At 36.3% G+C, this 72089-nt stretch overlaps 5 protein-coding genes and 2 non-coding genes across 7 annotated transcripts in view; 2 read left to right on the top strand and 5 right to left on the bottom strand.

The window, feature by feature from the left end:
* Positions 1-24849: 24849 nt before the first annotated feature.
* LOC125576047 lies at positions 24850-24956 on the bottom strand. The gene has a single exon (XR_007314581.1). It is a non-coding gene; the product is annotated as a small nucleolar RNA R71 (small nucleolar RNA).
* Positions 24957-27826: 2870 nt separating this feature from the next.
* On the bottom strand, positions 27827-27933 carry LOC125576046. Its single transcript, XR_007314580.1, has one exon. It is a non-coding gene; the product is annotated as a small nucleolar RNA R71 (small nucleolar RNA).
* A 7965-nt stretch (positions 27934-35898) lies between these two features.
* Positions 35899-37473, bottom strand: LOC106350251. Its single transcript, XM_013790160.1, has 2 exons — positions 37062-37473; positions 35899-36995 (listed from the first exon to the last, which is right to left on the bottom strand). Exons 1-2 carry the CDS (start codon positions 37471-37473, stop codon positions 35899-35901), a joined length of 1509 nt encoding a protein of 502 aa, XP_013645614.1.
* A 3107-nt stretch (positions 37474-40580) lies between these two features.
* On the top strand, positions 40581-41576 carry LOC106351730 (zinc finger protein ZAT8). Its single transcript, XM_013791488.3, has one exon. The coding sequence runs from the start codon at positions 40907-40909 to the stop codon at positions 41417-41419; it is 513 nt and encodes a 170-aa protein (XP_013646942.1). The 5' UTR covers positions 40581-40906; the 3' UTR covers positions 41420-41576.
* A 2562-nt stretch (positions 41577-44138) lies between these two features.
* Positions 44139-45271, top strand: LOC106351731 (zinc finger protein ZAT8). Its single transcript, XM_013791489.3, has one exon. The coding sequence runs from the start codon at positions 44508-44510 to the stop codon at positions 45015-45017; it is 510 nt and encodes a 169-aa protein (XP_013646943.1). The 5' UTR covers positions 44139-44507; the 3' UTR covers positions 45018-45271.
* Positions 45272-45431: 160 nt separating this feature from the next.
* On the bottom strand, positions 45432-47160 carry LOC106347648 (ras-related protein RABE1c-like). The gene is made up of 9 exons (XM_013787240.3): positions 46946-47160; positions 46787-46864; positions 46642-46714; positions 46470-46570; positions 46304-46369; positions 46131-46228; positions 45991-46053; positions 45832-45924; positions 45432-45739 (listed from the first exon to the last, which is right to left on the bottom strand). The coding sequence occupies exons 2-9, from the start codon at positions 46857-46859 to the stop codon at positions 45656-45658; spliced, it is 651 nt and encodes a 216-aa protein (XP_013642694.1). The 5' UTR covers positions 46860-46864; positions 46946-47160; the 3' UTR covers positions 45432-45655.
* A 15837-nt stretch (positions 47161-62997) lies between these two features.
* The window catches only part of LOC106347649 (phototropin-1-like), a 9577-nt gene continuing 485 nt past the window's right edge, over positions 62998-72089 (bottom strand). Inside the window, exons 1-20 of the mRNA XM_013787241.3 lie at positions 71739-72089; positions 71242-71424; positions 67869-67960; positions 67088-67358; positions 66766-66988; positions 66601-66671; positions 66414-66520; positions 66278-66327; positions 65408-65512; positions 65250-65309; positions 64993-65159; positions 64805-64889; positions 64645-64725; positions 64467-64570; positions 64333-64382; positions 64142-64248; positions 63928-64056; positions 63676-63840; positions 63451-63591; positions 62998-63342 (exon numbers count right to left, since the gene is read on the bottom strand). The exon at positions 71739-72089 is cut by the window's right edge and continues 485 nt beyond it. Coding sequence (XP_013642695.1) covers positions 63241-63342; positions 63451-63591; positions 63676-63840; positions 63928-64056; positions 64142-64248; positions 64333-64382; positions 64467-64570; positions 64645-64725; positions 64805-64889; positions 64993-65159; positions 65250-65309; positions 65408-65512; positions 66278-66327; positions 66414-66520; positions 66601-66671; positions 66766-66988; positions 67088-67358; positions 67869-67960; positions 71242-71424; positions 71739-72089 — 2644 coding nt within the window. The 3' untranslated portion in view covers positions 62998-63240. The remainder of the gene's footprint in view (positions 63343-63450; positions 63592-63675; positions 63841-63927; positions 64057-64141; positions 64249-64332; positions 64383-64466; positions 64571-64644; positions 64726-64804; positions 64890-64992; positions 65160-65249; positions 65310-65407; positions 65513-66277; positions 66328-66413; positions 66521-66600; positions 66672-66765; positions 66989-67087; positions 67359-67868; positions 67961-71241; positions 71425-71738) is intronic.

Below are 72089 nucleotides of genomic sequence, written 5' to 3'. Positions count from 1 at the left end.
TATAAAATACACTCTGTATCGATGTATTCTAGGGTATTTGACTACTGATCTAAATATTGTTTTTTTTTGTAGCCATACCACCTAATTCCCCATTAAGTAATAAACAAAATGGCTATTTTACTACAATCTGAAAAGAAAAATGTTTTTTTTTTCTTATTGATTGTGAACGTTGATACAACGAGGAAGAATGGAAAGTATATGATTGAAAGTAAATTGGAATACAAGATCTCATTCTCCCTTCTTCTCCATTTATAACTGGTGGTATGTGGCGTATTTTTCTGGCGTGTTCATGGCGCCATTAAGTCGTCATTGATTGACCTGATCTCTCCGACATTTTGAGTTGACTGGTCAAAACGGGGTTAATTTTCTTCGGGTTTGTGATGGGTCTTGGTTCTGTTATAGATTGTACCTTATTCTAGTGGGCCTTCTGACTATTGGGTCAGATTTTGAACTGGGTTTGGAGTGGGGTGAAACCCACCTCCAACAGTAGCACCTTTGGAGTCCGGCGCGTTTCAAGTTGTCAGCCAGTTCGTGTCTTAATTCTGATCTGGGTGGCGTATTTGTCACATTGGTTTATGATTTTCAAGATCCTGTTCAAGATACTGGTTCCCCTAATTAATCACGAATTTGGCTTGATGTCTGATTGAGATAAGTTGACTTCAAATTTCACACAGGAGGTAACCAATTTAATTCTCTCTGATATTGTTTGTATGAAAAAAATTCTTTTACTTCCAACTCTCGTTGGTAACCACTTTTGATTCTCTCTGATTGTTGCTCTTCCGGTATTTTTTTTATTGCGTCTTTGCCATTACTTCTTTGTCGTTCATTGTTGTGTGGATATTCGCTCCTATGCTCTTTTTTTAAAAAAATAAATTTTAAATTTTATTCATAAAAAAAACCTTTGTACAACTAGTGGAATTTATACTTTTTCTTTTTTATTTATCTACTACTCCTATGCTGAACTATGGTGAGGCCTGCAATATTTACATTTTTGTTCCAAACCAAAATTGTAGAGCTCCTTCCAATCATTTCACTCCTTTCCTACTCACCAAACTTAGCTTATTTTTGATCCCTTTGTCAATGATCTTCTTCAACAGCTGTATGGGAGCTGGTTTTTCCCATTTCTCCGCTGGTTTCTCTCTCTCCATAAGGGATGTGTTCACTCAGATAGCCAAAGATGATGTACGTCAAGGATTAGACCATGGTACTTTAACATTTAAGACCATGTTAGTTTACGATCGTCCTTAAAGGGGATGGCAAATATTGGTTTGGACCTTTAGTGGAAGGCGTAATTGACCGAGGGCCAAAGAGCGCTTGTCGAGATTGATAGGCAAAGTTTGCCGGGGTTATCCATGCTAATATGGCCGATAGTCGTATAAAACGATTCTCCGCTCTAGGTTTCAGTTATACGACGAATATTTCGTGTAATGTGACCTATAGTATTATGAAAATCGAGTCTTTTTTGTCTGAGGAAGACGAAGCCCAAGAGGTTTGCTACATAACCAGTGTGGAGTCAGTGGCGGGATGACTGCCTTCTTGGATGTGACCGAGGGAAAAAAAAGCAGAAGCCAGCGAGCCGCAGGGTTCTTCACAAAGCCTGTTATGTTAACTTTAGAAAGTTTCTTCGTAAGACTTGGTCTGATTGTACGAAGGATTTTTCGCGTAAGTAACGGGGACCGGTTTTACGAAGGTTGTAAATCGGTGATATGTACACATATGTCAAAGTAGCGTTGTTTCTGCGGGTTTTACGAGAAAGGTTTATGCTGCGATTTCTATCTTAGGTGAAAGTTGCTTGGAGTTACTCATGGAGTGTTACCGAAGTTTATTTCAATACGATATAGTCACATAACGTTTTTCATAAGTTTTTTGAGAGGATTCTCATGACACCTTCGTTTCGGGAACGAATTGGTCAACCAAAGGTGGATCTAGCTAACCATCGGGAGGAAAGTGCTCCTTTTAATGTGCACGATGCTACATCTATTCTCGAGTTTTCTTCATCGCAAATATTTTTGATGTTTTCCGTGATTCACTTGGTACAACGGAACTGAAAGAAATGCTTTGGTGATTGAATTTTTCTCCTAGAAAATTTTAAACGAAACTTGCTTTCTAAAGCCGGAAAGGGCTTCAATACTTTGGTTAATCGTCGAGTTTCAGTTTGATATTGGTACAGGTTTTCTGCACGCATGATTGCGACAAGAAATGATGTATAGTCTTTGAGATTATGTTCATGATCGTCTGGATATGTTGCTTGCGTTTAGACGAATTTTAGATTGTCGTTTGCCTATTTGGGATGATTTGCTTTGACGAAATCGTTCTCTTGACGATTTGCAAAAGTTTTTTGAAGTTTGGGAGTATACGAGTATAGTATACGTACCTACTCCCCCTTTTTTTTACGAAAGAAAACGGTTGAACCGATATTTTGAAGGGTTGTGTATGTTTCTTCTTTTAAGGCTTGGAATGATCGCTAATCCGGGACGATTTAAAGACGACGCTTGGATTGTGATTTGGTTGTTTCCACATTGACGACTTGGAATATGTCGGTTTCGAGAAAATTGCTAGTAACGAATTGGTTTTAAGACGACGTTCATGTCTCTAGTTTTTTTTTTCTCTTTAGGAAGCGAGCTTGATATGCGTGGCGATCATTTCTTGATTTTCGGAGAGTTTAGATCGGTTTGCAAGATCTGGCAGAACAGTTATGGAACGATATATGGAGACAGGAAAAATCGCCTAAGACTTAGTTCGCTAGACTATCCACCTAGGTTTTACGTTCCCTAAAGTTCTATGGCAGTCTCAAAGGCGTTTTTATTTCTTAGTAATTTCCTACGAAAATTCCAAGTCTGATTTTAAAAATTTCAAGTCGGAAATACCTTAGTTCTCTCGAAGATGCAGTTTTGTCTCTTCTCAGTTTTGTTTGCTTCTTTCCCTTTTCTCTTCTCGTGTATGTTCGCCATTTTCGATATTGGTGTTTATCCTTTGAAACTTGACAATTATTTTCCGAACTTGACTGTTATCTTCTCTTTAGATACGACGTTGATTTTTATAAAAAAGTTCAACGTAATCGTATAGTTGAGGCGACTAAGGTGTTAAGTTGATTGTTCCCGTTTTATACGATTAATTTGAATTTATGCGAGAAAACAAGTCTTTGCGGGTTTTTTTTATTGTAAAGTTTCAATGGTTCTCCAATCGAGACGACACAAGAGATGTTTCGATCGAGATTCGAAGGAGAACGCAAAGATGGAAGTAAGGGCGAGCAAGCCAAGGAGTTTAGACGAGTCTAACTTGTTCTCGTCATAAAATCTCAACGGAAACTCCGATTGTGACGAAACGAAAAGTGTTTTGATCGGGATTCAAAAGAGAACACAAAGTAGGAGCTTTTTGAGGCCTGACAGGTCGCTATGTAGTGAGCTGGAGGTCTGACAGGTCGCTATGTAGTGAGTAGAAGTAAGCCAAGAAGAGTCCTACTTGTTTTCGTCGTAAAATCTCAAATGAAACTCCGATTGAGACGAAACGAAAAGCGTTTGTTTTTTGTTTCGATGAGGATTCAAAATATAATGCAAAGGAGAACCTTTCTGAGGCCTGACAGGTCGCTATGTAGCGAGTGGAGGTCTGACAGGTCGCTACATAGCGAGTAGAAGCAATCCAAGAAGTGTCCTACTTGTTTTCGTCGTAAAATCTCAACGGAAACTCCGATTGAGACGAAAAAAAGCGTTTCGATGAGGATTCAAAGGAGAACGCAAAGGAGGACCTTTCTGAGGCCTTACAGGTCGCTACGTAGCGAGTTGAGAGTTGGCTTGAGCTCGGTCGCTATGTAGCGACTGAGCCGTGTGCGTGCTCGGTCGATATGTAGCGACCGAGCTGTGTGCATACTCGGTCGCTACATAATGACCGAGTCGTGTACTTGCTCGGTCGCTACGTATATTCCCAAGCACCTCAGGCGAGAAGTTAACAAAGAGGAACTTGACGGATTTCACAAGAGGGTGAAGAGGGTTCCTAAGGATATGTCTTTTGAGGATGCATATCATAAGTATAGACTTGGTAATTTATTCAGAGAGAGCAGAGAGACTGATAAGGACATTGAGCTCCTATTCAACAAGGTCAGCCCTAAACCCAAGAGGACACTGAAGAAGGAACAAGATCCTGGAAAGTTCCTGATTCCATGCTCTATACGTAGCCACCATTTACCAGACTCTCTATGTGATACTGGATCTGCAGTCAGCATCATGGCCATAGACACTACTGAGCTATTAGGACTAAAGATGGAACCTTCTAAAGATAGTTTCACTTTCGTGGATAACTCCAAGGAAAACTCAGCAGGCATGATCAAGAATGTCAAAGTAGAGATAGGATACTGCATTATCCCTGTGGACTTTCACGTCGTGAAGAGCAAATATGGCCAGATATCTTCTCTTCTTTTTAGAAGAGCCTTCATGGCTACAGCAGGGGCAGTTTGTGATCTTAAGAGAAATAAGATGTGTTTGACTAATGTTGATGAAGCTGTCTTCTATGATCCCATGGAAAAGAAGAAAAGTGAGGAGCTTATTTCATGCATAGAGATGTTTGAAGATCCAGGACCTACAGCTGATTCCAATCGCGAGCCTGCAATATCAGAATCAGCATCGATCGACATTAAAGTTGCTGCATCGGTCGACTTCCAATCCTCAAAATCGATCGACAATAAGCCTTCAGAATCGAACGACTCTCAGTCTTCAGAATCGATCGACACGTAGCTTTCAGCATCGGTCGATACCCTCGGACTTTCAGAACAGCCCGAGACTGAAAAGTCTAAGTCTGGGAAGGAAAAATAATAGAAAGAAGAAAAATAAAAGGAATGCAGATGCAGATCCCCTATCAGTAGTTCCTTTGCAATGTCAAGAGGGTAGTCTTGAGTATAGAGTGCGCTGCAGAGAAGGTTCTGAATCCTTTACCAAGGTAAGAGTGATATGTGATTCATAGCTGAGAGAGAAAGGAGAAGTTTCTGCAAGAGCTTTTATCAACTGCATCAACAAGATGAGAAAGAGAGACACTGAGACTGGTTCTGGAGCAAGTTCACATCCTTAGTCAGACTGAATCAGATATCCAAAAGTTAAGCTAATGACTAAAAATAAGCGCTGAGTGGGAGACAACCCACTATTAGGTAATTTCTTTCAGTTTAATTTAGATTGTTACCGATTAAAGTTTTTATTTATTGCAGGTTAAAAAAATAAACAGTAACGACGGAACTGTAGCAACCGCACTATAGCAGAAGCACTGTAGCATTGATCGACACTGTAACAAACAAATTGGTCGACACTGTTGCCAAAAATCGGGAGTTGCTGTAACAGCGTTACTGTAGCAAAACACTGTTCATCGAAAAAAATGGATGGGTTTTAGTAGTTATCTATTATTGACTTTTAGTGATTAAATTATGTTAGGTAAAAGGAAAAGACCCGAGGAAGATGAGTTTGCCCGAGGATCGACGATGGCTGCGCAGCATCGATCGACAGAGCATCACTAGCATCGATCGATCGCCACTTAAATGTGTCGATCAACAGAGCTTCAAGAGTATTGATCGCCACTTAACTGTGTTGGTCGACACTCACATCAACGTCAGGTATACCGTTTTTCCTTGTTACATATTGTCCTTATGATTGATTTCCCCACCGATCTTAGACTGTATAACACTGGAGATAGCGTTGTTTAAGTCTGGGGGAGGTTTTACTAATATTATGTCTTAGTTAATTATTTATAAAAAAAAAATTAAAAGATCCGGGTAGACGATTGCCCAGTATATCGATCAATGAGAGCATGTCGATATCGCTCGACAGTATATTACTTGCAGCGACCGATGGTACCTCTTTTCCATCGATCGACACTTAATCCGGTCAGGTATATCGTTTTCACTTGTTAAATTGAGTACTTATGATTTATTTATCACCATAACTCCGACTAGATACACACTAGGGACAGTGTTGTTTAAGTCTAGGGGGATGTTTACTGATATTAGTGTGTTCATGAGTCTTATCAAAATGTTTTCAAAAGAGTTTTATTGAGTCAACAAGGGGATAATGAATTTATTAGATTTTTACTTGTTATTTAACCACTCTTTAGCACCATTCTAGACTTATTGATTACAGATAGTACTAAATATACTAAAGTGGATCAGCATGTCAACTATTCACACTTGTTGAGATTGTTTGAAGGAACCAAAGGTGACCTCCAACACTAAACATCCTCGATATCCTAATCCTTCGAGGAACTCAACCCCGTCGTGCCCGCGGGAGCAATATCGAAACCCGGAGCATCAGGCTCGGAGTCGCTGTCTGTTTCTGCGCCCGAAGCAGGACCGGGATGCGCAAGCCTCAACGCCTTTCGAACTCTATTTAGCGTGAAGGAGGTCCAGAAAAACGGACCATTCCTGAGAAGATCCCTCACTGCGATCGTATCTTCAGGAAACGGAGCAATCAGATTGATGAAGGGACGATCGTTTAGCAGGCTCCAGAACAATAGAATGCAACTCTCTTCGACAGACGCAGCGTTTATACGAACGAAGAAGAAAAATTTCTTCCACGAGTTGAAGTTGGAAAGAAACCCCTTGACCACCGACATGAAGTTCCGAGGGACGAGTTGGTAGTTATCCGTATTCCGAACGATCTGCAACCTGAAAAGTGCATCGAAGTGGTCGACGGAAAGGGAGAGACCGTGCTCGTAACTCAAGATCAAAACGCCAACAAGGTGCTGGATACTGTGGGGGTTTAGTTGACTTATCGACACCTCAAAACGATCCAGCACGCGGACATTGATTTCGAGAATCGGGAACCACAAGCGGCAGCGCACTATGAATGCTTCATAACAAGTAAAGTAACCCTCCGGGGGACTACTAGAACACTCTCCTTGACGAGGAAGCCGGAATTCCACCGTGTCTGGAATTCGGTAGAACGACCACACCGTCCGAAGAAAGTCGCTAGTGCTCCTACTCGGTGCATTTTCTTCGACCAAACGATGGTTCAAGACTGGGAACGATTTCTCGTTGGGAGGTGTGATCGAACCATATCTCGCAACCCACCACTTCTCGTTCTTAGTCGGATCTACCGAATGAGGCACAAACTCGATCTTCGGCACGAGGAGCTCTTCATGGACATTTGCGGACGAGGTGCCTTTCTTCGAAGTCTTTTTCCTACTCAACATTTCATAATTTTCAAGTGAAAACAAGAAGAAAAAGATGGAGAGAAGAGAGATCTTTCAAGAAAGCTCCTTATGAAAAAAGCAAGTGAAAAAATTATGAAGAAGTTACCTCCCTTCTTATAGGCATGAAAAATTACTATTTACTTGCAAACTTTTGGATATGAACTTCGCCCAAATACGCCAATCTCGTTCAAACTCACCATACCGCACGTCAAAAACGGTTACGACGAAGTTAATATCCAAACCTCCGCAAAAACAAGTGTGAGTGTCTTTCTGCGACAATTATGCTTGGTAAAAAGAATGTCACAACACATGGTCTCGAGATAAAACCTTGTTCAAGTCTCGGTTGGATCAAACACAAGCTGACCCAAGGTAACAGAAACGTATCTAAACCAGCCACGGATAGGTTCGAGTGTGACGATCGGAACACAGACAAGACAAGCTCAGTCACTACGCAACGACCGAACATGCACACTGCCTGGTCGCTACGTAACGACCGAGCGTGCGTGCCGTTCGGTCGGTACGTAGCGACCGAGCTTTTCCGAATCCATGCATTCTCGTCTACTCTTTGATGCTATCTTCCGAAGACCGTAGCAAACCCATTTCATGTTTCTCGACATTTAAAGTCATCAATCGAACTTTACGATAAAAACCGCGAAAAGTTCGTTTTATCGAAAGAAATCGTAATAAACGCCTCGAGCCAAAAGACGGCCCAAAGGGACCTAAGACATGACTCGAAGCCCACTTTACGATTTCTTAACCAAAAGCCCGTAAACTGTCCTACGGTTTACGCTTGGTTCGCAAGAAAAGATAATTGTCAAGTTTCCGCGGATAAATACGAAGTTTTGGAAGATAATTACGAAGACCGGGAAAGATGGAATATCCCCATTTTTTTTTGCTATGACGGCTTAAGGGCAGAAGGGGAAAAGCGTAAACCGACCTAGGAGCCAGTATATAAGGGATCCTAGGCGAGAGGCATGGGAGGGAACTTTTTACACAGCAAACTTAGCACTTAGAGTGATTTTAGGCGATTTTCTGTTTTTGTTATTCGAGCTGCGATTCAATTAGGTTTTTTCCGTCTTAGGGTTTTTAGAATTAGGAATCTTGCCGACAGCTCTCGTTACAGTCTTAGGATTTTGGAAGATAATTACGAAGATCGGGAAAAATGGAATATCTCCATTTTTTTTTGCTAGGACGGCTTAAGGGCATAAGGGAAAAAGCGTAAACCGACCTAGGAGCCAGTATGTAAGGGATCCTAGGCGAGAGGTATGGGAGGGAACTTTTTACACAGCAAACTTAGCACTTAGAGCGATTTTAGGCAATTTTCCGTTTTTGTTATTCGAGCTGCGATTCAATTAGGTTTTTTCCGTCTTAGGGTTTTTAGAACTAGGAATCTTGCCGACAGCTCTCGTAGTCCAGGCACTTACCTTGTTGTAAACGCTCAATAGCAGAATCGGAATAAGAACTATCTTGCTCTCTTTTTCGATTTCTTATTTTATTAATGTTCTCGTTTCGTGTTCGGATTGCTTGGCGTGTGGTATTAGCAGATATTTGGGACCTCTGGGAAACTAGGGTTCTCCTACTTTCCTAATTTAAACGAAAATCGACAGTGCGAATTTTGGTTCCGACAAGCAACGATAAAATCTATCAAACCTTGCAAATATTGTCTTACTACCGAGTTGGAGAAATCTCAGAGCATAAGAGTTTGAGCAAAAAAATTTTGTTCTTCTCAAGACCTTGGAAAAAACTTAGGGTACTCGCGTAAAAAGGAAGCACAACAAATCGGGTTCATAACTCATGGCAGAACGTTTTCCAAAATAACTTTCGTAAAAGCCTTCTGAGAAATTGCTTCGACTTAGTCGCGGAGAAAATCTAGGTTAATCGCCGAAAAAGAAGAACGGCAAATCGAGTTGTCAATTCTCCATTGTTGTATTTCTTTCGAATAATGTTCAAAGAAACGAAGTTGATCCCTACTGAATCACTCGAAACCTAAACAGATGACGAAGACTAAACTAAGCAAGACAGGAGATCGTATTCCTCACTGTTAAACGTCTTCTGAAACCTACGGTTTCGTAAAAACTCAAGCTTTGATTATATAGTAACATATTCAGCGAATTCTCGATACTTGCCTACCAAGCTTATTTCGGAAAAACTACACAAAACTCCCTCGGATCGATCTTAGGGAAATGAGAAAATTTCCAGTGAAGCTTGACCGCAATAATAACTCGTCACAACCAAAGTTTCTGATACTTGAACCCATAAACTAAACTTTCAGAAGAACCGCAAAACACGACTTTTCCAAAAAGGACTCTTATACAGCCGAACTCAAAAAGATGTTTACAAAATAGCATTCGTTAAACTAAACTCATGACATTTTTTGGAATAACTTTCATAAAATTAAAGCTCAACAACATTTTTCGAAACGGCTTTCGTAAAATTAAACTCGACAATGTTTTATGGAACATCCTTCGCAAAGGTGAAACAAGTTAATACGTTACGATACGACTTTCGTAGAATAAAATTGACAGCATTTACAAAACGACCGCATCAACGTACCATCAAAACTCAATTTGGACAAATCGAACCATCCAACTCGCCCGTTCGGCGAGTTGGACCGAACAAGTCGTTCAACTCTTCCTATTGGCGAGTTGACCAGCCGTCAATGGCTCCTCCTCTGCTTTCTCTTTTGAATTCCGATCGACACGCTTTTTGTTTCGTCTCAATCGGAGTTTCCGTTGAGATTTTAGGATTAAAAACAAGTTGGAGGACTTGCTAGTTGATCTAACTCGCTGAACGAGTCGTCTAATTCTCCCATTTGGCGAGTTGGACAGTTGGACCAGCCCCAAAAGCTCCTTCTTTGCATTCTTCTTTTAATCTCGATCAAAGCGCTTTTCGTTTCGTCTCAATCAAAGTTTCCGTTGAGATTTTACAACGAAAACCAGTAATACTCGCCTAAACTCCTTGGCTTGCTCCTACTCGCCCTCTTGGGCATCCTACTCGCCCATACATCCATCTTTGCGTTCTCCTTCAAATCTCGATCAAAACTTCTTTTGTTTTGTCTCGATTAGAGTTACCATTGGAACTTTACGATAAAAACCGCAAAGACTTGTTTTCTCGTATGAATTCAAATTGATCGTATAAAATAGCAACGCTTAACCTAACACCTTAGCTGCCTCAACTATACGAGTAATTTGAACATTTTTATAAAAATTGACGTCGTATCAAGGGAGAAGATAAAAGTGAAGTTCGAAAGATAATTGTCAAGTTTCAAAGGATAAACACTAATATTGAAAAGCGCGTATAGACACGAGAAGAGGAAGGCGAAATGAGCAAGCAAAACGGAGAAGAAGTAAACCCAAATCTTTGAGAGAACTAAGGTATGTCCGACTTGAAATCTTCTAAAATCAGATTTGGAATTTTTGTAGGAAAGTACTAAGAATTAAAAACAATTTTGAGACTGCCATAGAATTTTAGGGAACTTAAAACCGAGGTAGATAGTCTAGCGAACTAAGTCTTAGGCTATTTTTCCTGTCTTGATATATCGTTCCATAACTCTTCAGCCAGGTTTTGCAAACCGATCTAAACTCTCTGAAAATCGAGAAACGAGCGCCACACATATTCAGCTCGCTTCCTAAAGAAAGAGAAAACTAGAGATACAAATGTCGTCTTAAAACCGATTCGTATCTAACGATTTTCTTAAAACCGACATATTTCAGGTCGTCAACCTGAGAACCACCAAATCACAGTCCCAGCGTCGTCTTTAAATCGACCCGGATTGTCGATCATTCTAATCCTCGGAAGAAGAAACATACACAACCCTTCAAAATATCAGTTCAACTGTTTAATGTCGTTAAAATAGGGGGAGTAGGTACGTATACTATACTCGCATACTCCCAAACTTTTGCCTCATCATCAAGAAAATGCTTTTGTTAAAGCAAACTCTCGCTCCAATAGGCAGCAGTTTTTTTTGGCAACACGATGCCACACAAAAATCGTCCCAAAAAGGTAAACGACAATCTAAAATTTGTCTAAACACGAGCAACATATACAGACGATCACGAACATAATCTCAAAGACTATTGTGCATTTCTTGTCACAATCATGCGTATAGAAAACCTGTACCAATATCAAACTGAAACTCGACAATCAGAAAAAGTCTTGAAACCCTTTTCGGCTTTATAAAGCCAGTTTCGTATAGAAAACGTTTACGAGAAATCTTCAAGCATCAGAGCATTTATTTCAGTTTCCGCTGAACCAAGTAAGTCACGGAAAAGCATCGAAAACATTTGTGATGAAGAAAACTCAAGAATAAAAGTAGCAGCGAGCACATTAAAGGGAACACTTTCTTCCCGATCGTTGGCTAGATCTACCGCTGGTTTACCAATTCATTCCAGAAACGAATATATGTCATGAGAATCCTCTCAAAAGCCAATGAAAAACGTTCTACGACTAGATCGTGGCGAAATAAACTTCCGTAACACTCCCTGAGTAACTCCAAGAAACTTTCACCAAAGATCGAAATCAAAGCAGAAACCTTTCTCGTAAAACCCACAGAAACAACGCTATTGTGACATTTGTATACGTATCACCGATTTACAACCTTCGTAAACCGGCCGTCCATTACTTACGCGAAAAATCCTTCCTACAATCAAGTCATACGAAGAAACTTTCAAAAGTAAATATAATAGGTTTTACGAAGAAGTATTTTTTGTACAGCAAATACAAAGCTGTAAGATCTGACTTTGCATGAACAATCTAAACTCTATCTCTTCGCATTACGATCTAATAGATCTCATTTTTTAGCCATGCGGCTCGCTGACTTCTGCCTTTCATTCCCCTCAGTGACTTCCGAGCTGGAAATCGTCACACAACTGACTCCGCACTGGTTGTGTATCAAACCTCTTCGGCTTCGGCTTCCTTAGACAAAAACAAATCGACTTTCATAAGAATACAGGTAACATTATACGACATATTTGTCGTATAACTGAAACCTAGAGCGGAGAATCATTTTACATGACTATCGGCCATATTAACATGGATAACCCCGGCAAACTTAGCCTATCAATCTCGACAAGCGGTCTTTCGCCCTCGGTCAATTACGCCTTCCAGTAAAAGTCTGAACCAGAATTCCGCATCCCCTTTAAGGACAATCGTAAACTAACATGACCTTAATGTTAACACGAAAGTACCATGGTCTAATCCTTGACCTACCACGTCCTTGGCTATTCGAATGAACACATCCTTCATGCCAAGCCAAAGTATTTGTGAAACTATCGCTCTGTCACTTAATGGCTAAATGACAATATGTGATTTGTCTAAAAATGTCATGTGACTGTTAAGAAAATAATTACTGTATAACCCATAGTCGGAAAACATATGATAAATTCTTCATAAGAAAACTCAGTCTTAACAACCAAACAGTTAACAGAAAACCTAAACTTGTCGACAATCGACCAGGCTCAGTACATTCCACGATTAACTTTAAAAGCCCGCTATGTTTTACCCGTAAAATGCAGCATGTAAGGAAAACTAGTAACAGAGCTCCTAGAGCTATACAAAAATCCTCAAATATACACGAAACAGATCTTGGAAATCCAACACTATACAAAGCACTACGAAAGAAAATGCTTTTTCCTAGGGACAAATTTACGTGACCCCTCGGTCCTAATTCCTCGATCACAAATCAAATTATTAGCATCCAAGCAGGAATAACAATTTTGGCTGCAAACATCCCTAGACAAACTAAAATGTTTCTCAAATGCAGGGTTAAGACTAAACCCTTGCAACATCGCGAAACATCTTCAAGCCCGTGAATATTTCAAACACGAAACGCATTATACGAAAGAAAAAACAATCTTCAGCATTGCGAGACGTCGCAGACGCCTGAAGAACAATTTTTCGACAAAATTACCTTCCTCGATAAAGGCACCTTCTTGGAAGACCAAACAGTCATACATACTAACACCTTCTGAAACATGTATTCTTCGTGAAGACTCAAAACGGTAATATCTACCGATAATTTTGTTGATGATCACGACAAACTCTTAACGTCCTAAACAGACTAAGCGATCTCAAAGAGATAGATCTCTTACACCCGACACAAGGGTAATAGCGCTATATAAAAAATCCAAAATTTTGGTTAGCACTTTCGGGAGACTTAAAAATTGTCCTAGAAGATATGCTCAATTCCTACCATACAAGTCACATAAGCCAAGAACATATCGCGGACTTTAAAGCGGGACGGAATCAGGTCGAAAACGATACGGGAAATATAAGTCGAAGTAGTCATCACACCCCCTAAAGCCGTGATTAGACCTAGGTATTGCCCTTAACCTAACACACTGGTCTCTAACACCCTGATACGAGAACCCAAAATTTGTCTTTTGGCTAATATTCGAGCGTCTTCAGAAATCCTGCAAGTTTACGCACTGCGTAAAACTCTCGAAATAGATCACGGATATAGCAGTTCACGGGGTTAGATTACGAGATGACAACTCGTAGTCTTCCCTCTATACAAATATAAAATGCCAACGGCAGCAACATGCCAGATAACCTCCACACGACATATAAACTAGACCATAAAGTTCTCGCTGGAAAACAGGTCATCAGAATCTTAACTCCAAGACGAACTACGAAAGGCTTGATCCCTTCAACAAGGGTACGTAGGCAACCGTCATAAGATGCAGCCCCAATCTTATCGCATTCCACTCTTAAAAGAACGAGAAGACCACTAACAACGGACCTTTTCAACCATTAATTCCGCCTAACTTGCCTAACTTGCCAAGCCACTCGCTAGAACCTCACGCTAAAACCTAACGATTCTAACGAGCTGAGGGGCTAACTGTTGGGGTCAAAATCGGTCACGACGGAATTAATGTCTAAAAATTGCATTTTTGTACGAAAGCTTTCTCGACACACTCTTGACAAAAGTTCTTGAGCAAAAGACTCGAGAGAAATGGATCACGAAACCTAACAACCAGTCCAACTCGCTCGTTGTTGGGGTCAACGTTAGAAAACTTCCCGAGAAAATCTTCTCTTCCATAAAAACAGGAAGAAGTAGAAAAAGAACGAAAAAAAATTAAAGGTCTAATGATCAGCTCGACGAAACGAACAAGCTGGATCGTCCTTGGGATTCAGCTCGGCCGTTCGCCGAGCTGGACCAGTTCAGTTAGGCGAACGGCCGAGCTGGATCGACCACAAGATTCAGCTCGTCCGTTCGCCAAACTGAACCAGTCCAACTCGGCGAACGGCTGAGTTGGATCGACTGGAATTTATCTTCACCTCGTCCTCATAACTCCTCTCCCGAGATTGTATCAAACTCGCTCTTGTTTTGTGTCGATCGGAGGTACTGTTGGAACTTTACGATTTAAAAACCGCAAGAACTCATTTTCTCGAATAACATTCGTATTGATCGTATAAAACGGAAATAGTTAGCTGAACACCTAGAATTTCCTATGATATACGAGGAATTTGAATGTTCTTTGGAATCGACGTCGTTTAGAAAGCACTCTTTTTATAAAATCGTAAAAACGCCTAATGCGGAAAACGGCACGAAAGGGCCCAGAATGCGGCAAATATCCCACTTACGATTTTATGCGAAATCAAGCCCAGTCTTTATGACGTTTTATCATTTGTTACCCAAATGTAGATAAATGTCTGGTTCGAAGGATAAATGTAAAGTTTCCGAAGATAAACACAAAGATCGAAGAAAAATGGAATATTTCTGCGAAGCGATAAAATCGACCGAGGGCAGAAAAGGAACAAGCAAACCGCCTTAGAAGGAGTATATAAGAGGGTCGAAGTTGAAGGTGCAAAGGAGGACAAATTCTTTTAGACTTAGAACTCTCTGCACTTAGAAACTTTAGGCATTATTTTCGACATGTTTTGTTTCTATGACTGGCATCCGATTACCATTCAAACTCGCAGAGGTAGTTCGATCTCTTGGTTCATACTTTCAATCAAACTTTATTCGGCTTGGTCCTCGAAAGGGGTACGTAGGCAGCCTTTCATAAGGTTCAGTCCGAAATCAATCAAAACCTTTTTCGTATCTTTTTTGTCTTCTATTATCGAGCTGTGACTCAACTAGGTTTAAGGTTTTAGGTTGCTAGAACTAGGTAATTCGCTGACAGCTCTTGCGGCCGAAGCTTTTATAATCTCTTGTAATGATCGCAACGCTCTTACGCGGATTCGAAATAAGATCTACCTTTTCAATAAATTCGCTTTGTTATCTTTTCATGTTTTCCGCATTTATTTAGTCATTTGTCGTTGGCTCTCGCAGAGAATCCGGGACCTCAGAGAAAGTTAGGGTTTCCTGACTTTCCTCTGATTACGAAAATCGACGGTGTGAATTTCCGGTCCCACACCACCTGAACTCTCTTCAAAGGACCTCAAGGTAGCAGACATGTTCTGCCCCGGAACAAAGGAGTGGAACAAAGAACTTATCCAACAAATTCTGCCACACGAAGCTTCTGATATATTGTGCATCAAACCAAGTACAACCAGAGCATCTGACACATACAGCTGGACCTTAACATCGAACGGGGATTATTCAACGAAGTCAGGATATTACACAACCTTAAACAGCACCTACCCTGCAGAGCCGACAACAACAAACCAAGCCCGCTGTAACTGGATAAAAGATATATGGACCTTACCATTACCACCAAAAATCAGAGTGTTTTTCTGGAAAGCCATTAGAGGTGCGCTGCCTCTGGGATCCAACTTTGAAATGAGAGGAATAACTACAAACACAGGATGTGTTTTCTACGAAATGGGGGAATCAGTGGATCACATGTTTCTATCATGGAAACATGCCCTTTTGCGGAAAATGTATGGACAATGTGACCAATCTCAAATTCTCACACCATCTCTTCAAGTCCGATCTTTACATCAGCACTCGAAGCATCACGCAAACTCACGAACCTTCCTCCTACTGGAGTACATCTTGTATCTATGTTCACTTGGATTGTTTGCACAATTTGGTCAACTAAGAACCAAAGAATTTTTGAGAATATGAATTTTGATGAAATGGCAAAAGGCACAGCAGGAGATCCCACAACCAATAGTGCGACAGACAACACCAAAGCAGCAGTCGACTGCAACTATCCTCATCAACACAGATGCAGCGTGGAAGGAGGATACAAAAAATGCAGGATTAGCATGGATCTTCTACGACAACACCGGGAAGCAGCTTCAACAAGGAAGTACTACAGAGGAGTGGGTGAGTTCACCACTTACTGTAGAGGCGCTAGCTATCAGGGAGGCTCTCTTTCAAGCAAAATCGCAAGGCTACAACATCGAACTCAGATATGACGCCCAGGTTCTAATTCAGGTTATCAATGGACGAGATCATCTCAAGGGACTTTTTGGAATTCTATAGGACATCCACAACTTAACTTGTCATCTCTCCACCTTTCTTTTTCCGTATATCTCTCGCAAGGACAATGTTGCAGCTGATAGCCTCGCTAAGAGGACACTGTCGGATTTCTTTATCGCCATGTAAACAATTCTTGATTTAAATGCATTAATCGTTCAAAAAAAGTGAAAATGCCATAAGAAAAGAAAAAAGAGAAATTGATATAAAGTTTTGTGTTTTCAAGTTCAAAGATATTACAGAGAGGTTGGAGAGTTTTAGAGAGAGAAATATTACATTAGGTTAAATATTGTTGGTTCATGAGAATTCTTGGGAAGTCTTCAAGCATAAAATGCATTAGAAGACTTCCCACCAAGTCTTCCGAGAAATCCTCTGGGAAATCTTCGTAGAAGTCTGCTTGTGAAGTCTTCCGAGAAGTCTTTCGAAGCCCGACTCAAATCTGAAAAATATGCATATCCAAAAACTTTCAAAATGGATTCAAAACAGAGAACACATTCAAAAATAAATTTTTTTATGTTTAAATAATAGATAAAATAGTCACATTAAGTTGAATCTATAACTTTTTAGAATCTAACATATCAAAAATAACTTTTTAGAATCTAACACACACAAAAATTCATATCAAACATTTATAGATTTACCTTTAAAGGAGTGGAAGATGAGAACCATGTAATAAAAACCCTACTTAAAGAAATTAAATTGGTGAGAAAGATGTGAGAACCGAAATTCGCACTGTCGATTTCCGTTGATTTAAGAATGATAAAAAAACTCTAAATTTTCCAGAGGTCTCGGATATCTGCTAAACCACACACCAAGCAATCAGAACACGAAAAATAGACTAAGTATGAAATTGATCAAATGAAAAGAGAGCAAAGAAGATCTTATTCCAAATTTCCGTATAAGCGTTTACAACAGGTAAGGCCTCAGGCGTAAGATCTGTCGGCGAGATCCTAGTTCTAACCACCTAAGACCTGAAAACCTAGTTGAGTCGCAGTTCGATAACAAAAACGGAAAATTGCCTAAATTGCTCTAAGTATAAAAATTGCGTCCCTCTATATCTTCGACCTCGACATCCTTATATACTCCTCTAGAGGCAGTTTGCTCTTTCCCTTTCTGCCTTCGGTCGAGTTTATCACTTCGCGAAAATATTCCATTTTTCTTCGATCTTTGTATTTATCTTCGGAAATTTCACATTTATCCTCTGAACTTGACATTTATACTCTCCTGCGTAAGAAAAGATAAACCGTCATAACGATTGGGCTTTGATTTCGTATAAAATCGTAAGTGGGCTCTTAGCCGCGTTCTAGACTCTTTCGGGCCGTTTTTCGACTTAGGCGTTTTTTTGATTTTATAAAAAAGAGCGCTTTCGAAACAACGTCGATTCCAAAGAACATTCATATTCCTCGTATAGCATAGGCAATTTGAGGTGTTCAGCTAACTGTAGCCTTTTTATACGATCAATCCGAATGTTATACGAGAAAATGAGTTCTTGCGGTTTTTAAATCGTAAAGTTCCAATGGTGACTCCGATCGAGATGAAACAAGAGCTGGTTCGATCCAATCCCGAAGGGGGAAGCTACGAGGATCGGACGAAGGCAGGCTGATTGATCCAACTCACCGAACGGGCGAGTTTGACTGCATGTTTGGTTCAACTCGCCCGTTCGGCGAGTTGGACGGCTTGCTCGATCCAACTCGCCCGTTCGGCAAGTTGGACGGCGTCGTCGGTCGAACTCGCCCATTCTGCGAGTTGGACGGCTTGCTCGATCCAACTCGCCAAACGGGCGAGTTGGTTGGTGCATCCGGTCCAACTCACCCCTTCGGCGAGTTAGACGATGGGTGTTTCGCTGTTTGGGATCCGTTGTCTGAGGCCTTAAGTAACATTTCTCAAAGACTTATCGTGTGAATCCTTTTTGGAATTGTTACGAACTTGATTGTAGGTTTTCCCACTTCTCTATTATTTTGAATTTTATCTTTCTTTTACAAAGAAGACATTTCACGGGAAGTTTTTGACTTTTATTTTGTCATAACCGATTTTGACCCCAACAAATGATATGAGACAAAAATTGAGAAATTGATATAAAGTTTGGTGTTTTCAAATTCAAAGATATTTGAGAGAGTTTGGAGAGTTTTAGAGTGAGAAACATTACAATTTTGTTGTAGCCATTTGAGAGGAAGAAAGAGAATGTGTAAAAAAAAATTATATAAGGAGGCAAAAATTCCAATTTTTAAATAATTTTGGTTCAGAAGATTTCCAAAGTCTTCTAGCATAAATATTCGTTAGAAGACTTTCTAAAAGTCTTTCGAGAAGTATTATGAGAAGTCTGGATGATGATGTCGTCTGAGAAGTTTGCTCGTGAAGTCTTCCGAGAAGTTTGCTCGTAAAGTCTTCTGAAGTCCGACTCGGATCTGAAAAGCATGCATATCCAAAAGAGTTCAAATGGTTTTAAAACAGATACAAACTTCAAAATATTTTTGTCCTTCAATAAAAAAAAATCACATTAGGTTGATCTATAACTTCTTAGAATTTAATATATAAAATACACAACAATACATATCCAAATTGTGTAGATATACCTTTAACACAGTGGAAGATAAGAACCAAGTAACGAGAAACCTGCAAAAACAAGATAAATTAGTGAGAAAGACATGAGACACAAAATGAGAAATTGATATAAAGTTTGGTGTTTTCAAGTTTAAAAAGATTAAAGAAAGGTTGGAGAGTTTTAAAGTGAGAAACATTACATTTTTGTTGCAGCCATATGAGAAGAAAAAAAAATGTGTAAACTTTCTTTATGTAAAGACACAAAAAAAATCAATTATGTTAAATATTTTAGACTCGGAAGACTTTTTGGGAAGTATTCTAGTATAAAATGCATTAGAAGACTTCTAAACACTTAATTTTTTATTCGCCTGTGAAGACTTCGCAGGAAATCTTCTAAACCCTAAAATCAAATAACTAAGTAAATAGCAACAGACACTTCATTAAACATATGATAAACTTATAAAGTGTTTAATATATACAAAACTAAAAAACATATATGTCCAACTGAATTTTTTTTTTAAAACTAATATTCTAAAATATAACCCTAAAATATAAACAATTAATACTACGACATATGTTATCAAACTCTAAACTAAAGACATTCATGACTTAGAATATACACTCACTCATCTATGTTGAAAACAATACATCTTTGGCAAATATATATTTACATCATTTAGAAATATTATAATTGCATGATTCAATTCCCCCCCCCCCCCCCCCCCCCCCCAAATTGTTTTTAATAAAATTTATAAATTATTTTTAATATAGACTACATGGGGAAGACTTCACAAACCACAGAATACTTCACGAGCTTATATTCGTAAAAATGCATACAAGTTTTTTATTTCATCATAAGGAGCTCGTTGTAATTTTACTAGTGTTTTGGGTTACTTTTACATTTGATTGAATATGGGGTATACTTTTGTATTTCAAATCAAGTTGTAGGTCATATTGGGCAATTTCCCCATAACTATAAAATTAAATATTTTATAAATTTTAAAATTAAAATAATTACATATACCAAATTACACATATTCAAGAATCTAACAATATTTCAACTTTTTAAAACAATTTTAAAGTAAGATATTTAAAATAAATAAAAATTGTATTTTAATATATATATATATATATATATTATTTATTTAAATTAGAATATTAAACATTATTTTATATATATTTTAATTTGATAAAATAGAGTAATAATTTTAGTTGTTATTGGTATTATTTGATTATATGATACATCAAACTATAGGTTATGCTTTACAATAACAGTTTCTTGCGGATCATCTCATAAACATATAAATATTTATTAACTATGAGATGAGTTGAATGACAAATACTTAATTTCTATTGTAATAAAATAAGCGTGAAAAAATATAAAACAAATCATATTATAATTTAAAGCTTTAAAATATAAATCAAATTAATATGATGTGGGTTATATAAATGAATTAAATTTTTATTTATAATAATTTATTTAAATTTAAGTTTAGTTATATATATTTAAAAATGTTTTATAAAATTATATATATATATATATATATAAAATTTAAATGTTTAACAAATTAATAATTTTTTGAATAATAGTTATTATGATTAAAATCTAGTATTAGTTATTTTACTTTTATGTCATAAACAAACAGACTCAACTAAAACTCTCTGAACCTAACTGGTAACTCTTAATTCATGTGAACGACAAAAAGCGGTTGTTTCCGAGCATTGCGTATGCGTGCCAGACTGTCCGTCTTTGTATTCTGCATTCGGTGTACATGTATGAACTTTGAGTAATTAAAGTTTTCTTTGACCATGTGAATATCTTCCGAATTTGTTACAACAGCATATCATTCTTTTGGTTCTGACATCATCAACACCAATTGAGAACAATTTGTTGCATACGTTAAGTGAAACTGACGTAGATTCCTCATCCATTACATTATTCAGATGAGGGCTTCTATTTCCGAATGAAGGTGTGATAGACTGCTCGCGTATTTTTTTCCCCCATTAACCTATCAACACCTTCATAAATGTTATACCAACCTTGTCTTGAGTAAGAGTCTCCCTCTTTCCATAAACCACCTGTAAAACACCATCGTCCCAGTATTTGAGGTAATGTTTTCGGCTCCCTAAAATGAGTGACACATGTGTTATTGTTGCATGTGCTTTATTCTAAAGTGTTGCTTCTGTTTCCACCGGTTGAAGGGTATCTCTAGGGTCGATATCAATATTGCTTAAAACTTACTATTTCGTCATTTCCAGATGTACCATAAAACTCTCGCAATATGATGATTATCCTCTGCATATGTGACCCTCTAGTACAAGTAATCCATATTTGTAAAAAACAATTTCGAAGAAAATAAATATGGATTCGAGGGAATCTTTGCAAGAGCCCATGTTTGGATAGCTGGGAGACACTCAAAAATACATGATTTGTTGATTCCTCTTCCGGTCCACATCGTGTACATTGTGTATCTCCTTGTATTCTTCTTGTCCGCTGATTTTTCTTTATTGATAGACAGCCTAAGACTAATTGCCGTAAAAATGCTTAATCTTAGGTGAGCACCGTATTTTCCAAGAAAAGGCCTTTAAAGGAGTGACATTTGGACCATATATACACAAGCAATAACTGTCATGTGTCTAGGTACACTCTCTCCACTTGATAACCAGATTTGACCGTGTATTTCCTATTTTTGGTGAAGTGCCATCCATCTTGATTGGTCATCTGGACTCTACTCAATGGTATGTTTTCCATCATCTTAGCATCAACTGGATCTTTTACAGCTCGATTTGCCTGTGAATTCCACGTCCTTGATTTTTTATTGATGAGAGCATTCACTGTTAGTTTCGGGAATGAATTATGTTGGTTTCTGTTTGCTGGTCTCAGGCTAGTGGTTAGGAGCCAAGGCTCATTCCAAACTGAAATAGATGATCATGATCCAATCCTTATGATTAGTCATTTTCTAACAAGATATATGGCTTAGACTATACTACGCCATCCATATGATGGTGAGTACAATCTGATCGGTTCCAGGGGTAATGCATTCTTTAAATATCGTCCTTTAAAAACACGTGAGAATAAAGATTGAGGTTTCTCGATTAATCACCAGAATTGTTTTCCGAGCATAACTTATTGAAATTTGTAAGATCTTTGAATCCCAGCCTCTGTCATCCTTATGTTGGCACAATTTTTCTCATGATTACAAATGCATGCCTCTTGTATTTTCCCCTGAGCTCCACCAGAATTGAGCCACAACGCTCATCAATTTCTCTGTTGATGACTTTGGTATTCGAAAACAGGACATTACATGGTTCGTTAATGCAGTAACTAGTGATTTTATAATCACCTCCTTACCTCCCTTATTGAAAAATTTGAAGGTCCATCCATTGATTCTATTTTTTAGTCTTTCCTAAATGAAACCAAATACTTGTGTCTTTGAACCACTCAAACTTTCTGGAATTCCCAAATATGATCACATTCCAAAAATATTTTGGATTCCTAGTATATCATGGAGCTCATGCCGAATAGGTTCCTCAATCTTGTGACAAAATTGAATAGATGATTCTTTTATTTTCTGACCCGACACTGTTTCATACTCTTTCAATATCTCCAAAATAGTTTGGCATTCCTCTTTATTTGTCTTGTAGAAAAAAAAACTATTATCTGCAAAGAGAAGATAGAATATCGACGGGTGATATCTTGCATATTTGCATTGTTTTATCCATTCATCCATGAGCATTTTCATCATATAGATTATGATTTAGCCATGTCTAGGTTGCATTTTGCATTCATTGTTCTTATTAGGTGCTGGAGTGTGCCATGGAGTGATTTGAGATGTTTGGGAGCATTGTGATCCAAAAGGGGGTGAAAGATGAAGATGGATGGAGCCTTTAGAGACACAGCAAATTTAGTTAGCTTTCTAATGGAAGTGGTTTCAAGTCATTTGAAGATGTAATGAAGAAGTTATGACCAATTTACTAGAGGCATATCCACCCTGTTCGAGCATCCTGGAGCGACCTCTTAGAGCGACCTACCGAGGTCGCTCCCAGCCAGAGCGACCAGTCCAGAGCGACTACCTCAAGTTACTCCCAGCCAGAGCGACCAGCTCAAGTCACTCGCGTTTTGACGCGGCGAGACACGAAAAAACGCGTCGGGAGCGACCTCTTGGAGCGACTATGCTAGGTCACTCCGCGTGTTTTGCTTGGACGATTTTTATGTTATTTTAGGGGCCTTTTGGTCATTTGTTTTGATGTTTTACACTTTCTAAACCTAAATTAAGTACTCTTGTAAGCCATTGGAGGCAAGATAATCTCTTTTCTAGAGAAGAACTAGTAAAAAACCTCTTTTGATTCAGATTTCATTGCTTTCATCTTGTGTTCTTGTTGATTTCTTATCTATTTCTCTACATGGTTAATCTAAAATCCAATATGGGTTTAAGAGGAATCATGGAGATTAGTGAGTAATCACCTTTTGAATTCATGGGTTAGGGAGATTAAGGGTGATTAGGTTAGTTCTAGGATGTTTTAGTGTAGATCATTCTTTTTCCTTGCTAGTAGAGTATTCATAATGCATCTTCTGAGTTGACCACTCAAAAGTTGATCAATAGGCATTTCGCACCCAAAAGGTGTTTGATGAAATGCCTGAGATAACTCTCCTAGGCTTTTAGTACACTTTGCCAAAGACATTTGTTGTTAAAGGTGCTAAGATAGCTAATAGACTTGTTAGTAATGATTGCTTTCATATTATTCAACCAAAGACATTTGATGTTTGAGATATGTTAGCAAATGAGCATTCATCTAGATATAGAGCTTGCTTAGAATTGTGTCTAGGCTTAAGGTTGATAGTTTGATTGATCATTTGCCATCCTTAGTTCGATACTTGATCACCCAAGGTCTAATCCCTATGCCCATGAGTTCTCTTTTCCCTTAGTCAAGAAAGTATCATTCTGTTATTGCTTTCTAGTTTTAGTCATAGCTTAAAACCCATCTAAATCATTGGTTGCACTTAGATTAAGTGAGTACTTGCATTCTCAGTGCTTTGATATCCCTCAGAACTGGTTCGACAATCTTTTATACTACAACATTTGTCTTAGGAGCCTTGAAAACTCCTAACATCAAATTGGCGCCGTTGCCAAATTCTGAGTAGATTTAAACATTGAGATTTAGTCACTTGCTTGAGACTAAGTCATTTTTATTTTCTTTTGTTACTGATTCTCTTTCTTCATCTCCCTTTAATATACAGGTGTATGAACTTGAGGAGCAGGGGTCCATCAAACCTAGTTCCAAGAGCTGCAGACATCAGAGCTTTAGAGAGAGAGTGTGCTAGAAAGAGAAGAGAAGAAGAGCAACAGGCTCACTTGCAGAGATTGGATACTGATATGGGAGACATACCTCAAAACCAACAGCGAGCAGCTCGACCCATTGGTACTTACGACCGCCCCAACATTCATGGTCATCGATTGGGAATCCGACCACCCGCTGTGGCAGCCAACAACTTTGAGATCAAATCAGGACTCCTCAACGTGATCGAGAACAACAAGTATCATGGCTTGGCTCTAGAGGATCCATTTGATCACTTGGACAGGTTCGACAACTACTGTGGGTTGTCAAAAACCAATGGTGTGTCCGAAGATGCCTTAAAGCTCAAGCTATTCCCTTTCTCTTTGGGGGATAAGGCACGTCAGTGGGAGAAGTCTCTACCCAGTGATTCCATCACCACTTGGGATGACTGCAAGAAAGCATTCTTGGAGAAGTTCTTCTCTACTTCAAGAACTGCTAAGCTGAGAAACGAGATTTCCAGCTTTCAACAGAAGAACTTGGAAGGTTTCAGTGAAGCCTGGGAGAGATTCAAGGGCTACCAAGCTCAATGCCCACACCATGGTTTCTCTAAGGAGAGCTTGCTGAGCACATTCTACCGTGGTGCTCTTCCTAAGTACAGAGCCAGACTGGATACAGCTAGCAATGGGTTCTTCTTGGGGAGAACTGAGGAGGATGCAGAAGAGCTGGTTGACAACATGGTAAAGAGTGATGCAGTCTACAGTGGAGACCACGACGGAGGCAGTAGAACAGATGATAAGCAGACGAGGAAAGAGATCAAAGCTTTGGAAGACAAGATCGAAACTCATTGCTGAAAAAGCCACCCAAGAGCAGCTGAAGTTTATTGGTAACTCCAAGAAGGAAGATCCACTTGCTGTCAATGAGGTTGAGGGTTTGGAAGGTCAAGAGGAGTTGTGTTTCATTAACAACAATGGTAGCTGGTACAAAAAGGAGCCCAACTTTCAGTACAACAACTACCAACAGAAATCCTATCCAAACAACCAACAGAGTGGTTATCCGCCAAGAAACAACCAACAAGGCAGCTATCAGCCTCAGCAAAACCCCTCGTCTGGTTCCTCTGCTCCTCAAGAGAGCAGCACTGATACCTTACTGAAACAAATCTTGGAGTCTCAGACTAGAAGTGAGAAGCATGTTGGTTATGAGTTGAAGAACCTTCATTCCAAGATTGATGGGAGCTACAATGAGCTCAACAACAAATTCTCACACCTTGCTTCTACAGTCAAGAATTTAGAGAATCAGTTTGCTTCCATGAACACTCACCAGAATCGCCAGCAAGGATCTCTACCTGGAAAATCTGACCAAAACTCCAAGGAGGCCAAAGCTATCACCCTTAGGAGTGGTAAGCAGGTACCTCCTAGAACCCTCACCAAGGATGCTGAGAAACTAGGTGAGGAGGTGGTCATCAACTTAGATGATGATGTGGTAATTGTTGATGAGAAGACCAATGATGAGATTTTGGAGAAGATTATGGAAGCTAAAGGTAAAAGAAAGGTTGGAGAAGAGAAGAAAACAATACAAGATGGTGACATAGAAAATTGAGTTAGCTTTCTAATGGAAGTGGTTTCAAGTCATTTGAAGATGTAATGAAGGAGTTATGACCAATTTACTAGAGGCATATCCACCCTGTTCGAGCATCCTGGAGCGACCTCTTAGAGCGACCTACCGAGGTCGCTCCCAGCCAGAGCGACCAGTCCAGAGCGACTACCTCAAGCCACTCCCAGCCAGAGCGACCAGCCAGAGCGACCAGCTCAAGGCACTCGCGTTTTGACGCGGCGAGACACGAAAAAACGCGTCGGGAGCGACCTCCTGGAGCGACTATGCTAGGTCACTCCGCGTGTTTTGCTTGGACGATTTTTATGTTATTTTAGGGGCCTTTTGGTCATTTGTTTTGATGTTTTACACTTTCTAAACCTAAATTAAGTACTTTTGTAAGCCATTGGAGGCAAGATAATCTCTTTTCTAGAGAAGAACTAGTAAAAAACCTCTTTTGATTCAGATTTCATTGCTTTCATCTTGTGTTCTTGTTGATTTCTTATCTATTTCTCTACATGGTTAATCTAAAATCCAATATGGGTTTAAGAGGAATCATGGAGATTAGTGAGTAATCACCTTTTGAATTCATGGGTTAGGGAGATTAAGGGTGATTAGGTTAGTTCTAGGATGTTTTAGTGTAGATCATTCTTTTTCCTTGCTAGTAGAGTATTCATAATGCATCTTCTGAGTTGGCCACTCAAAAGTTGATCAATAGGCATTTCGCACCCAAAAGGTGTTTGATGAAATGCCTGAGATAACTCTCCTAGGCTTTTAGTATACTTTGCCAAAGACATTTGTTGTTAAATGTGCTAAGATAGCTAATAGACTTGTTAGTAATGATTGCTTTCATATTATTCAACCAAAGACATTAGATGTTTGAGATATGTTAGCAAATGAGCATTCATCTAGACATAGAGCTTGCTTAGAATTGTGTCTAGGCTTAAGGTTGATAGTTTGATTGATCATTTGCCATCCTTAGTTCGATACTTGATCACCCAAGGTCTAATCCCTATGCCCATGAGTTCTCTTTTCCCTTAGTCAAGAAAGTATCATTCTGTTATTGCTTTCTAGTTTTAGTCATAGCTTAAAACCCATCTAAATCATTGGTTGCACTTAGATTAAGTGAGTACTTGCATTCTCAGTGCTTTGATATCCCTCAGAACTGGTTCGACAATCTTTTATACTACAACATTTGTCTTAGGAGCCTTGAAAACTCCTAACATCAAATTGGCGCCGTTGCCAAATTCTGAGTAGATTTAAACATTGAGATTTAGTCACTTGCTTGAGACTAAGTCATTTTTATTTTCTTTTGTTACTGATTCTCTTTCTTCACCTCCGTTTAATATACAGGTGTATGAACTTGAGGAGCAGGGGTCCATCAAACCTAGTTCCAAGAGCTGCAGACATCAGAGCTTTAGAGAGAGAGTGTGCTAGAAAGAGAAGAGAAGAAGAGCAACAGGCTCACTTGCAGAGATTGGATACTGATATGGGAGACATACCTCAAAACCAACAGCGAGCAGCTCGACCCATTGGTACTTACGACCGCCCCAACATTCATGGTCATCGATTGGGAATCCGAGCACCCGCTGTGGCAGCTAACAACTTTGAGATCAAATCAGGACTCCTCAACGTGATCGAGAACAACAAGTATCATGGCTTGGCTCTAGAGGATCCATTTGATCACTTGGACAGGTTCGACAGCTACTGTGGGTTGTCAAAACCAATGGTGTGTCCGAAGATGCCTTAAAGCTCAAGTTATTCCCTTTCTCTTTGGGGGATAAGGCACGTCAGTGGGAGAAGTCTCTACCCAGCGATTCCATCACCACTTGGGATGACTGCAAGAAAGCATTCTTGGAGAAGTTCTTCTCTACTTCAAGAACTGCTAAGCTGAGAAACGAGATTTCCAGCTTTCAACAGAAGAACTTGGAAGGTTTCAGTGAAGCCTGGGAGAGATTCAAGGGCTACCAAGCTCAATGCCCACACCATGGTTTCTCTAAGGAGAGCTTGCTGAGAACATTCTACCGTGGTGCTCTTCCTAAGTACAGAGCCAAACTGGATACAGCTAGCAATGGGTTCTTCTTGGGGAGAACTGAGGAGGATGCAGAAGAGCTGGTTGACAACATGGTAAAGAGTGATGCAGTCTACAGTGGAGACCACGACAGAGGCAGTAGAACAGATGATAAGCAGACGAGGAAAGAGATCAAAGCTTTGGAAGACAAGATCGACCTACTCATTGCTGAAAAAGCCACCCAAGAGCAGCTGAAGTTTATTGGTAACTCCAAAAAGGAAGATCCACTTGCTGTCAATGAGGTTGAGGGTTTGGAAGGTCAAGAGGAGTTGTGTTTCATTAACAACAATGGTAGCTGGTACAAAAAGGAGCCCAACTTTCAGTACAACAACTACCAACAGAAATCCTATCCAAACAACCAACAGAGTGGTTATCCGCCAAGAAACAACCAGCAAGGCAGCTATCAGCCTCAGCAAAACCCCTCGTCTGGTTCCTCTGCTCCTCAAGAGAGCAGCACTGATACCTTACTGAAACAAATCTTGGAGTCTCAGACTAGAAGTGAGAAGCATGTTGGTTATGAGTTGAAGAACCTTCATTCCAAGATTGATGGGAGCTACAATGAGCTCAACAACAAATTCTCACACCTTGCTTCTACAGTCAAGAATTTAGAGAATCAGTTTGCTTCCATGAACACTCACCAGAATCGCCAGCAAGGATCTCTACCTGGAAAATCTGACCAAAACCCCAAGGAGGCCAAAGCTATCACCCTTAGGAGTGGTAAGCAGTTACCTCCTAGAACCCTCACCAAGGATGCTGAGAAACTAGGTGAGGAGGTGGCCATCAACTTAGATGATGATGTGGTGATTGTTGATGAGAAGATCAATGATGAGATTTTGGAGAAGATTATGGAAGCCAAAGGTAAAGAAAGGTTGGAGAAGAGAAGAAAACAATACAAGATGGTGAAGTTGTTACTCCAGCAAGTGAAAGTTCTTTTTTTCCTCCTCCCTATGAACCCAAGCTTCCATTCCCAGGTAGATTCAAGAGGCAGCTGCTAGAGAAGTACAAGGCTCTGTTTGAGAAGCAAATGAGTGAGGCTCAGGTTGCAATGCCCATCATTGATGCTTTCATGTTGATTCCTCAATACAGCAAGTTCCTGAAAGATGTTGTAGCTGCAAAGAAGAAGGAAATGGAAGGCATGATGATTCTTACCCATGAGTGCAGTGCCATCATCCAGAGGCTTGATGTTCCAGAGAAGTTAGAGGATCCAGGATGCTTCACACTACCTTGTGCTCTTGGACCTATGGTATTTGAGAAATGTCTCTGCGATTTGGGAGCTAGTGTCAGCTTGATGCCTTTGTCTGTTGCAAAGAAGCTTGGATTCACTCAGTACAAGAAGTGTAGACTCTCTTTGGTGTTAGCTGATCGTTCAGTGAAGTACCATGTGGGCATCTTAGAGGACCTCCCTGTGAAGATTGGAAGGTATGAGATACCTACATATTTTGTGGTGCTTGAGATGGTGTGAGGAGGCTCAAGACCCATTGATTCTAGGAAGGCCATTCTTAGCTACAGCAGGAGCTATTGTTAATGTGAAGGAAGACACGATTGATCTCCATTTGGGTAAAGAGAACATCTTCCACTTTGACATCAAGGAGAAAATGAGGAAACCAACTGTGTTCGGGCAAGCCTTCTACATTGAAGAGATGGGCACTCCTGCTGATGAGCACCTTGAAGAGTTACCACCTGAGGACGACGAGGAGAGAGCATCTCCCTCTACTCATTCCCCATAGAAGGTAACCCACCACACTCCCTTGTATATATCATTTCATTTTTGCATATTAGTCTTCTTTTCGGTATCTCTTTCTCTACTTGACAACACAGAGACTGTGTAACTCAAGTTTGGGGGAGGTACCAAGTATTTGATCATGTTTGCTTTGATGTTGTTTCATTGAGTCATGCATTGCATACCTATTTGCATATATATAAAAAAAAATCAATCATTTAGTTTGCATTATTTGCATTTCTAGGAGAGTCTAGAGCATATAGGTTGCATTCACTTGCATTGGGAGCAATGATTTTAAATGCTTTGTAAAGAACACTACGTTGCACCTGAGTAGCTTTTGCACCTCTCAAAAAGACTTGTATGTTTCGAGCCTTGAAAACTCTTCCTGAAACTTGTTGATTGCTGAAACTCAGTCTTTGAAGCCAACTACAACCTTATTTGAACTGAACGAACTTAATGCTTCTTGCTCATAGTCTCTTGTGTACTGAGTCATGGCTATACACACTTGAGTTGTCATATCCTTTATGCCAATCTTATTTTGACAAACTCTAGTGGTAGACCACTCCCAAAACCCTTCCCTCCTTTTAAGCTTTCATTGTTTGATGAGTGAGGCCTTTTTCGGAAAGTCTTACATGTGCATAATGTTGAGAGTATCGGGAACGACAATGCTTGATCTTCATTCTTGCTAGATTGGGCACTCTATTGTCTAGTTATAGGTGGGGGTGAGTGTTGTGATTATGATTTGGGAGCAATGAAAAAGGAAAAGAAATGACTCTTTGTGTTTAAGTGAATTGTCTTATTGGGATAAGTAGATAAACCTCTAGCTCAAGTTATGAAAGTTTTAGCCCCCACCTAAAAAAAAAAAAAAAAAAAAAAAAAGAGAAAAGAAAGAAAAAGGGGGCTAGCAAAGTTGTTAGGAGCTAAGAAATGTTTTGAGGTTGTAGAAAATCCCTTGTAGATTTCAAAGAGAAGGAGTTAATGTTCTTAGGATCTTTTGGTGAGAGATGTGAGTTGGGTTTGACATTTGAGAATGATTGTGTAATTGTATGTTTGGGAAAAGGGTAGAACAATGGAGATTGAGCATTGTATGCATGAGTTGATACCTTTCTTAGATATATTATGTGCAATGTCAAGTCTACTTGTTTCGAGAGTAAACCACCTTAAAGATCATATGTTTTGAACCTCTTGAATCACTTAGATAAAAGCCTTCCCTTACCCAACCAAATGATTTGGACCAACTGACCATTTGCAAGAATTCACCTAATGTTTTGTGCTTAATGAATGTGAGAGTTGGTTGATTTGAATATGTGGATGATTGATGATGAGTGTAAGGGCAAAAAGAGTTGAGATAGGCCTAGAGAAGCTAGATTGTAATAAGAGAGTGTGCTAGTTGTGTTTCTTTTGGCTATGAGCTCCCACCTTCAAACCTCTCTCCCTATGAGTTCTAGAAAGTTCACTTGTGGACAAGTAAAAGAACAAGTTTGGGGGAGTTGATATCTTGCATATTTGCATTGTTTTATCCATTCATCCATGAGCATTTTCATCATATAGATTATGATTTAGCCATGTCTAGGTTGCATTTTGCATTCATTGTCCTTATTAGGTGCTGGAGTGTGCCATGGAGTGATTTGAGATGTTTGGGAGCAATGTGATCCAAAAGGGGGTGAAGGATGAACATGGATGGAGCCTTTCGAGAAATCTTCTGTTGCTAAGATTTTGTGGAGACACAGCAAATTGAGTTAGCTTTCTAATGGAAGTGGTTTCAAGTCATTTGAAGATGTATTGAAGGAGTTATGACCAATTTACTAAAGGCATATCCACCCTGTTCGAGCATCCTGGAGCGACCTCTCAGAGCGACCTACCGAGGTCACTCCCAGCCAGAGCGACCAGCTCAAGTCACTCACGTTTTGACGCGGCGAGACACGAAAAAACGCGTCGGGAGCGACCTCCTGGAGCGACTATGCTAGGTCACTCCGCGTGTTTTGCTTGGACGATTTTTATGTTATTTTAGGGGCCTTTTGGTCATTTGTTTTGATGTTTTACACTTTCTAAACCTAAGTTAAGTACTCTTGTAAGCCATTGGAGGCAAGATAATCTCTTTTCTAGAGAAGAACTAGTAAAAAAACCTCTTTTGATTCAGATTTCATTGCTTTCATCTTGTGTTCTTGTTGATTTCTTATCTATTTATCTACATGGTTAATCTAAAATCCAATATGGGTTTAAGAGGAATCATGGAGATTAGTAAGTAATCACCTTTTGAATTCATGGGTTAGGGAGATTAAGGGTGATTAGGTTAGTTCTAGGATGTTTTAGTGTAGATCATTCTTGTTCCTTGCTAGTAGAGTATTCATAATGCATCTTCTGAGTTGGCCACTCAAAAGTTGATCAATAGGCATTTCCCACCCAAAAGGTGTTTGATGAAATGCCTGAGACAACTCTCCTAGGCTTTTCGTATAGTTTGCCAAAGATATTTGTTGTTAATGGTGCTAAGATAGCTAATAGACTTGTTATTAATGATTGCTTTCATATTATTCAACCAAAGACATTTGATGTTTGAGATATGTTAGCAAATGAGCATTCATCTAGACATAGAGCTTGCTTAGAATTGTGTTTAGGCTTAAGGTTGATAGTTTGATTGATCATTTGCCATCCTTAGTTCGATACTTGATCACCCAAGGTCTAATCCCTATGCCCATGAGTTCTCTTTTCCCTTAGTCAAGAAAGTATCATTCTGTTATTGCTTTCTAGTTTTAGTCATAGCTTAAAACCCATCTAAATCATTGGTTGCACTTAGATTAAGTTAGTACTTGCATTCTCAGTGCTTTGATATCCCTCAGAACTGATTCGACAATCTTTTATACTACAACATTTGTCTTAGGAGCCTTGAAAACTCCTAACATCAAATTGGCGCCGTTGCCAAATTCTGAGTAGATTTAAACATTGAGATTTAGTCACTTGCTTGAGACCTTGCCATTTTCATACTTGTCAATTGTTTCTCTTTTCAGCTTTCTTAATGTTTGTTACTAAAGATTTGGTACACGTAAATAGATAAGGAGAAAGAGGATTCATATGTCTTAGTTTTTTATGTGGAATTATATGTTTTTTGGTATATAAATTATATATAAAAGTTTTCTATTGGGAGATGAATATGAGAGATAAATAATGACATAGATCAAAATCCTGTAAAAATATAGAATTAAACGCTTAGGTACTCCTGCCCGAAAAAAAAGAGCCGAGATACTCCTGCCCGAAACTGACCGGATTTTAAATTAAATATATCTTTATTTTAATTCGAAAATTTAGTAAAAGACGAAGAAAGCAAGAGAAACTTAGATAATTACAACTCTACCAAGGACTATCCGAACCCGGACCCATTACCGACCCAAAAAAATCGGATACCCAGTTCCCGAAAATTTTAATTTCTTTTAATTCCCGAATACGTTTCCCCTCTCTGGCCTTATTGGTTGAAAAGACAGTGAAAAGTAAGAATATTACTTAAGTGAACTAGTAAAAATTAATAAAGTTCACCGTCGAATCCGTCTCTCAGAACTCAATTTTGAATTCTGAAAACCCTGCTCACTCAATTGCGAATGAATATTGCGAATCCTCAATCGAGAATGAAAACCCAAATCATGTTGAATCGAGACGATCCGAAGGCAAAAGAAGACGGCTCGAGTAGTGTAGGAGGAGAGGACATGTCTATGGCTATGATTACATTATCCGAAGAAACCATCGAAAAATCTGTCGCCCCGGGAACCGACCAAAGTCCCCGAGATGAAGAATTAAGAGAAGGAAGCCGGAGAAGAAGGAGAAAAAGAGGAGGAAGGCGGAGAGGAAGGAGAAAAAGTGAAGGAAGCCGGAGACGAAGGAGAGAATAAGGCCAAAGAAGGGGATGAGGAAATGGAGCCCCGAAAAAACGACGAAGAAGCTGATGAAAGGGCGATCCAATTGGTACGACATACTGAGTCGCATGCAGAGTCGGTAAGTATTCAAATTGAAAACACTCCCTCTAGAAAGATGATTAGTGAAAGATTAGTAAGTGTGGAAAACTAAGTGGAATTTGAAGTTAGTGAAACCAAGAAAAACTTCAAGTGAGTGCGGGCTGAACTAAGTCCAACTTTGTGAAACTATATGTTGATGGTTGTAAGATGTAGTACGTGATCCGGTTTTCACTTGAGTGCAGTTTGTTGATGACGAAGAAGAAGGAATGCGACCGCTGAAGTTACACTTTCCTTCAAGCCAGTATCAAAAGTCTATAAAGCTTTCAGGAAAATGTTACATTGACAATGCAATAAGAAATATACAAACGATCCTGAAAGAGAAGGAGGTGAAATGGTTCATAGAGCACCCACAATTCCAACATTTCTTCCATATTAAAAACCGAAAGCAGAAGTGGATGGGAATGTGGGTTCTCGTTTTGCGATCAGCTTGTGTTGCGAAGAAGTATGAGTTATGGTTTGTCGTTAATGGCGTCCCAATCCGATACTCTCTCAGAGAATTAGGACTCATTTCTGGACTATATTGCCATATGTATCCCCCCAACCATGAGAGGTTGGGTGGTACAACATTAATGAACAAGTATTTTGAAGGGAAAAGGGTAACATACGCTAACCTGGAGAAGCAGATGTTGGCAATGAAATCAAAGCCATCTGAGGATCGTAAGAAGATGGCTGCTCTGTACTTCTTAGCCAGCATCCTCGTCGGAGGCAGAAAGAGTGGTGAGGGAGCATCACCTGTGGACAGTTTCTTCCTGACTGTTGTTGATGACCTAGATGCGTGTGAAACGTTCCCTTGGGGGCGGTATGCATTCGAACATAACTTGAAAGATGTCTCTACCTTCTTGGAGAAATGTGACGGGGTTGCGCCGACGAGTTGGGTTTTTACAAGCTTTCCTATCCCTTTGGAGGTATTCTTAAGCTCTCTTCTAATTAGTTGTGTTATTGTTTAATTGATGTTAATGTCCTTTTGTTGTGTGTTCGTAGTTGTTGGCCTTTGAGGCAATTCCAAGCTTGAGGAACCATTTCCGAGAAAATGTGAGTGGTGCACGCAGTGGTTGCCCGCGGATGTGCAAGATGCAGTACAAACGCAAAAGTAGAACCAGGGAATTCAGTCTGAATGTTGTGAACGATAAAATTGGTAATAGTACAAAGGTAATTGATGTTTTATGTGTAGTTGAATTTAGGAGAAGGGACTTATGAGACTTATGAAAACTTAGTGAAACTAAGATAATTAATGTTTTTTGTGTTTTTGCCACATGATATTGAGAGTATCTTGGTAGCAACAGCAGCTGAGAAGGAACTTCTGGAAACCATAGGGATGGACAAGGAAAGTTGTTAGGCCGATGACGACGATGATGCAGCAGTTGATCGTTGGACGAAGATAATACGGAAATGGAAGAAACAAGTTTTCTTTGAAGAACAGTTCGGCATTGATTTTGAGGCTCGTACATCTCGTAATGAAGGTCAGGTTCATGCAGAATCTGGTCAGGCTCATGCAGATTCGGTCGAGGCTACTGGAACTACTCGTGAATATAACGTAATTAGTAGATCGTGAATGAGAGAGTAGGGGAAACTTTAGTAATTTTCACGTTCAACTTAGTCTAACTTCGTGAATATAACGTAATTAGTAGATCGTGAATGAGAGAGTAGGGGAAACTTTAGTAAGTTTCACGTTCAACTTAGTCTAACTTCGTGAATATAACGTATCGGGAATGAGAGAGAGTAGGGAAAACTTTAATAAGTTTCACTTTCAACTTAGCAAACATAATCTAAAGCAAACATAATCGAATCTCAAACATAATCTCAAGCAAACAACAACAACAGATAGTAGACAAATGTCATGGACCGGACGCATCTCATGGAGTGGCAGGATTTGGACGAGTAAGATTGTACTTCAGTTCAGCTATCTCTGCAGCCATCGCATCCACAAGCTTTAAAGTTTTACTTTACCGGTTTTTGCGATTATAAATTTTTTTGACTCGAGGTGATCCGGATTTCAGAACATGTTAATAAGTTACGTCGTCTTCGTAGGACATTAATTAGTTATGTCATCGCAATTGTAGCCTAAATCACCAATCACTCCAAATCAACAATAACATTACGAAAGTTTCACCAAGATTTACAAACATATAACGAAACCACTTTATTCAGGTTTCACCAAGTTTTACATTCATATAACGCATCTTTTCACAAAGTTTTCACTGATTTTCCTCACATTCAACTCCTTGAGTGCCTTGGAATCCTTCTGTTCTTTGACTGCCTTGTGATCCTTGAGTCCCCTGTGTTCCTTCAGTCCCTTGTGTTCCTTGAGTCTCTTGTGCTCCTTGAGGCCCTCGAGTCCCTTGTGTTCCTTCTGTTCCTTCTGTTCCTTGAGTGCCTTGTGATCCTTGAGTCCCTTTAGTCCCTTGTGTCTCATGTGTCCCTTGTGTCCCTTGTGTCCCTTGTGTCCCTTTTGATCCTTCAGTTCCTTGAGCTCCCTGTGAGCAGTTGAAATAGCTAGCCAAACCCCTATTCCGGATATACTTATTATGACGGGACCGTCTTTCTCCTGCCGCAGGAAATCTTTTTTCCTGCTTTCTTCCCTTCTTTTTTTTTTGTACTCTGGAGGTAAGGGACACTTAGCCGCGACTTCTGGTGGAACCTTCCAATGAGTCATATGAGGCACTGGATATACAGTCCATCGATACGCCAAAGGCCACAATTCAATGAAGTAATAAGTCGAAATGAAAGCATACATGTCACTCACCTGTACTGGTCTATCATGCTTCAAACACTTAACGATAGCGCCTATTGCATGTCTACATGGGAATTTATCTATATCAAACTTCCTGCAACTGCACGTATGCTTCTGCAAATCCACGATATAAGTCTTCCCGTCTTCTCCAATAACACTGTATTCAAGCTCAAAACTGTTCAGCGAAGTCACTATAAGTTTTGAACCTTTCGGTACTCTGTCATGCATTTTGTTCTCCACATGAGGAACCAATTTTCGAGACGATGGTCCTTCTGCTGCATCCTTCCTATGTCTGTTGAACCACTCAGCCATTTTGTCAATAACTGTATCAAGCATAGGCAATAAATCCATCCTTCGCGCATTTTCAAACAGCGCATTCAAAGACTCCGCACAATTAGAGGTGTCTATGTTGTACCTTGCACCAGGGAAATGACACTTCGCCCACTTTTTTACATCGACACATTTATCAAGATACACAGCACACGATGGATACCTCTCCCTAAATTCTTTATACTGCTTATCAAACTCAGTCTCTGAATAAAGCGTCGCAACTTTTCCGAATTATAGTGCAACCTCGTCCCTGGACTGGGCGATGCTACCTTTCACATTGTGCGATAGATGCCAGATACAAAACTCATGTTTAGATATCGGATACACTTCAGCAACAGCTTTTATCAGACTTGTATTTCTGTCTGAAACAAACACCAATTCCGTCGAATCCGGTATAACAGTTTTCAGCGTCGTGAAAAACCACTTCCAGCTTTCGTTTTTCTCCCCATCAACGACAGCACAGGCAATTGGATAATGGTGAAGGTTTGGATCCTGAGCCGTGGAAATAACTAAACAACCACCTTCAACAGTCTTCAGGAAAGTTGCATCCACAGTGATGACTTTCCTCATGTATTCAAAACCTTCAATGGAGGCTCTCAACGCAACAAATAGGTATTTGAACCGGTTGTGTTTATCCAGTACCAAACTTGTTCTTGTATCTGGGTTCACCTTCTCTGACATATACAAATAAGAAGGCAATATTTTGTATCATGTCTTGGGATCACCACGCATATCCGCAATAGCTTGCTTTTTTCCTCTCAAACATGTCGTATCCGACACTTCCACACCCAATTTCCTTTGCACCAGACCGAGCAGGACTTTCGCAGTTGGTGTCTCATATAGTCCCAGATAATCCTTATGCACAATAGCTGCAACACATCTTGGTGTAACTTTTCTTTTCACTCCAGTACTTGAAATTGCGCGAGAGCATGAATGCATCTTCATGTATGTTCTAATCGAGAACGCTTCAGAATTAGCTGTAGCTCTCACACCCCATTTACAACCTTCAGCTGCTCCCCGACATTTCACCACATATCGACTCCTGTCCGAGTTGGAGATACTGATTCTGAAACAGTTCTTCTGTGATGCTCTATCAATAATATCTTTCACAGCTTCTTTACTCGGAAATTCTTGAAACAACTGAAGACCCAAACCATCTTCCCACTCTTTAACCACTGCAATTTTTTTTGCAACACGTGGGAGCTCAACATATTCCCAACTAGGACGAACACCCATAGAGTTATCCACGTCGCCCTCATTGTCCACTCTGTTGTCCAAACCAACGCCCCATTCGCCGTCTTCCCCATTAACAACATTAATGCCCCTTTCGTCGGCTTCTCCATTAATAACGTTAATGCCCCCTTCCACGGTTTTTCCATTAACAACATTCTCCACCCGTTCAGACCCCGGTAGATATATTTCTGCTTCTTCAATGCCAGTTACTAGAGTGAGTTCACCCGGATTACCTTCAACCGGATTACCTTCAACCGGATTACCTTCAACTTCGGGTAATCCACTCGGAAGCTCACTATAGTTCCCACCATATGAGCTTTCTTTCTCAACTACTGATTGTTGCTCCATTACTGGAACTATTTCCATTTCTTCGATGACCTCTACATGCAAAATACTTCTTCTTTCGTCTTTATCCACTGATGTCAGATACACATACACATCTTCATCATCCAAAATATATGATTGCCTCTTAGGTTCTACTACCAGTGGAATGTAACTCATATTCAGCCTCTTTAAACACGGATCTATGCTCTTCTTCTTGCATATCCTCTCCTTCAAAAACGAATAAGTGATCTCATCCAATGTCTTAAAGGATATACCATACAAACGACTATCGCTTGGAATCCATTCATAATCATCTCCATATTTCGCACAATGTCCATCATAGTCGAAGTGTATGTTTGTAGAAGAATAACCCATTATCTGTTGTACCAAATAAAAATTATACAATTAAAGTTAATCCTAGTTATACAGTTTTGCTATTAAAGTAATACTAAATTATACTTTTTACACATTTTTGTCAATAGTTAAGTTTCACCTAATTACACTTTTATCGTTCACTCTATTCATTCCGGATTTCAGCTTTGATAATCCAATTCCATAACAAACACACCATACAAATCCAAACATTCCCGTTATCCTCTAATTGACACCCAAATATTCGAAATCTACTGCTAACAAACCCAACCAAAAGAACAGCATTTCTTCCTTCATTCGAGTCCACTATGATGGGGTTCTAAGATACAGACCAAAATAATGCTTTGCCTGAAGTTTATTTAACATGGGTTGGGGATCAATTTCTCATCCACGCGAGCCGCAATCTCCTTTACAATCGAAGGATCGTTCGTACAAGAGTTCCAGGTTTCTTTGCCTACCCGTCAAATTCGAGAAGAGAGAGAGAATTGGGGAGGAGAGAGAACAATTAAAACTAAAAAACAAAATGAACAAAATCCACCTGGACGAGAGAGAGAGATAAATCGCGCTTTTTCTGATTGGTTAAGTAGAGGAGCGTTTTGATTGGCCAAGTAGAGAGGATTTTGATTGGTCAAGTAGAGAGGGGCACTTTCGACTTTAACCATCAAGGTGAAGAGTATCTTAATGGATAAGAGTATGACAGATCACGTAAGAGTATGTCGGATCACTTTTTGGCTCATTAAGAGTACCGGAACACTTTACTCAAAAATATATGTGAGTGGTGATCTAACAAGGGACCGCGTGGAATTGTATCAAACATGTTGCATCACATCATCTCTCTTTTTCATATTTTCTTTTGTTTTTGCTTCCAAACGTTTCTCTGGTTTCCGTACAACTACCTTGTGAATACTTTTCTTTTTTAAGTTTCGCCCCTTTATTACCACGCGCTTTTCTCGGTGGCGCGTGCAAGCTACACACGTCCTTTAATCATAGCCCTCGAACGTTGCTGCTCTTCACAAAATCTCAGCTAATAAGAATAACTTAGTTTTAAGTTTTACTGAAAAAACAAAATAATGAGATTAATTTGATAAGAATGTCAATAAGGAGGGCATAATGTTTGACTATGTATATGTAGATTTATTTTTATATACACGAAATAGCTAGGAAATTTCATATGTCCTATCCAAACAAATTTGAGAAAGTAATTGAAATTAATGATAACATATATGGATTAAAAAATATCTTTAAGACAATATGATATATGGATAATAGGAAGCTAGTGATTGATAGTAATCCAAGCAGCTTGGCACGGATGTTCTTAAAAATTGAACCAGAAACTAAACCGGATAACTATTTGGGCAACAGTTCAATATGGTTTGACCAGGTCAAATCTGATTCGATTATCTAGTTCAATATTTTTAAAATATAAAATTTTGAAATAAAGTTAGTAAATATGATACATAACTAAAATATAAATAAATATTTAATATAAAATATTATACATATAAACTATTTTTTGGTTCTATAGTTAGTTTGTATGTTTTTGATAGTCTTAATGATTTTTATAAAGTTCAATAACTTTGCGATCCAATCCAACTATTTTTACTGATTTATGGACAAATCAATTATTAGGTCCAACCCGGCTACATGACCGGTTTATAGTTGAATCTGGTCCAACTACCTAGTCGGTCCGATTTTAAAAACATTGCTCGGCCTAGAAAAATTAAACCCAAAAAAGAAAAAATAGAATTGCACAAATCAGAAAAGAGCGCATGTGAATTAATAACTTAGTAGAGATTTATATAATTAATTCATGATATCTTCTAGATTTCAAAATTGTTGAGAGAAATTAAAAAAAGGAAATTGCCAAGAACATTCTTTTCTTAACTTTTTTTTTTTGAACAACTTCTTTTCTTAACTAATGCCTCATTTTTTCTGAGTCTCCCAAGTGTTACGCGTGACGCAAACCTTGAGGTGATTTCCTTTCTCTTTCCACTACTTTCACTTGCTTATGTAGCAAGTCTTTTATGGGCATTTCTGTCTTTGTTCACCCAGTCTCGTTCCTCTATAAGTTCCAAAACAACACAAGTCACATAATAAACAAACAAACTAAAACTCCAATCCTAGAAAAACACACACAAACCCTAGAAGCTATATCAGTGGATTCAATTTAGCATAACAATCAACCATGGTTGCAAGAAGTGAGAATCTTGATCAGACAGTGGAAGACACGGAGGCTACCTGTTTGATGCTGTTATCGAGAGTAGGTGAATGCGGCCGAGAAAGAGGAGAGACTCGCGTTTTCAGATGCAAGACTTGTATGAAAGAGTTCTCATCGTTCCAAGCTTTAGGAGGCCATCGGGCAAGCCACAAGAAGCCAGTTAACAACAGCAGTGACGAACAGTCGTCATCACTTTCTTCAGGATCCGTCACTAAGAAGACCAAAAAGCCGTTGTCGCATACTTGTCCGATATGTGGCTTGGAGTTTCCGATGGGACAAGCTCTTGGGGGTCACATGAGGAAGCATAGGAACGAGAAAGAAAGAGGCGCGTTGGTTACACGCTCTTTTTTGCCGGAGGCGAAGTTTACGACTTTGAAGAAATCGAGCAGTGGGAAAAGAGTGGCGTGTTTTGGTATGGGATTGGATCCGATGGAGAGAGTGATCAACTTGAAGTTGGAGTTGGGAAGAACAATCTATTGATCTACTACTGTAGTTCTTGTTAGTTGTATTTTTGGTTATACAGGTTATAGTAGCATCTTGCATAGAGTCTTATATGACTTTATATTCTTATCTTACCGATCGATGTGAACATATATTTTGATTTTACTATCCAATATTTCTTTTCTTATCGGCTCAATTGTTTATCTTTAAAGTCTTAATTTGTGACAGCTTAAAGCTATCCCATTTGGTTTAGTAACTTATGTTTGGTTCAGTTCTTTGGTTTAGGTCTTTGGTTTACTAAACACTATATGTAATATCTTTCTCACTTACGGGAAATCAATCAAACATTAAAACAATCTTCTTAAACCCTAACTCTCTCTACCATCATGTTTATCATCATCCACCATTGAATCTCTGTTCTTCGGGCTGATCCTTCTTCCTTCATGGTCGTCCTCTAGACTTTGATTTACCGGTTCTCGAGCTTGCGGTGAGCTTCTGGATCGGATCTATCGGTTACACTTATACTTACTGTCTCATAATTAAAGACGTTGAGATGTTGAAGGTTTAAGCTATTAGTTAAATTATAGTGTGGTGCAACAAAATATGAGAAGTAATTGAGTAATTTAACAAAGAATCTAGAGTTTAAACTGTTTGGTGGAATCAAAACCATTAAACCATTAAAAAAGTTTTGTTAACGACGTATAATAAAACTGATGTTTACTTGACTAAAGAAGCCAACAAAATTTAAGTAAATGTGAATTTTCTCACCAACATACAATCCTGTGTTTGTCAATGGAGGCTAGCGATCAATCAAAGAATCTACAATTCAAATTATTTGGTGAAATATAAATAACCAAATAAGATGCTGATGTTACTTCAACAATCAAGTGTCATATATTAATAAAATATATAATATTGTGGATAATGCCAGGGCCGGCCCTAGACTAAGCCCAATGAAACATTCGCCTTAGACCCCCAAAATTTTTGAAAATTTTTATATGTAAATAAGTTCTCAATTTATAAAAAAAAATATTTTAAGTTTCCAAATTTTTAAAATTTTTACTAAATGGTCTTGGGCCTCCAAACTCTCAGGATCGGCCCTAAATAACGCTACATGCTTATGTATTGGGAGATGAATGTGAGCCATAACAATATTGTGGATACAAAACTTGTGAAGAGAAATGTGTGTCAGTGCGTGCTAAGAAAGAACCGCGTGGAATTGCAAATCAAATAATGTCGCATCACAGATCACTTTCTTTTTCTTATTTTCTTCTGTTTAGCTTCTAAACGTTTCTCTCTTGCTAGTTTCCTTACAAACACCATTTTCACACTTCTTATTTTTTTCCAATTATGTCCATCATCCAATCTCGATCTTGGTTAATCTCGAATCATAACCTTATCAGTTTCAGTACGATCTCCTAACAGAATCTCTTCCAAACCAAGATTAGTCTTCAAATTCTATAGAATTGCATCGAAAAGAATAATCCACGATCTTAACGTTCTTAAAATGGTAACAAAACTCATCTTTCTGCTAATATAGTTCGTTCTTCAAGAGTCATATCAAATTATTAATTTGCAGAATCCAAAGTCTTCTGAAGGCGAGTGTTTTTAAATTGAACACATGTTTTTCACCATGCCACAAAAACCTTGCGATTCCGTCATTGTTCTTCTTCTTAACCTAATTCATCGCTTCCTTCCCTTTCCATCTATTCTCCTGAATCTGTTTTTGTTGATACTTACAGAGAAAGGATGCTTTCTCCTCCTCTCTGTTGGGATTGTATTAAGTCCATGTTCAACTCTTTATTATCCGATTAGTACGATATTGTTTACTTTGGACCTAATTGGCAAGCCCGCATGGATTTACTTTTGGTTTCCATCCCAAAAGACCTCGTACTATTAGAGTTGGACATCTCTTTATATATTAGACACTCTTTGTCTAATTCTCCAATGTGGGACTTAGTTTGTTATCTCACATTCTCCCCCTCAAACTAAGGATCACATTCATCTCGTGTCCCACAACTGACTTCCAGAATCTTCTGACATGATTTCTGCTACACACCTCTTATTCCTAACTCATAGTATACCATTCATCTCTCGAAGGTATTTCGGTCTTCTTTTAGATTTCTCGTCAACAGCTCTGATACCAATTATTGGGATTGTATTAAGCTCATGTCCAACTCTTTATTATCTGATTAGTACGATATTGTCCACTTTGGACCTAATTGGCAAGCCCGCATGGATTTACTTTTGGTTTCCATCCCAAAAGGCCTCGTACTATTAGAGGTGGACATCTCTTTACATATTAGACACTCTTTGTCTAATTCTCCAATGTGGGACTTAGTTTGTTATCTCACATTCTCAGTAAGAAAAGAGGAGGACAGAGTGAAGCAAAATAGAGATTTTAAGCTACAATGGTTCCTAAGCTCACACCAATGACGTTCAAATAGTCTTTTCTTCTCAGTCTCTTGCTTTTTCCTCTCATTATCTCTTGTGTTCATCGTCTGGCTTATCAGAGGCGGATCTACATGCACATGAGGGGGGGGTCAGCTGACCCCACTAAAATATTAAAAACTAAACTTGTTACACTATTTACGTAAAGAACAAATGGTCTAGTTGTGTTAGTTCTCTAGCATTGACCCCGCCACTCTATATATACAACTCGATTTGAGTTCTGTTGATCCTTACAAATAATAATACAACATATATGGTCCAATAGGTACGAATTTAGGTAAATAAGAAAACGAATAAGATTTGAACTTATAGTGGATAGATAAGTTAAAGCAATGTTTCTTTTTCGATAACTTGGTACCAATAACTTGTTCTTACACTACAAAATTTGAACATTCCTTTTTCTTAACAAACAATTTATTTCCTTTTTCCGAGTCTTCATTTGTGTTTTACGCAAACCGGTAAATTTCTTTTTTCCTTGTATCGCATATTCCCAATACCACCTTTCACTTGCTTAGGCGACAAGTAACTATGGGTATTTTCGTCAATAAACATATCACTCATCTACCCTCGCCCTATAAATAACAAACCATCACAACTCACTTTAGCACACACCAACTAAAACTCCAACAGTAGAGAACACACAAAAACCCTAGAAGTTTTACGATAATTGTCATTCATGGTTGCAAGAAGTGAGAGTTTTGACCGGACGGTGGAAGATACGACAACCAATTGTCTGATGCTGTTGTCGAGAGTTGGGGAATGCGGCGGAGGAGACGTAGAGGGTCGCGTTTTCAGATGCAAGACTTGCATGAAAGAGTTCTCATCGTTCCACGCTCTGGGAGTTCATCGCGTAAGCCACAAGAAGCCAGTTAGCAATAGCAGCGGCGAAGAACAGTTGGGAATCTTCATCAAGAAGAAGACCAAGAAGACGGGGTGGCATCATCGTTGTTCGATATGTGGCCTGGAGTTTGAGATGGGACAGGCTCTTGGGGGTCACATGAGGAAGCACTGGAACAAGGAAGACTCTGGCGGGGCGTTGATTACACACTCTTTTTTCCCGGAGGCGGCGATGACTAGGACTTTGAAGGAAACGAGTAAAGAGAAGGGAGTTGCGTGTTTGGAACCGGGATCAGATTCGATAGAGGGTATCAATTTGAAGTTAGAATTGGGAAGAACGATGTACTGATTTTTCTTTTATCTTTTCATATTATTTTTATAGACTAGCCAACATATACTCTTTTACCTGACCCATCAACGTGAATATATTCTGATTTTACTATCCAAGATTTCTTTTCTTGTAAGCTATCATTTTTTTTTGGTTTCACATGAGATGGTTTGAGATGTGAATGTTGCAGTAGGTTTTGGAGTACAAATATATAAGTTTAGTTGTCATGGTTACTGTGGTGAAACTAAAGTTGAGAAGTTTCATGATCACTGGCTCAAAGAACCTTAACACCAAAAGACAATCGTATCAGATGTTTGTATTTGAAAAAATTCAATGGAAACTACTGCATAATCAAAATAATGTACATTATTAAAACTGTTTGGTAGAATCAAAAGCTCTAATGGTCGTTGTATTGTTGAAAGATAGGTAAACAACTCTTAGAAGTCAATATACTGAATTAAAGAGCAAAAGAAATATAACTATTCAGTCATCGTCGAGAATATAAGCAACATAAAAAGAAGAATACAAGTTTCGATTAAAACCTTCGTACAAATAGGAAAAAGGCATTTTAGAACCAATCAGAAATGTTGGAATAAAACAAGCAGAGCACCCAGCAGGGACATCTTCGTTTTTTTAAAACTTCAATTTTACAACTTTTTTTAACTTCCACAGCATGCAGACTTCTGTGAGGCCTGCCCGGCTCCAGCGGCCTGGCCTGTTTGGCTTATCTTGATCGTCGCAGGCTGCAATTGAACAAAGACAAAAACATGAAACAATATGCGTATTCGGACGTTCGTTTAACACAAGGCAGGGCAGACAGAGATGTAAACAAAACCTCTGCCTTGGAGTCAGTGTCAGAAAGCCTCTGCTTAATGTCCCTCCCTATCGAGAAGAAAACTTCTTCCACGTTTAAGTTTGTCTTAGCACTCTGCAACACAAATATGTAAGCAACGTGACCCCATCTAGTTTACAGGAGCCGTGCTGTCAGACTTACTGTTTCGAAGAACTTAATTCCGTACTCATCAGCAAGAGCCTGGCCCTTTGCTGTAGGTACAGCCTGAGATCGAACCAAGAAACCATTATTGTTATAATTAGGATCAACCACTGGGATAATGGGCGTGTGATCGATCATACCCTCTTGCTTTCATCCATGTCAGCCTTGTTGCCAACCAAGATCTTGTTAACATTATCAGAAGCATGTTGTTCGATATTACGAATCCAGTTTCTAATGTCTGCAAACAAGGCCAGGAATCTAGTGTATAAAAGAAATGATCATCGCCCAAGTGTGGGGGAGGGGGGGAACTCACTGTTGAAGGAAGACTCGTCTGTGACATCATACACTAGCAAAATGCCCATTGCCCCACGGTAATAAGCTGTTAGAAAAGTAAATGAACAGATCATATATAACAAAAGCCATAATCAATCTATATAACTGCAGAGAAGTTGAAAGCAGACAGAATAAAATCAACAGACCAGTGGTGATAGTGCGGAAGCGTTCTTGACCAGCAGTGTCCCAAATCTGGAGCTTGATACGTTTGCCATCAAGCTCAATGGTTCTGATCTTAAAGTCAATGCTACATCAAAAAGGCAAAAAGATGAAGATTAAGGATATATATAGGTGGAACTAAGTTGTCAAAACACAAACCCAATGGTGGTAATGAAGCTAGTGGTGAAGGAGCCATCAGAGAAACGTAGAAGTAGGCAGCTTTTACCCACACCTACAAAACAAAAGAAGCGTGAGATCTCCAATCAATAGAAAAATGAAATTGATTCAGAGATGACATACATACCACTATCTCCAATCAAAAGAAGCTTAATGAGATAATCATAATCGGCTCTGGCCCTAGCAGGTGGAGCAGCCATAGATTCTAAAGGAGACGGAAAAAGGAAATCAGAGATCAAATCATTTGTATCATTCTTTCATCCTAAACGAAAACAAAATCAAGTACCTAAGGAAGAGAAGAAACCGATGTAGTCGAAGAGCAGAGACAGCGACGGTTATCCGGACGTCTAAAATGCGCCACTCCCAATTTAGCTTCCTCTTCCTCTTCCTCGTGCTTCTTCTTCGTCTACTTCGCGTGCACAGGATTCTTCTTCCTGTTGGAGAGGACCTCGAAGCCTCATGGGCCTTTATTTGTCTGTTTAGACTAAAGGGCAATCGTCTTTAATGTCATTTTTTTAGTTTTTGTCGTAAAAAATATTTTTTTTTTAAATATCAAAATAATCTTTTTAATTTTAAAATTTTAAAAATCTAGGTCCAGAGAAATATGAAACCATCCTTTAACTAGTGGACTATGAGAAAACATTGGTAAATCTTAACCAAAACTAATATATATTAGTAAAAGTATATCAAAACTACTTTCCGAGTAATCACTGTTTAATCTCTGTAGATCGCTAGGCCCATGCTCACCACCCGACTTGCGCCTAGCGTATTTTCGAACATAGGCTACAACACTTCTATTGTTTGCTTAATATATTTAAATTATAACTAGATTTTTATCCATATATTATAAGTGAAGAATTATCTTTGTTTACAAATTTTATATAATACAAATTAAAGTTGCATCAATAAGTTACGTATTTTAAAACATTACTAGAGATTGACCCGCACGTCTGTGCGGGTGCTAATTTTTATTTTTTATAAATTGATATTCCCTCTATTTCAAAATACAAGAAGTTTTAGGATGAGACACTATTAAGAAACTTGTTTTTTTTAATCTAAAAACTATCATTAAAATATAAATTGAAATTATTTAACCAATCACAAAACAAACTACAAAATATGATCGATTACACAATTTTTGATAAAGTTAAAAAGTACATTGAAATATATATAAAAACACCATCTATTTTGAAACATCAAAACCTCACTAAAACATCATCTATTTTGACACGGATGAAGTATTAATTTTGTTTTTCATGATTAGTATTATATATTTTATATGTGTCATAATATAATTAATTGTATAAATATTGAATATTTTTAGGTTTCTATACATTATACTCGAATCCAAATCAAATAGGGTAATATGGTTACTTTTGGTTATGTGGTTATTTTTAGGTTACACTAGAGGTATCACCGCGCTACGCGCGGTTTGTTTGTCTATAAAACTTGCATTTATATTTTTCATATTAAACTTAAAATTTTTAATTATATAACTTATTTGTTTTGATATAATATTTAACAAATTAAAAGGATTATTTTTAAAAATATAAGTTTTTTCTTTGAAATATTGTTAATTTATATTTTAATATATATTTTAGATTTTAACATAGTTAAAAATTCTATTAATCTTTTAGTAATGATGTTAAATTTTATTAAAAGTTCAAATACTCTATATTTAATAAATTTTTAATATTTTCTATTATTTTATGTTTCATATATTTCTTTATAAATAATCTGATTTAATTTTTAAACTATTATTTGAAGAATAGGTAAATGACCTTCATTTCATATATATATATATACATATATTCATAAATGTGTAATCATTTTGAATACTTAAATCTGTAAAGTTTGATAACCAATAAAAATTATTCAATAATCTTTAATTTGAAACTATAGTTTTTCAATATTAAAATTTGTTTGGTATTTACTATTTTTTAAATGATAATTTATTAAAAAAATATGAAATCTGGAGATTTCAATGAGAATGATTCCATGTTTAGATACTACGTAAATGTACTTTGGATAGATTATGCGTATTTCAAATATGCAGATGTTATTAGTCATTGTTGTTGTGTAAAAAATAATATATATATATATATATATATATATATATATATATATATAACATTGCAATATTGTTTGTATGTTTGAGTAGAAACATACTTCCATTACTATTTTACACTCTTAAATTAATTATTAATTATTAAACAGTTTAAAATGAAGTTAAAATAGCGGAAATCAGAATATAAATTTTTCGAGATTTGAAAAACTTTCTCATATTGCATCGATTGGTGATGTTCTAACCTAAATTGATCTTTACAGAAAATTATTTCATAATGCATTGAATGGTGACTAAATTGAACTTTACACAAAATTATTTGGTATAACATTATAAATAAATGATGGAAAATTAATCTAACGGTATATATATGATAGACTGGAAATAACAACTAAAAGAATTACTGTAAATTTCTCAAATTACTCTTTTAAGATTTAATAACTCACAAAGAGGAACATGACTAAAACATGTTTCATTAAAGAAGTAAAAGACTATTCTACCTTTATTTTATAGATTTAAATATAATAATTATTTAAATAAAAATACAATAATAATTTTTATTTTTGAATTCGAAATTTTTTTTTTTTCATATTTTTCAATATTTTAACTTGAAATCCCAAATTATTACTGAAACTAAAAACATTTATGTTAAAATTGTGTAGTTTGTTTTAAAGAAAATTCATGTACACACCCCACTAATTTAAACCATAATTCTATATTAGTTAACCATAGAAGTATAAATGTCTATTTATCTTTTAATGAAATCTCTTTTTGTCATTTTGACCTTTGAATGCTATATTTATAACAAAAAAAATTCTAGGTCATCCTAAAAAACTTCTCAGAAAAGTATTTGTAATGAGCTAATCAAAAGATACAAACATATTTTAATTTTTACTTTAATAGTATATGCTGATTTGTTTCAGTGGTACACACTAAAAGCCACAAAGTTTCATTAATTATTTACTTTATTTAGTATATACAAATCTTGTATGTTCTGACAAATGTTTTGACATAACTTTATTTTAATTTATTTTGATATCAATTTTACAAAACATTTAGAGTAGACATCAAAGTAACTCTTAAGATAATTTTTAATTTTATTTTTACTGAATTTAAGTTTTTATTTATAAATATGATTTCTTTATTTTTTAACAAATTAAACACAATGTATTCAATTAGTTAGTTAAACGTTTTATGATGTTTATCTGAAAATATCATATGAAGTACACTCTAAGAGAATGCTAAAATTGGCTTAAATCGTAGAGTTTTTCTTGCGCTACACCCAACTGCTGACTTATATATTTTAATTTGTTACAAATGTGTTATGTATGTTTTTTATTATCTGTTCCTCTTTTCTACAACATTAACTTAATAAATTAAGTGTTTTTGCATGTAAATGTTAATTACTTTATCATTATTGAGATTTGAGAGTATAATATATATATATATATATATTAAAGTGTATTATATTGGCTATAAAAGAAGAATATATAGTGCAACAAACATAGTTAAGGAGATGAAGATATCTTTAGATTCGATATTTTTTAATGATGTTGATTGATTTTTAATGTCCATTTAGTTATCTGGGTTGTCTAGTATTTGTTTGGGCAGTTAATTTTTCTTAGTCATCTTGTTTTGTTATTTTATAGTATGTTCTATTTTAAGTAAAATTAATGAAAACTTGAAATTTTGGTTTTCTTTTAGCCAGCGAAGTGGAGATCGAATGAATGAAGAGCATCGTATACGTCGGCTATGGATAAATAAATTATTGGTTTTTTCTTGATTCTTCGTTTTTCTCTGTTGATTGGTCATTTTCTTAGGGGGGTTGTAGGGTTTCAAGAGAAAATCAACTGAGAAAGCGTGTTGGTGATGCTTGATTCCACTCTCAACCCTCTCCTATTTATAGGGTATGAGGTGTTTTCGGTTTTAAAACGCATGAAGCTTTGATTGTAAAGGAGGGAGACAGAGAGTTTTTTGGAGGTAATGAGTTAGATGTAAACTGAAGATTCATTGTATAGGTTACAGAAACGTTGAACGGAAGGTAAGGAAGAGATGGACATGAAGATATAGGGGAGGTCGAAAGTTCTGAGAATGAGTTTTGGTGTTTTTTTACGGCGAAGAGAGATATGTTGAATCGTCAAATATGGAGACGACTCCAAACCTCATCAACTTGAACATTAAACGCAGAATTTTGATTTGTTTGGGCTACAATGGGCTTGCAGATAAATTGATTTTTTATTGGACTTGTAGCATTACCTAACCAAACCAAATTAAAAACACGTTAACAATTAATGGAGATTCGGCCGAACTTGTATGCACTTAATAATCAATCCCAAACGTAATAATCAAACCCAACTCGTAGGTGGGAGGGCCCAAACCTATCCAATTTCGTGTGCTGACGTGGAGAATAGAACCCACCCCATTGGAGGATTTTCTGGTCCTATGTGGACAGGCTCATAGAGCTTGCTATCTGCCTTTTAGTAGTGTTATGATTTATTTTGAATTCAAAATACTCAAACTGAATCGGTTAATATTGTAACTTTTGGTACAAATATCCGAACCGGCCTCAAAACTGAATTCATCTTGACTTGTGAAGAACCGATTCGAAACCCACATGGAAATTTATAATACCCGAATGAAGCCTAGTTTCAAAACTCAAAAAACCAGATACCTAAAAGAAATAACTCGTAGCTGAATAGGTACCTGCACATCTATATCTAACTGATTGTATAAACAAATAGAGTAATTTCATTTACATATGTCAAATTATTATAGTTAATATGTAAATAAATGCTGTCAAAATATTTTAGTAAATATAATTAATGAAGTAGATAAAAATGTGAGATTATGAATGTAAAAGATAAAATAAATAATTGAAAACAAATAAGTTTTGTTTTGTACTTTTGTAATAAATATGTCAATTTATTTAGTAAAAATAATAAATAAAGTGGTTAAAATTGATTAAAAATAGAATGAAAATTAGTAAAAAATATTTTAAATAGGCAAATATTATTTTGTACTGCTATCCATGTTTCAGAATAATTCTCATTTATACTGCTACCCATGTTTCAAAATAATTTACATTTGTACTTCAATTTTAATAATATAGATAAATATATACATATGAATATATTGATTGGGGTACAAAAATAAATTGTTATGGTTTATATTAAAAGAAAGTTGTATGTTATATTTAGGGCTGGGCAAAAAATCGAATCCGAAGAACCGAACTGAATCCGATCCGAAAAAGTAGTAGTGAACCTGGACCGAAATTGATTAAATATCCAAACGGGTTCAAAATTTTGGCATCCAGAGAGCCGAAACCGAACCTGATCCGAACTGAAGTATTTTGGATATCTGAATGTATCCGAAATAGATTTATATACCTAAATATATTAATTATTTTTAGTTTTAATGTATATTAAAAAACATCTAAAATATATAAGATATTTTTAAGTTGTCTAAAATACTTGGAAATATATACAAATAGTCAAAAGTAAATGTATAAAATAGATAAAATATACTCAAAACACCAAAAATACTTGAAATGTCTATTGATTCTCTATCAAAATATTCAAACCAAACCAATTTATATGTTAAGTTTAGGTATTTTGACATATGATATTCAAATTTATATGTAATATATTATTTTATTTATAGAGTTCGAGAAATTTAAAGTATATAATAAATTTTTAATTTTTAAAAATCATTTAAATGGATTATCCGAACCCGAACTGTAACCGCAAAGATCCGAACCGAACCCAAACCAAAATTTAGAAATATCTGAATGGGACTAAAAAGACAAAAGACCATGTGAGGTTTAATGCGTGGTACTATGGTTGCGCAAATTAGGCAAATAAGTTAATACATATTCATTATTAGTTTCCATATATTCATCAAAAATATTGACCAATAATAAAATTTCGTATTTATTATTGAGACAAAAAATATTGTATTGGTTTTTACACATATTCATCATATAGGAGGTTCTATAATTTTCACATGATATGCATATGTTATATAAAAAGGGGATTGTAAATGTAATTTTTTTTTAAAAAAATGTACTACATAATTCAGCTTACGAGAAAAGAAAGTTGTGTGTCCTGGAATATATATAGATTATATGTATTGTCTTCTGTCTCACCATGCATTTTTAATATACCTAACATGATAGCACTCCTTTTTTGGGTGTGAGTCCATTTTTTTTTTAATTTCAATGTTAACTAACATAATATCTATACTGTGTCATTTCTTTGGTTAATTTTTTTTTTGAAAGAAAAAACATTTATTGGTTCATACATTGATATTTGTATGGTTTTTCATATTAATTTTTATTTCATGGTGAATGTTTTTGAATAAGATATCTCGAACAATATAAACATGCTATAACAGTTTTCCGTTTAAACCATAATTTCGGTCATTTGCGAAACTTGATGAGGGGATCTAACTTGGTCAAGAGGTAAACTAAAAGCTTTCCTTATATGTGTATGTATATGAATACATACATTTTAAAGGTTAGCTTTTGAATGAGGAGGAACATATTGGCTTTAATTGGTAGCAATACCTTTATCACAGAATATACACATAAAAGTATCCTTTTCCTTTCTAAATGAACTCTATTACACTTAAACTGGTAACATATTTTATTTTCCCAACTTACAGGCAAACTAATCATTTATGTTTATGTATAGAAAGCTGTATTACTCAAAAAATCTATCTAATTTAGATTATATATTTTAAACGAATTTACCTATAAAAATATATTTGTTAAACGAATTGGTCTATTATGTTTTATTTTATATAGTTTAAACGAATTAGCCTTTAAAAGCTGTTTGGCCTTCTAGGTAATCATCTCACCCCCATTTTTTTTTTCAACAAAAGAAACTAAACTAAACCGGTTCCGGATGCGAGAGCCATCTTGGTGGAACTGAATCAACATAAACCATAGCAGAAGGCAGGTCTCTAGCACCTCGTGCTAGTTTTTCTGGCATTGTGTTTTGTGCCCTTGGAATGTGTTGAATGAGGAAGTTGGGGAAGTAATCCTTACATCGTAGAAACTCTTCCATGTGAGTAGTGAATGCCGGCCATTCTGTTGGTGTAGACACCATCTTCACCAATTGTGAGCAGTCGGTTGCAAACACCACCTCTGAGATATCATATCTCAGATATGTAGGGTCTTCATGCACTCCATCGCCCATATCAAAGCTTCACATTCTGCATGTAAAGGTGATAGACTCCTGCGAATAGACATTGCACCCATCATAGTATCAGTAGATCCTTTTAGGAAGTTAGATTATGAATTCATTTTTTAGGAATTAAATAATAATTTTACTTTTATTGATTTTATTAAATTTGTCATATAAAAAGGAAGCTTGATTATGTTTTCAAATTTAAGGTAAGCTTTAATAATGTTTTGGAGCGTAAATTATGTGAAATTAAATGGGTAGTATTATCTCTAATTACGGCGATTTGATTTTATGTCATTAACCCGAGTCTTGCGTTTTGTTCTTAATATAAATACGTTGTGTACAACGCATCGAAACATCACACCCTTCTTCTCGAACTTCTATACCAAAAAATTCTCCCGAGCAAACACATGGCTAGCTTTAACTCCATTTCCGATTTGAAGTCTTTGAAGACTATATATTTAATTAGATCTAATATTTGTGGGTATAACTTTAAAATTCCTTATATCAGTAGATTAAAAGTAATAATCTCTTTTGGTCACTCATTCCATACATGGCGCGGATTATCATCTAGTCAAGGAGTATACTGAACATTTGACAGTGACGAACATTTATGTATATCATTGAGACCGACTGTATGAGAGTAATGTAGAACATTGATTTTCTGAAGTAATTATAGCCGAATTTTTAGTTCAAAATCTAATTAGGAAAATTCATTAATTAAATAGAAAAAGACAAAGAATATTTAAATGTAGTTTTATTAATAATTTTAGTGGCATTCCATTGTAAATAAATTAAAAGTTTAAGAAGTATCTTTTATTTGTACTTCTACTTTAATAGTTTAGACTAGATTTTGATCTGCGATTCAAAGAGCGAAATTAACTTTCTTACAAATTTTATTTAAGCAAAAATATAATTACTTTTATAATCTATGTATTTTAAATTTTATATAATTTTATTAGATCTGTGTACATATTTTATTTTAAAAGTTCAGTATTGATTTTTTAAAAATATATACAATTACTATTATAATTATTTAACAAATAATTTTAATCACTTTCATTATACTTGTTTAGGTGTTAAGAAAATTTTGTTTAACATCTCCCTTGCATATGGTTCTTGTTTGGGTAAATTAGTGCATGTACTTTATGGGTAATACGGAAACGTAAAGTAAGTGAATAACAAGTAGAAAAAGAGACAAAAGTAATGTTTTGTTGATCTTAGAGCCAGAACTACAAATTTAATGTATAAACTCTAGTTCTAGTCAATTAGCTCTAATACTTGTGTATGGAATAGTTGAACTCTTGTTCTAGGGTTTGGTCCCCCTTATATATGAAAATATTTTAAGAACAAGATAGATTTGTGAATTTAGACTTTACTGAAACACAAAAGAGATAGTTCAAATGAGCTTTAATATGATGCAAAATAGAAATAAAGAAAGAAGCTTTAGATTGCCTTCAAGATCAAAATGATTCTAAATTGATATTCATAAAAGGAAAGGGAAGCTGCAAAGTTAACTCATTACAAAACATAACACAACCTTTATATATCAAAACTATCTTTCTGAGAACTCTAGTATATATGAGTTTTGGGCCTGGCTTCATAGACTTGGGATTGTGCTCTAAAACTCTCTTGCAAATTTGGCGTCGGTAAATGCAAGATGCCAAGTTTGCACCTCAAATGCAGATGGCTTGGTGGAATAAGTAGTGGAAGCATGATCACATGGAGCTATAGGTGTAATCTTCAGTTCACCATATATAAGGAATCTATGGTCTATACTTGGAGAATATCGCATGGCTTCACTCAGAAGTTTCTCTTGAACTTGGAGAGCTTAGTCGATCTCACTCAAAGGTACATCGTGACATTCTTTCTTACAAAGAGTCTGGATTCTTGTGTGGCCCGTGTAACTCATCAAATTTGTCTGATAACAAAAGGGACCTTCCCACAACAACTTGGATTCTACCCACTATATATCTTTCATCCAATAACCAATTAGAATATGCACTTCTTTTTGGCATTCTGTCAAACTGTGGGTGTGTACTCATCATGTTCTTTGAACCCAACAGAAACTTACATCTAGAATGGCCGTAAGCTAACCCAAACTAGAATAACTCACCACATCTTCTTATTTCCATACTAATGAACCAGACCATCACTGTTCTTAACAAACTATGGCAACAAGCTTTAGTCCACGGTCTAACTAAAAGAAAGATACCTTGGATAAGAGATAGAAAAGCTTGATTTTCTGTCCACAATCCAAAATTCGTAACTTTCTTCTAGCTTTGTTCTCGTGAGTGCTTCTCAGTTTCTCAGTCTACTGTCTCAGTCTGAATCAGTGTCTTCTCTTCTTCTGCCGAGGAGATAAAAAATGATGAATCCTCAGGAACAAGATAACAAAGATTTAGGCTTTACTGCAACCTTGTTGACGTGACCAAGCTTCTTCATGTTCTTCTTAAGATGGGCAACTCAGCTCTTGTACCTTTTCACAGATCCAAACTCTTATGTCTAGTAGAAGCTGAAAATACATAGCTTTCCTTCTTGTCTGGGTCTATTTGAAGAGAGCGTGAAGCTGGTGAGTTTAATGGAGTATAGTCTTTTGTTTGCTTGTAAGAACGTGAAGCTGATTAGAAAAACCCATGAACAGCTCTGATACCATGAAGATATTTTAAGAATAAGATAGATTTGTGTGTTTAGAATTTATTGAAACACAAAAGAGATAATTCAAATGAGCTTTATTATGATGCAAAATAGAAATAAAGGAAGAATCTTTAGATTGCATTTAAGATCAGAATGATTCTAAATTGATATTCATAAAAGGAAAGGAAGCTGCTCTTTACGATAGCAAAGTTAACTCTTCACAAAACATAACACAACCGTTATATATCAAAACTATCTCATAAGCCCAAATTAATCTTCAAATTACTCTCTCAAATAAGAGGTTCGATGTAGTATTTGAAGATTAATCATAGAGTTTTGTTATCTCACACAATAGACTTAGCTTCAGACTATGCTAGGTCAAATAATATATGAAGCAATAAATAATAAACAGTAAATCATGAGTTTATTTGTGGTGGAAGGATGGTTGCTAGACTTAAGGTTTCATTCAGGTTATAAAAACTCAATCTGTAGATGCTAAGGGTTTGATCCTAGAACTCGATAGCTAATGCAAAAGACGACCAGCTCTCGCTGTGAGTCTAATGTCTCGCTGTGAGTCTAATGTATTGACTAAGTCCAGTGTTTCAGTTCTCGCATGTCAACATGGATCGAGTTTCGATCGATGCTATGGTATAAGCGTCGCTCGACGCTGCCTTAGGCAAGTCTCAAACCAATAGACCTTAGCTTAGCAACCAAACCATCCAACCCACTGCTTAGCTGATTCCGCCTTACATACCCTCTACTGACCTCATTTCTGCATATAAATGTGTAGGCTGAATCTTGGGAGTATCAATTACAGGACACATGGACTATTACTCAAGCAAGTATCTGAACACACAAGTAGTCTTCTATAGTTCTTTTCCTCCTCTCTTCTCACTTCTCTCAGTCAATGTCTCCCTTATTTAAAAAGTATTATTTTATTTTTTTTAATTGACCGAGATATTTGGACATGCTTTCATACCAGATCATGTTCACTTCTTTTTGACTTTTATATCTTTCTCAAATTTTTATGAATCAAGCTTTAATGGTTGTAACCACCACGTCATGTTCTAATTCTTTTAACACTGAAGGGAAGAGAGAGGGGAACTAGTAACACACATAGTTTACCTTCCAGAATTGCAAGAAGAATCTGATCCAATGTATTCCAAGCCCCTAAACAAGCAAGTTGAGTTTATTAAGGTCGGAAGTCAACTTTGGTTCCTTCAGACTTTCTCAACTAGCATGGTTGTTATTGGCAGGTGATCCACTTTGGCGTTTCCATTCAGTACACCCTTGAGTCAATAACCTCAAAGAATGGTGCTAAAGAGTGGTTAGATAATAAGTAAAATTAAAAAAGTTCATCATCCCCTTCTTGGCTCAATAAAACTCAATAAAACTCTTAAAATAAAACTTAATACAAAACACAATATCAATAGAAACTCCCCCAGACTTAAACAACATTGTCCCCAATGTTATACAGTATAAGATTTGTGGGAAAATAATTCATAAGTACTAAATTTAACAAGGAGAAACGGTATACATGCTCGCTGATGGTGAGCGTCGATCGACACAGTTAAGTGGCGATGGATCGATACTCGTGATGCTCTGTTGACCGACAATGGCCTGTTGTCGTCGATCGCTACTGGTATATCAAGTCTTCTTCCTTAGATCTTCTCTTCTTCTATTTTTTCGCGATGAAAAGTTATGCCGCTACAGTGCCGATCGACGGCTCTGCTACAGTGTCATTCGACACTGTTCATCTTTTTTTTTACCTAGCAGTGGGTTGCTCCCACTCATCGCTTATTTTCAATCATTAGCTTGACTTCTGGAGATCTTATTCAGTGTGGATGAGAATGAGAACTTGCTCCAAACCAAGTCTCAGTGTCTATTCTTTGAAGCTTCATCGCTCATTTTTCGTGAAAGTCTCCACATACTCTTCTCATTTGTCTATCATCTCAACAATAAGGAGTGCTCGAAGCTTTGCCAATGGCTTTGAGAACAATCTCTCAAATAATAGGTTTGATGTAATACTTGAGGATTGTATCCAAAGAGACTTGATATCTCACACAATAGATTTAGCTTCAGACTATGTTAGGTCAAATAATATAATAAATAATATGCAGTAAATCAAGAGTTTATTTGTGATGGAAGGACGGTTGATAGACTTAGGGTTTCATTCAGGTTATAAGAACTCAATCTATAGATGCTAAGGGTTTGATCTTAGAACTCGATATCTAATGCAAAAAACGACCAGCTCTCACTCTCAGTCTAATGTATTGACTAAGTCCAGTGTTTTAGCTCTCGCATGTTAACATGGATCGAGCATCAATCGATGCTATGGTATAATCGTCGATCGACGCTGCCTTAGACAAGCGTTATCGCCCTAATCGATATGTTCACTAGATAACTAGACAAGCTCTCGCATATATCTAACAATCTAGCTCAACATAATTATTATCAGGAGCCTACTCTCGTAGTTGTCAACACCTAGAATCATGATCCTAGTTAATTACTGTAGATGGCAAGCAGTAAGGACAATCATGTGAAGGATACAATAAATCACCTAGCAATTCTATAATTCACAAGTTCATTTAAACCCTAGAAAACCTAAATCTAACAGATCAATCTACTCAGACATAATAGTTGTCACAGAAATCATAAGCTGAATAGATATAAAATATAAACCAAATAAAGAAACCAAAAGAGTTCCAAGAGGACTCTGAAGGAGTTCATCTCTTCTCTCCTAACTTTGAATAAAAGAAAGCGTAGCCGTCAACAATGGCTTAGAAAACACATAAATAGGGTTTTAGATCGTCCATGGGTATTCTGGTAATTTTTGGTGGATTCTAGGATTAAGGCGGTCTTGAAATATATTCGGACCCTTTTTTGGGATCACCATCGATTGATATTAAGGGTCAATCATCGATCGACATTCCTTCATCTCCTCGACAGCTTCCTCTCGCGAAGCAGATGTACCACTCTTTAGTAAAATGGGCATAACTTCTGCTACATGATTCTGATTGATCTCGGACCGATGGATTGGAAAGTTAACTCAAATTTCTATCTTGTGTCAAAATATGGGTTCAATCGCAGCGCGGGAAGGTTTCTATCCATATCTAAACATCTGACGCGTCTGTGTAGTTATTCACCTTAAAAGGCCCCAAAATCATCAAAGTTCTCCAAAACGTACATGAACCTGAAAACACTCTAAAACATATTCCAAACCCATATAATATACTCTAAAACACCTATATACCATGGCTAAAAGTGGATAAATCTATGGTATCACTATCTTGCTGGGAACCCTAATATATATGGGTTTTGGGCCTGGCTTCATAGACTTGAGCTTGTGCTCTAATAATATACGGCTGTTCGTAGTCGAAAATTAGGTTAGAGACTTCCATATTCGGAACTGGAAGAATCCCTTTACTATAAGTTTTCTATTCTACCCGGAGGCAGGGATAGAGCCGGGTTTGAGCTTGGATTTATCTACGCATGAATTTGAAGGCATGCATCCCGCTCGGAAGCATGAGTAATATCTTCCGGAATTATTTATCTCCAATAGTTTGTCCTTATCTTTTGATTTTGTGGGCGAACAGAAGATAACATGTGCCCTTTGGTCGACAAGAGTCATTCTATCTCAGCAGGCTTATTGTAAGTAGGACATCGCTTCTTTTAGTGTTGGGTTTGTGGGTCAACCCGCCCCAATCCCCCCTGCCCCGCCGTGGGTTGAATTATTTTTTTGATTTAAAAATTTGACCCGCATAACCCGAAACAAAAACTTTTATACACGCACTCGCCATGCCAAAACCCGCATGTAATCCGCCAAATCTGCGGGTAATATTAATTATATTAAAAATAATTATTTTAATATATAATAATTAATTTATAAAAAATAATATTAAAATAATATATTTATGATTGAAATTATATAAATATTTATGATATTTTATATATTTTAAAGAATTTGTTTAATTTTTTTTTAATTTGCGGGTTGGCGGATATTTGCGACTCAAATTCGGCTGACTCGCACCCGTCCTGCTTAAAATAATCTTAACCCGCATCCGCAATTTGAACGGGGTGGGGCATGCGGGCAATGATTAAAACTCCCATCTCTAGCTTCTTTAGTGATTTTTCGGGTTGTTTTGGCTTGGACCATGTATAAACCCAGGTGTAGAGATCTAGTCGTAGATAGTCTAAGGATCTAATTGCTGTTCAATGGTTGCTTCAATGCTCGGAGCCTGGAGAGACCGATTAATATTAAAGGATTTGTGATCCTATCCTCGCATTTCAGTGGATAACGAGATTTGTTTCTTGGCGTAGGGCATTGATGGTATGTAGCCTCCTAGTAGTCTGATTCGAATGGCATGGGACATACGTTTGCTACTTTTTAACCTGTTATAGATTATCTCTTTCAGCTTTCATGATGTTGGTGATCAAAGCCTCCATGCACATAATAAAAAGGTATATGGGAGAGTAGGTCCCCCTGATGTAGTCCTTTGAGGATTTATATGACCTCTAGCCATTTAATAAGACTTTGTATTGCACTCTGTAATGCATTCTATCATCTACTGAGCATCAAACCCCATTTTTGTAAGTAAAGCTTGTACAAAAGGTCATTCCATTCTATCATAAGCTTTGCTCATGTCCGTTCTGATCGCCATTATTTGTTCTCTCATGATTTGTTGTCCTTAATCCACGAAACATTTCTTGCGCTATCAAAATATTATCTGAGATCAGATGTCTTGAGACAAAAGCCTACTAAGTTTCAGATATTAGATGCGGTAGACAGTTTCTCAGCCACTGGCATTAAACCTTTGAAATAATCTTGTATCCTAGATTATAGAGACTTATTGGTCTTAGTTCTGTCATCTTTGCTTGTATTTTCGTTTTGGGAATCAAGCAGATGTTCATAAGAATTAACCTTGTGTTCAATTTCCATGTCCATAATAATGTGTTCACTAACTCAATAACATCCGCCTTAATTATATTCCAAGCAATCTGAAAAAAACGGTGTCATTCCATCTGGTCTTGATGCTTTTTCTGGATGCATCATAAATAAGGCTTGTCAAACTTTCTCTTATGTAACTAGTGCTATTAATCAGCCATCCATCTGACTAGTTATGGTACTCGGAATTTATTGTAAAAATATTTAAAATCCAAAGGACAAGTAGATTTAAATATTTCATCCAAATAGTCCACTTTCACTTTTTCATAACCCATCTCATCTGTTATCCATTTCCCATATTTGTTGTGGAACCTGATAATCGGATTGCGAGATTGCCTTTGTTTTGTGAAGGCATGGTAAAACTTTGTATTTGAATCCCTTGCAGAATACCACATGTTTCTGCTCTTTTGTTGCCAATAGTCCTTCTCATCTTTGTATGTCTCTTGTAATTTTCTGGAAACATCCAATATTTCTTCCTGATTCATGTTATCATTATTTTGGACCTCTTCCAGTTATTTTTGCAATTCATTTATCCTTTCTTTCTCATAAGGAGGATTATTTTTCCTCCATATGGCTATTTCATGTCTACAGTTACACATTTTGATATTACGGCACTTTTACGCATCTCAACTATCGTGTATAATCATCAAAGTCCACATGTATAAATTTGAATTTGATATCGCATTATGAACAAACATATAATATTATTATATAAAAATATTAATCAAAAAGGTTTTCGCGCTTTCAAAGCGCGGATCAAAAAAAGTAAATTATTAAAATTTATTTTCTTTGTTTTTTCATTTCACATCAAAGTTATAAAAAGATAATTTTAACAAGTTGAAGTTAAGACATATAATAAAAACATACAATAAGATTAAAGTTTATAAATACTGAAATACCTAATAAAAAAATGAAATTAACTTTTAAATTTAAAAATAATAATTTAAATAAAATTGTATTACATATCGATCACCAATCGGTTCAAACGTTAATTATGTGTTTTACCAATTTTTACAGGTTTTATGAAGTATTTATATAATGAGTATTTCTTAAAATTTAAACAAGATTACATATCGAATCATCAGATTTACCGGTTGGACCGCAGATATGGGTCGGGTTTAAAAGTGTTGATTTAAATACAAAATTTTTTAAATATACAAAGTTTTACAGATTAACAAAACACTTATAGCGTTGTTAATAAAATTTTCATCACAGAATATACTGCGCTTAAAAGCGCGAATCAAAATCTAATAATATAATAAAGCACCATATTATAATTTAATGCGCGACATATATGTTAGAGGTAAATATGTGTGTTAGTATAATAAATAATTAGCATGTTATACAATCATTAAACATATAGAATCATTGCCACACACTTCATTTTAGCCCAAATTTTGTTGGTAACAAAACTCACTAGTCACTGCAAAAATTAGTTTAGAACAAAAATCGTTTTAGAGATGTCTTTGCTAGCAATTTCATCGCATTATATAATTACTAAAAAATAGAAGAAAAGACTAGCTTTATTGAAATGTAGGATAAAATATTCCTCAGGAAATCACACAAATAGACACATATTACAAGAAATGAAGAAACACTTAGGAAAACCAATCGAATAGGTCAAAGAAGAAGAAAAGACGAAATGAAAAGAACATGAGCACTCTCGTTTGAAGCTTTGGGAGAGCAGGAGATTAAAAAGGTTTCTTGAAAACATTTTTAAGAAAACAAGAATCGTTCAATTCAAATTTTCAAAAAACACTTGTTTGCAGATCTTCTAGTTCAGGGTCCACGACGTTCTCTCCGTTTTCAGCTTCACCAGGAAATATTGGTGTTTCGAGCTCCGGAGGAGTCTGCAGATATCGAAACAAACTCAGAAACATATTGGTTTTCTTCTTTCGCGAGTCAAAGAGAAACTATTTCTTCTAACCCAAGTAAAGATCAGAAAGCTGTGAAGTTACCGTGCATCGAATCAAAGCCCAATTAATGCCTTTGAAGAAAGAGTGGTTCTTGACTTCGTTTGCTCCTTCAAGACAGCCTAGTCTCTTCTTCGGATCTCTCTGTAACAGCCTAAATATCAGCTGTTTCACTTGAAGACTTGCCTGTAAACCCATGATAGCCAAAATTAGATGTATATCTGATTAACATGAGATTAATTGATATATAAATAGTGAATGATCAATTACAGGAATACTAGCTGGGAACTTCAGATCTTTCTGAAGAACATTGGCGAAAGTCTTCTGTCTGGTTTTTCCTCTAAAAGGAGTGTATCCGTATAACATTTCGTACATAAGGATACCAAGAGCCCACCAGTCTACTGCACTTGTATGGCCCGCCCCAGTTATAATTTCCTATCAATATAATACACTAATTCCCGGTTAATACAGAGACGGAAAATACCTTAGCCAGTATTATTAAGCTTGTATATACACACTAACCGGAGCAATATACTCTTCAGTGCCAACAAATGAGTTTGATGCACGCATTGGTTCAGCCATGAAGACTGGACTTTGTTGACTCTTTTGTTGCTTCTTCTTCTTCTTTTCATCTATACTCGGAATCAACAGCTAAGAGATACATCGACAACGATTAATTAGGACATTAGCAAACTTTCCAGCAAGAATCTTACAAGGGAAGAATGTTAGAGCAAACCTGAGGTCTACAAGATGTCAAGCAAGACAGATCGAAATCTGTTAGGGAAATATCTCCATTTCCCTGGATTAATACGTTTTCTGGCTTTAAATCCCGATAAATAATTCCTGAAATCAAAGTAAATTACATATGTCAATAATACTTGCATTCCAAGTTTCTATGAAATTGAAAGTGGATGTTGAATGACTTGCCTTGGCAGTGAAGATACTCTAGTGCAACGACCACTTGAGCAGCATAGAATCTACAAAAAAAAATTATGTTCTCTATTATTTCATAATTAAACTGGAAAAGGATGTAGATTTTGTCTATGTAGGAAAACTTGTACTTTACGGCATCTTCCTTGAGAACCTTCCTAGGTTGTCGATCAAGGAGCATGAAGAGTTCTCCTCCTGGATAGTAATCCGTTATAAGACATATATGCGTCTTTGTCTGCAGATTAAACATCAGTGACCTCATGAGACTTATGAACACGCATATAAAAATATGCAAACAGATTTTTCGACCTGAAATGAAGCGTAGAGTGCTGGGAGAAAAGGATGGTCAAGTAAATCTAGGATCTCCCTCTCAGCTCTAGCTCTATGCACCTGCCAAAATTTTCATCAATTGCTACCTTTATGGCAGAAGCATGAAAAACAAGATTGTTGCGCAAGGTACTGTAGTTACTTTGTTACGGTTAAGCATGACGGTCTTGTCCATTGCTTTCATTGCAAACAACTGGTCTGTTCCATTGAGTTCCACTAAATGGACACTGATGAAACAACAAAGGTACGTTTGTAAGTTCGATGACAAAAATGTTTTTTTTTTTATGTAAAGGGTTTCATTAATTAATAGATTCAAAAAGAGTTTCAAACCTTCCTGTGTCACCGGAACCCAAAGGTTTTACCGGTCTGAAATGCTTCAGACCAATTTGTTCTCCACTCTCCAGTACCTTTTGGATAGCTTTCCATGAAGGTGAATCTTTCCTGTGAGGCTTTGAATGAACAATCTTTGAGTGGTTTGCCCATAAATCCTCTGGCGTCTTCAATAAGACAACAAAACAATCAATCAGAAATATCCTTTAAACCCTGATCTAAAACTATCAGACGAAGATACTCAATCAATCACTTACCATGTTGGCATCAGGAAGTTCTCGTACAGCCTCATCGATATTTACAGCTGTTTTCTTCACCTGAAGAGCTCAGATTCCAGGAAAAAAAAGGGTTAAGCTCTCATGCTTTGACCTTACGATTACAATTGAAAATAGAGATTTAAAGGGAGTAGGGGGACCAGCTCTTCGCCCTCTTTCACTGCAACTTCTTCAATGACATTGCGAACTGGCTCAACGTGCTTGCTCCCGTCTAGTTGCACTCCGATAAAGTATTGTACTTCTCCCTGTCCATAACATATCAAACAATACGTATTTTTAGTTTAAAATTCATAGACTAAAACTCTGACATGTAAAATGTAATGTTGAAATAAACTTGAAGGTGACGCTGAGCAGCGACAAGGGTAAAATGCCATATGCCACTTTTTTTTATAACTTTTACTAAATTGTTTTGCAATGTCTATTACAGACATTTTTTTTTTGTAAAATTAAAGTTTCATTAAAAAATTTGCTCAAAAATACTACTTACAATTTTATGCTAACTTGTAACAATATAATATATCAAAAATTATCTTTGATATATTATTTACTAATATTTTCAATCACAAAAGTTATTTTACAGTTTTAAAATAAATAGTAATATATAACAAAATTTCTAAAGATATTAATAATTAATTCAGTTCAAAAAGAATATGCTTTTATCATAATGTTTATAACATATAAAAATAACATATTCCGAAGAAGTAAGATAATAAAATAAAAATCTTTGTAAATGTAGACATAGTTGTAGTTAATCAGTTTTACAATCAAATTGTGATTGTAGAAAAAAACTTAAAATATTAGTTGTAATTCTGATTTTAAATAAAAACTTAACAAACAGTTTTCCAGAGATCATACACAATTAAAGTTTTATAAATTCTATAAATGTGCTTTATAGATAAATTTTGAATAAAATGATATATGCTCTAAGCCAATGTTTTAAAATTTCTTTAACAAGCACGGCTCTGTGGTGACGTATTAGGCAAGATACGCATGTATGTAAATCATTGTACCTTCTGATCACGCATAGGTTGCAGGTGGAAAATGTTCCAGAACTTCTTCCCTGAAACAAAGAAAGCAATGCATAATTTTCAAGACTCTTTACATTGATTCACAGATTGATCTTAGGGTAATCGAAAAGTTGAGTACCGCTCTTGGTGTAGTTAATGAGCTGAACCGTCACTTCGGTTTGGTTATCAATAGCCGCTCGAATCTTCTTTACCGTTGTTGGATCAGTCTCTGAACCTTGCAGAAACCTTAAAAAAAATATCTATAATAAATACATGCTCTTTTCTCGATTGTTTTTAAAGAAAATTAGTTCATGTTAATGTAGTACCTGCAGTTTCTGCCAAGAATTTCTTCACGGCTATATTCCGTGAGCTCCAAGAAACTATCAGACGCAAAAATCTGGAAACAGAGGACCAAGCAAATGAAACTCTTTCAGAACATGAAGTGAAAGAGAGAGTGCTTTTTTTTTGCTCTCTTTATCTAATGCTCTTACAATGGGGTTGTCGGGGAGCCTAGGATCGGTGATGACGAAGTTCTTCTCGATACGTTCGAGTGTGGTTGCGAGATCCATACCCTTTCTCATCTCCTTTTGTCTCACTTTATCATCAACACTCTCTGGTCTCTCGTCTCTGTCACTAATCTCGTCATCTTCTTCACCATACTCTATGAATCCATCTTCAAGAGACTCGTCTTGAGACTGACCCTTCTTCTTCATCCTAATAGCAGAGTTCGATTAACTTTTAATATAAAGAAACGTAGGGACTAAATTGATCATTATAAAAGTTATGGGTCAAAAGTGATATGGTGAGAATTACCCCATGAAAGAAAGACGAGAGGATTTTGCCGGTTTCTTTTCGGGATTTTCGCTGATTCGCTGCATCGAGTTTCTTCTGCCGCCCCCGGAGTTTCTCCGTCCTGATGGAACGACGTTCTCAGACATTCGCCGGCCAGGTTTTGCAGGAAGCTCATCGCTCTCCGACTTTCTCTTGAAGGGATGGCTATGGGTTGATTCGCTTAAGGCTCGAGGTCTCTTCACAGCCTCCACCAGCTCTGTTACTGAGTTAGTCGCCATATCTTTTTGGCGGGCTGTCACAAAACAAATTTTAGATTTATTTTACATTCTGTTGTTAAAACAAAAAAGATTTATTTTACTAAAAATATTTCAAAAAGATTTAAAATAAATCAAATTTTAAACCAAAAATATAAAGGATCTCAAAATATAATCCTTTTTTCGTTGACCAATTCGTTCAAAGTACGTAGCATTTGCCCCACTTAACGCTTTTTATTACGGCGGCATAGTGCAGAAAGGTCGAGTTCTAGAGTGAAATCGGCTAAAATTTTTTGAAGGATTTATGAATTTGGTGGAGAAAACTACTATATTTATAGAGTAATCATATTTTTAATGATCTATAAACAATTGATTAATTCTATGTTTGAAATGGTCTAATCAATAAAAACTAGGGATTTTGTGTTTGACTGACACAAAAATGATGTATTTGTGAATTAGAAGTTTTTTTATCAAATGAATTAGGAGTTTTCTTTGATTTGAAAGTTGGAGATAGAAACATTAACAAATGAAAATAAAAGAGTAGATACCATCATATCGAATCAGAGATTCAGGAAGCCCATTGGGTCTCAAAGTCTTTTCTTTGGCTCCTTCAGTGTGTTTGCTCACCTCCACTTGCATTCTGGTCCAAATAGAAACAAACAGAAAATACTTTTGTATCTTATTTTTCCTTCAAATATAAAATACCATAGATTTTGATCCATGCTTAAAAGCGCAATTTTTTTATTATTATTGCTAAATTTTGACATAAATTAGTATTTTGTGATTATTGTATATTATTATGTTACAAAATTATATTATATCGAAAAAGAAATTTTGTTTAAGACTACATAATTTATGAATTAATTTATTTGAGATTATGTATGTACATTTTATATAATTCTCTCTCTTAAACCTAATTTTTACTCGAATCCAAAAATAATACCAAAATCTGGTCGAGGGATATGTACATATTGGATATTCTTGGACCTGTAGATCTCGGTTCAGACGGATCCAACCCAAAATCTGGTCGGATACCCAAATTACATAATATGTATGTGTATATTAGACATATTTAGGTATTTTGGATATGTTTTTGGTATTACGAAAATTCTTTTTGGGTAAGTTTTCAGTTATACTTTCAGGTTTTAGGTAGAATTTCAAATTTTTAAAAATATATTTCGGGTATTCAGATAAAAGTTTACGTAGTGTAGGTTCTTTTGTTATATTTCAAAAAGCATTTCAGATCTTTCTCGAGTATTTAAATATTTTTTTGGGTTTTCGGTTATTTTTCAAGTTTCAAATCATTTTCAGATTTTCAGGTACTTCAAATCTTTTTCAGATCTTAATATCTGAACCGACCTAGACATGCTATGTACTCAAATATTACATGTATTTTACATGTGGTTGAATTATGATTATGAACCGACCTCAACATGAAAATAATCGACCTAAACCCGAATTAAAAAAAAATCAAATATCTATTTAGGTCCAAATGTTTATGATCCAAAAAACCCGGATAAAAAGGAGCCGACCCGAATATCTGAATATCCAGATCTACTCTCTCATTATATTTTGTGTGTATTTCATAAGAGTTCATTTGTTAAATTGATATAGTTTAAGATTTACTTGGTATATTTTTTTTAGCTTATTTTGTAGAACATATTTGTAGGTTTTTAATAGTTTTAAAATTTCTCAATAATTTTTTATAATAATTTTTCTAAAAATTAAGTTAGCATAATTTTTTAATATAATTTTATTTTAACATAAGATTTGCAAAACTATTTTTTATTAACTTTGAATTTTAAATATTTGAAACTATATAATGTAAAATAACATAGTACAATATGTTTTTTTTGTCAACCATAGTACAATATGTTTAAATTTTAATGATACAGTATATACTAACTCATTTAATAATTAATATATAAATATTGTAGATCCTGAGCATAAAATACAGTGTATAATATTATTGATTACAACCACTACGATGAAATATATAATTAATTTATAGAAAAAGTGTATCATACAAAATAAAGAGTAACAATAATTAAAAAATTAGAATAAGATTTTGAACCATGTTATTAACTGGATGATTGTATTATTATACGTCCATCATGGAATATATATATATATATATATATATATATATATTAAATATGTAGTTCATTTTAATCAAGAAGTATAGACAATAAACAGTACAATAGCATATATGAACATGCTGCATACATGTTACATAGGAATGCACAAGAGTTGCCAAGTTACCATAATTTAATTCCCTCTGACTTCGTTAAGAAACTAAGGATATTAATTAATATTATCGCGCATATTGTTAGAGGAAGGAATAAAAATCGGGTAAATATATGGTATTGAGTTTTTTTTTTTTTTTGACAAACATGGTATTGAGTAACATATTGTTATAAATATATAAGATAAGACTAATCTCTTACATATTAAAAGGGAAGCATTACAACATTTTTTTGTAGCCACATGTCATCATCACAATCATTTTTAGGATTCTTAAAAAAATATGTTGGTCCATATAAATATATAATAAGTTTTTTATTAAACTAACCATAAATTAATATAAATTTTCTTCATAGTTTCCTTAAATAAAAATCACGAAATTATCTAATGTGGCTAAAGTATATATGACAATTAATGATTTTGAATAATAAAGATTTGATAAAAATTAGTCTATTCTCTCTCATTTTTTTAAATCTTAACTTATTAAAATAAATTAAACAACCACATTAACTATGTAATAAAAATTTAGATTTTTTCGTATATGTTATATTTAAAATTTTTAAAAACGAATATAAATGACTAAAGTTGTTAAAAATCTCACATTGAAATTTTTGTGATCCATGGTTTAAAATTTATGTTATAACAAGATACAAATGATTACGAAATTACATAAGTAGGAAATCTCATTTAATAAATATTATATATGTATACTAATATTTTTTAAAAAATAAAATACATAATTATTTTAATTTCGAATTTGCTTTGAATTTTTTTGATAAACATTTTGAACAATTATTGACAACTTAATATTTAGATTTTAAACTTTGCATTGAATATTTTTAAAATTATAAATTACTAAAACTATTAAACATCCCACAAATTTTTTTATTGTTATCATTGATTTAAAAAATTTGTTATAAAGAAATACAAATGATCAAAAATATTTTTAATAGATAATATTAAAAATATACTATATATCTATGTTAATATCATTTAAACTTAATTTTATACTATATAAAATAGAAAAAACTGTTTATTGATAAAATTAACCTGAAAGTATTGTTTAAGGATTAATAAAATCTATTTAAGTATTTATACCAATTTAATTATATAAGTAATAGTTACTAAATTTTTAATTAGTCAATATCTATTTATTATTTCATAATATGTAAAAAATATATAATACTTAAAAATAATTTATATATAATATTCATTCCGCGCAAGGCGCGGATCTTGACCTAGTAAAAGTTAAGTCCAATGAATTGTTACAGCAACCTTTTATAGGTATATTTTTAAAGAATTCTTCATTTCTAATAGTATAGATATTATTCTGTTGATCCCTTGTCAAACAAACAAAATTTATCCTAAAACATTACTATTCTATCTGTTATTAATTTCGTTGGAAAGTATTCTGTCTTGTACATATCAATTCACGAGAGAACATTATATAAAAACTAACGACCAAAAAAAATAAAAAAAACTAAAAGGGAAAAAATTGGCCGTCGGATCGAAGAGATCAGATAAGCCAATGACAACTGTTAGACTTATTGCGGAGAAAGCAACGCAATTACAGGTCCACAGACTCAACTCAAGTCCCATCAAAAGGATGGAATTTAGAAAAACGAATAAATAAAGGACTTAAACGAGTAAAAACAAAAAGTATATTAAAGGACTAACCCAATAAATTTGAGGACTTTGCCACTCTCGTCTTTAATGGGCGCAATCGTGAGAAGATTCCAAAATGAGGTCCCATCTTTCTTGTAATTCAATAAACGCCCACAATAATTATTTCCTGCAGCTAATGACTCTCTTATCTTCGCTAACTCATCAGCATCTGTCCCTGATCCTTGTAAAAATCGGCTACAATAAAAAAAAACCCAAAAAGTACGATCTTCATAATTTTATTTTATTTTCTTAAATTAAAAAAATAAATTATTAACCTTGAGAAATATGCACCACAAAAAAACATATAAGTTTCATGATATTTTCTAAAAGTAACACAAAATTACGTTTATACAAGGTGTTGATGAAATCATTTTAAGATATTGTTCTACTTTTAGCAAACATCCATAAACCTAAAATATGTTATATATATTTTTGTTAGAATCTTTATGGTAATTTTAAAACAAAAAGATAAAATATTTAAGAATTGTATCAATTATAGATATTTTTACCAGTTTCTGCCGACGACCTCTTTCGAAGTGTAACCGGTCATGTTGAAGAAACCGGCACTAGCATACATAATCGGGTAATCAGGTTTGGTAGCATCTGAAACAACAAACGTTTGTTGAAACGTCGACAAGGCATCTTTCAGATCTTCCGATACCCTCGGGATCCCACCTCTCCCGCCGGCGACGTCTCCATCTGACATTTCACCGGAGCTCCGGCAAGAATTGCTCGAGTTTCGCTGCGAAGTCTTTTTCCCGTTCGGATCATTCTCTGCCCCACCTGAGTTCCTCACGCTTACTCCCTGTGGCTTTCCCGTCTTAGTATCAGTCTTCAAAACAAGTCCCCACTCCGCCGCT

This window comes from Brassica napus, chromosome A6 (assembly GCF_020379485.1).
Source record: "Brassica napus cultivar Da-Ae chromosome A6, Da-Ae, whole genome shotgun sequence".
Taxonomy (NCBI): Eukaryota; Viridiplantae; Streptophyta; class Magnoliopsida; order Brassicales; family Brassicaceae; genus Brassica; species Brassica napus.
This window is presented reverse-complemented; position numbering and strand designations above follow the sequence as displayed.

Bases quoted from the DNA above. Each gene is read 5' to 3' on its own strand.
- LOC106350251 (XM_013790160.1), bottom strand. From the start codon at position 37,473: ATGTCAGAGAAGGTGAACCCAGATACAAGAACAAGTTTGGTACTGGAT. The intron at 36,996-37,061 runs GTAGCATCGCCC...CGCTTTATTCAG, and splicing joins TCTATCGCACAATGTGAAAG to AGACTGAGTTTGATAAGCAG.
- LOC106351730 (XM_013791488.3), top strand. From the start codon at position 40,907: ATGGTTGCAAGAAGTGAGAATCTTGATCAGACAGTGGAAGACACGGAG.
- LOC106347648 (XM_013787240.3), bottom strand. From the start codon at position 46,859: ATGGCTGCTCCACCTGCTAGGGCCAGAGCCGATTATGATTATCTCATT. The intron at 46,571-46,641 runs GTTTGTGTTTTG...TTTTTGATGTAG, and splicing joins AGCTTCATTACCACCATTGG to CATTGACTTTAAGATCAGAA. The intron at 45,740-45,831 runs GTTTTGTTTACA...GTTCAATTGCAG, and splicing joins ACACTGACTCCAAGGCAGAG to CCTGCGACGATCAAGATAAG.
- LOC106351731 (XM_013791489.3), top strand. From the start codon at position 44,508: ATGGTTGCAAGAAGTGAGAGTTTTGACCGGACGGTGGAAGATACGACA.